Here is a 71,295-nt window from a genome sequence, read left to right as displayed (position 1 = left end):
AGGGCTCTCACTTGATGAGTCTCATCATTTCTTGGTGCTGCAATTTGGTAACTATGGTGGAATTGTTCACATTTTCTTGAAGCTAATTTCTGATCCCTAACACGACTTCTCCCATCATTTGTGTTTTCTGGACCTAGGTCTCTCGCTTGTTGTTTCTCATCATTTCTAGGTTCTAGGCTCTGCTTCCTAACATGATATTTCTCATTATTCTTGGGCTCTGGGCTGAGGTCTCTCACTTGGTGTTTCTCATTATTCTTTGTCATTAGGGTCTGAATCCTAACCTGGTATTTCCCATTTTCCTGTGGTATTAGAGTCTGATCACTAACTCTCAGACTCTCATCTTCTCTCAGAGATGGTCTGTGCTCTCTAATTTGCTCTCTTCCACTATTTTGAATATCTAATCTCAGCCCTCTCATTGGATGTCTCTCTTCATCTGTTGGTGCTGAGGTCTGATCACTCATTTGTTGTCTCTCCTCATCTTTTATCTCTGGTCTTAGTTCTCTAATTGGTTGTACTATACTTCCTCTGGTTTGTGGACTTAGTTCTTCCACTGAACGTCTTCTTTCATTATTTCTTGGTGCTGAGATGTGATTACTAACTTCTTGGATCTCATTCCTTTTGGGTGAAAATTTCTGGTCTCCAATTTGTATCACACTGTTGCTTAGTTCTGTGTTCTGATTTCTTACTTGGTGACACTCACTAGCTTTTGGTGTTGGATTCTGCTCCCAACTTTGTTGCCTTGCATTATACTGGAAATCTGAACTCTCGTCTCTTACTTGATACCTTCCAACATCATTTGGTTTTTGAAGCTTGTCTCTTACTTGATGGCTCCTCTCATTTACTGGCGTTGGGCTCTGGTATCCCATTTGGATATTCTCATCAGCTCTTGGTTCCAGCAGCTGCACACCACCTTGTTGCCCTGACTGATCTTGTGTTTCCGGTCTGTGGTCTTCCACTTGATGTCTCCCACCATTGCTTGGAGCTGGAACCTGGTTTCTCACTTGTTGGCTCACAACATCCTGAGATAGTAGAGTTTTGCCTTTTTTTACTTGATCCCACCCAACATTCCCTGGTGTTGGGCTCTGGATTTTTAGTTGGTGACACTCAGCAACTCTTGGTTCTAGGATCGGATCTCTATCAGGTTGTCTTGAATGATCATGGTGTTCTAATCTCTGGTCTCTCATTTGAAGACTCTATAATCACTTTTTGCTGGGATCTGGTCTTTCCCATGGCATCTCCCTGAGTCCTGGGATTCTAAGTTTGGGTTCCTCACTTGTCATTGCCCATTATTATCAGTTGCTGTCGAGATTTGGTTTCTCAGTTGGATTTTCTGAACATCCTGTAAATCTTGTCCCTGATCTCTCATTTGAAGACTGCCTTCCTCCCTTGCTGTTGGGATCTGGTTTCTGACTTCGTTCCTTCTGTCATCCCAGGTCTCAGGAATTAGATCTCTCTCTTGGGGTTGCCCAAGACCCTGAGATTTAGGTCCCATATCTCTTACTTGGAGTCTCTCAACATTCTGGGGTTCTACACTGTGGCCTTTCATTTGATGCCTCCTATCATGACTTGGTATTGAGATCATTTGGAATCTTTCACCGTCTTGGGGTTCAGGGCTCAGGTGTCTTACTTCATTTTGTGGAACAGTCTGTAACTCTAGCCTGTGATCTCTAACTTGATGACTTCCATTATGTCTTAGTGTTGTGATCTCATCTCTCCCTAGGTGTTTTACAACATCCTGAGATTCTAGGCTCAGCTCTCTTCCTTGATGACTCTCATTATCTCTTGGTATTGGGATCTGATCTCTTTTGTAGTGTCTGTGAACATCTTGGGATTCTGGGTTCCAGTCTCTCATTTGATGCTTTCCATCATGCCTTGGTGTTAGCATCTGGTCTCTCAATTGATGTCTCCCATCATCCTGGTAACTTAGGCTCTGGTTTCTTCCTTGGTACCTCCTATCATCCCTTGGTATTTGGATTTGGTCTCTCACCTGGTGTCTTCCAATATCCTGTGGTTCAGGGCTCAGTTCTCTCACTTGTCTTCTCACATCCTGTGATTCTAGGCTCTGGTCTCTCGCTCCACGACTTTTATCATCACTGAATGTTGGGATCTGGTCTCTCACTTTTTGTTTCTGCACAAGCTGGGACTCTTGGCTCTGGTCTCTCTCTTGGAATTTTTCTTTCTGCAGTTGCCTGCCTTCTAGCTCTGTTGCTTGCTGTCCTTGAATTTCAGTTCTTCTCTCTCTCTCCTTTAATTCGGTACAGAGAAGAGGTTTTATGCATGCATAATAGGCTTTTGTTACTCTAAACACGAGCAAAATGAATTCACTGAAATCAGCTGTTTTGTCACTATCTTGATCCAGCTGTTGGAGGATTTTCTCGGTTGTCTCAGAATTATTTGATTTCTATGAGAAAAAAAAAAAAACCAGGGAGGTAGTGTATTCATTATTTATTTTTTCTTAGGTCTTCTTTGTCACCTAGAAAATTTCTTAGGGGACACACAACAGTTCTGGTTTCCATTTTTTGTTCTTTTTATTAGTTACCTCATTGGATAGTATTTTCCATGGCAGTATTATGTATAGTTTTATAATTTGAGATCACAGTGAGTGAAGTATTTATTCCTAACAAGTATTACTGAGACATAACACTTTGTTAAATATTTATTAATCAGTAACACTTCTATCTTTCTCTAACTCTCATTTATGACTGTTTCACAGTCGAAAATAAAATAGAAGTCGCCATAATAGAGCTCTCTCGCCTTTTTCCTAAGACAATAGAGAAAGTTCACCTATTTCAGTCAAAGACAAATCCACCTATTTGTGCTCTGGAATTCATTCCCTTTACTTTCTAAAAGGCTGAATTGCTTCTAAATAATCCTTCTTTCTCTTGACTTTTTAATATTTTAGTCTTCATTGGATATCATACTGTAGCAGTATGATTTATTAGCTATCATATTTTAAAAATCTTCCTTCTTATGTACTACATTCCCACATCTCTTTCTTTCTACCTACCACCCATTATCTTTTCTCACCATTTATCTCCAAGCTTCTGGAAAGTTACCTGCAAATGTCTCTACTTCTTTACCTTTTACTTTTTTTTTTTTCCATTTATCTTTAATCTATGTCATTCTTGCATCCACCAAGTGTCTCCTTAATGCCACATGCAGTGGACATTTTTCAATCTATATTTTATTTGACCTCTCAGCTTCAGTCAACACAAGTAATTGATCCTTACTTTGGAAACATTTTCTTCTCTTGGATTCCATGGTCATCCCACTCTCCTGGTTTTCCTCCTGTATCTCTGGCCTCCTTTTTCTAGTTCCTGTTTTCATTTCTCCTCTTCTATTTAACCTCTAAATATTGGAGTTACTCAGAATTTAGTTATGGACACTCTTCTAACCCTGTTTTTACCTAATCATCCATTCCTGTGGCCTCATACCATCAATCAGAAGATGACAATCAGATTTTTGGCTTTGGATCAGATCCCTCTTCTGAGCCCCATGCCCATATATCCAATTGCTTTGGTGACATCATCTCTGTGATTTATCACAGGTAGAAGAAATTCAAACTCTGAATTCCAGACATTCTCCTGATGGCTACTCCTCATCAAATCCTCACTATCACAGTACCTGGCATCACCATCTTTCCAGTTTCTTAAGTTAGAAGCTTGATAAATTAGATTCTTTCCCCTTATTTACCTTCCAGTTTAGTCTACCATAAAGCATTTTGTTCCTACCTCCAAAACATAGGATCAGTCCATCTATTTTTTCCCCATTAGATAGCTCAATCTAAGCTATCATCATAGTTTGCCTGTACTATTATAGTAGTCTCCTAGTAGGTCTGTTTGCTTCTCCCTGTGCTTCCTTACAATCTATTTTCCACCTAGAAGTCAAGTGACTGTAAAAAAACCCCTGAGAATTAGATTTTGTGATTCTTTTGCTCAGAATTCTTTAATGGCTTCCTGTTATGTTTTGGGGAAAAAACTAAATTCTTTAATATGATTTACAGAGCTCTTCATGACGTAGTACTCCCTCTGTCCTAACTTAGCACTTCATCTTCTGTCATTCTTCCCATCCAGCCATACTGCATATGGAGGTTCCCAGGCTAGGAGTCTAAATCGGAGCTGTAGCCACTGGCCTACGCCAGAGCCACAGCAACGCATGATCCGAACCACATCTGCAACCTACACCACAGCTCACAGCAACGCCAGATCCTTAACCCACTGAGCAAGGCCAGGGATCAAACCCGCAACCTCATGGTTCCTAGTCAGATCCGTTAACCACTGCGCCACGATGGGAACTCCCACACTCTTCTTTTTCTTGCAACACTATTCTTCCCTCTCTTCTCCCGGCCACTTTCTACTCATCCTTCTAGTCTTGACTTAAATGCCATATCCTCAAAGAACCTTCTCTGACTCTCCAATAGAACATAACATTTATCATTGTTTTTAACTATGTATTTTTATGATTATTTGTTTATTGACCCTAAGCTTCTCGAAGGCCAATATTATGTCTATTTGCTTGTGAATCTTCTCCAGAGCCTAGAAAGATACCTGGCACATAACTGGTACTAAATAAATATAAAAAAATAAACAATATGTGTCAGGTGACAGGTGGCAGGGATACAAAGGGAAACATAACAGACATCATCACTGCCTTCACGGGGAAGTAAACAAGCAATTGTGACATACTGTGATAAGTGCCACAGGGGTGAAATGGGGGCCTATAAGATAAGCACCTAAACCAGATCACTTTGGCTGCAGTTAGGTAATAGATTGTAGGTGGTGGTGATAGGATAGCAGTGGTGATAGGATAAGGGCAGAAGCCTAGTTAGGAGGCTATGGTAATAATCCCAGTAGAGGCAGTAGTGGCCTAGACCATCGCAGGCCAGGTCTGAGAGATCTGTTTACTTAGAAGTCAGGATAAGAAGGACTTGATGATCAAATTTGATTTGAGAGGCAAAAGAGAGGGAGATATCAAGGCTGGTGTCCAGGTTCTTGGATTAGACAAAAGAGTGGGTCACGTTGCTGTATTTGCTGAGATATAGAAAGACGACAAGATTTGAGGGGGTGTAGAGATTTGCAAAGGTTGAATTTGAAGCGCTTGTGCAGTATCCAAGGGGGATGCTTAAGGTGTCTCAAGCTGAAGAGAGCGATCTGGACCGATGAGGTGACGGAGAGATTCAACATACAGACAGCGGTTGAAGCAAAGAGTGTTAATGGAATTACCGGGGAGAATGCATAGAGAAGAGAATCCCAGAGAATATCCACTCTTAAGTGATGGGCAGAGGAAGAGGAACTTGAAATAATCCCAAGAAGAAATAGGTGGACAGGTAGGAGGAAAACTAGGAGAGGGTGGTGCCGTTTGATCCAAGAAGACAGTCCCAAGTAACAGAGTAGATGGGCAAGGAGATGATTGTGCTTCTTACTTCCAGCGCGTTTCCAAACTCTTGTTGGAGAAGTTTCTTAAGCTCTGGCTTGCTCAGCCTCTGACAGTCTCCATCACTTTTTGCGTAAGAGTGGGAAACATCGATGATACTGACGATGCTCCTCAGAAGACAATGAGGCATCTTGTTTCGCCAACTGGAGTGCACCTGGAATGGGACAAAGAATCCCCAGTTTATTTCATATTCCTGAATTGCTGCAATCTCTTCTTTCTCCATCTCTTGGAGGCAGATTTCAGTGTAAAGATTTGACCTATTTGTAATGCCAGATGTCTAGTTGGCTCTGGAAATTTGTGAAATTTTTAGTTCATATATCATTTGCCATGATAGTAATCTTACTATAATCCCTAAAAAGAAGAGGGGCAAAACTGAACAGGCTCCCTTCCTTCTGTATCCATGAATGCTCTGCATAGAAATCACTTGGAATGAAGATGGCACTGCCTCTGCTTCCACATCTAGTGTGTGGTTAGTGCTGATGGGAAGGTCGCAAAGGGCTGTTGATACTGTACTGCCTGAGCCAGGGAGTAAAATGCAGGTTGAGAGAATCAATCTGCATTAAATTGTCTTTTTCTTTGTACTTAACCCTGTTATGATATATAGCACATTGTACTTTAATTGCTTGTTTCTTATCTGTTCCTTTATTGTTTTATTTTTAATTTTTTTAGGGCCACGCCTATGGCATATGGAAGTTCCTAGGCTAGGAGTCGAATTGGAGCTACAGCTGCCGACATATGCCACAGCCACAGCAATGCGGGATCCGAGCTGAGTCTGCAACCTACACCTCAGCTCAGGGCAATCCCTGGCCTCCTTAACCCACTGAGCAAGGCCAGGGATTGAATCTGCATCCTCATGGATACTAGTCGGGTTCAATTCCACTGAGCCATGACAGGAACTCCTCTGACTTCTTTAAAGATTGTTCTGTGAGGGGCCAGACCAAATCATCTCTATTTTATATTTATCCTAGTGTCTAGAATATAATAGACGTTCAGTAAGTGTTTTATGCATGGATACAGGAGCCAGTGAATGATTCCTAGTTGGAGTGCTTTGTTGGATTAGATCTGTGGTTCCCACTCATTGCTCTACTGTGGGATCACCAGGAGAAACTTTAGAGAAATAAAGACTCCAGGTTCCACCTCCAGAAATAGTGATTCAGGAGGTATGTAGTGGGACCCTGGACTCTACATTTAAAAAGCTCCTGGCTGATTCCAATGCAGCTTCTAGAACTGCTGGCCACCTGACCTCTGAGGTCTTTTGCAGCCAGAAGTTTACGTGACAGCAATAGTGATGAATTAACTGGTTCAACTAGCATCTGTTAACTATTTCTTTGGTGCCACTGCTGTGGTGTGTTCTAGAAATGTGAGACGAATAAGAAACCGTTCCTTTCTTCAAGGAACTTGATGCCTGGAGGAGGAGGTACAGAGTAGCACAATAAAGTCCAATAATGGACATGTAGCAGTGGTTGGAGACCAAGGCAGGAAGTGTCCTTCAGAGGCCACCCTTCCTGAAGATGATAGAGGAGTATTCTCAAAACAATAGCTTTTAAGCAAAACCCACTAGGATTTTGCCCCTTTTTTCCTAATAAGGACATGTCATTGTTGGCAATGTCATAGAATGCTCCAGAAAGGCAAAATTACAACAGCAGAGTTTAATTGTCTATGTAAGAGTACCAAGAAAAGGAAATTTATAAAAACAGAAATAGAATTTTTTTCTTGAGGACTTACCTAAGTTGCCAAGAAAATGGAGGACTCAGCTGAGAGCATGTAGAATACTGGGTTTGGAGATCCCGATGCTTATATAGGGGTTTTAATTGCACCTTTTAGCCAGAAATCTTTTGCAGACAACACCCGTGGTGTGTGATGGACTGATTCATTGCCAGCCAAACTGCATTCCACCTGTTTCTTCTCCATCGGGCTTTTTAATCTCAGCATTTCCTTGAATACCACTCCTATTTTGCATTCTCTCAGCCTGGCCCCCAGGGGACAGCTACGTCTCACACTCACCGTAAGGCCATAGCACCACCAGAGTGTGTTGACAAGATGCTAAATTGCTCTCTAGAAAAACTCTGTGAACCAACAATATGTTCATCTCTTGGAGGTAAAATATGTTGATTCTTAAATTTGAGCCATTTCAGTCCCAAACGAGGTCTCTTTCCTAGTTTTCAACAACACATTTGATTTGAATGTGTTGGGGCTGAAGGATTTGATTACATTAGATGTTTGCTCTCATGTGATGAGCCACACAAATCTGGCCTGTCTTAACTCCCATCTGGCTTGTTCCCTCACCAATGTTCCTCTCACCTCTGTTCCTTGTGACCCGTCTCTCTGTGTCCAAATGCTGTCAAAGCATAAGGTGCTCACACTACATTGAAGATAATACTTTTCTTTTCTTTTTTTTTTTTTCCTGCTTCCCGCGGCATATGGAGGGTCCCAGGCTAGGGGTCCAATTGGAGCTACAGCTGCTGGCCTACACCACAGCCACAGCAACACCAGATCCGAGCCATGTCTTCGACCTACACCACTGCTCTCGGCATCACCGGATCCTTAAACCACTAGGCGAAGCCAGGTATCAAACCCCAAACCTCCTGGTTCCTAGTTGGAGTCGTTTCCATTGTGCCACGACGGGAACTCTGATAATACTTTTCTTTTGTGATGATCACAGCAGTTTGGACCCAGGAGAGAGTCTGCGAGCTGCCAAGTTAGTGGACCAGTCCATTGAACTTTCACAGCTTTTCTAGAATTTCGCCAATTCTATAAAACCCAGGAACATTTCTATTAGGTTCTATTCCCTTTGACTATCATAAATCTAGAAGGAAGATTTTTCATTATTATTAAAAACCCTTTTCAGTTTCACCAGCTTACAAATTGTTCCTTGGTTTCTAAAGAAATTATGTATGGGTGGATGCACTTTTATAGAATCTTTTATGACAGTAAAAATAATTTCCACTTATCTTTTTTGAAGAAAATTTGCAGACTTTTCTTAGAGATAGCTAGTCTTTATTAATCCTAATAGCTACAGGGTAAACTGTATCAGTTGCCTTGTGGATATGACAAACTGATAAGAACTGTATTTTCTGAGGAGCTTGACAGTTCCTTTTTTGCTAGTTTGATTTTGAAAACAGCTCCAGGAGCAGATATTTTTATCTCCATTTCACTAAAGGAAATACTGAGGCCACAGGAGGTGGTTGTTTTCCCAAAGTAGTCATGGGCCTGGATCCCAAATCTTTGTACCTCTAATTTGGTTTAAGTCACTTACGTGGCTTTGTGGCTTCATATATTAATGTAGTAAAGACATTTTGAATTTTTTTCCCAAAGTCTGTAACAAAAACACGAAATGTCAGTTCTACTGTTTCTCTCCTGAACATGCCCATGGCCCTGGGTGATTTTTTTCAGCAAATGCCAAAAGTATATTATTTATTTAAAAAAATGAAACAAAAAAGCTTTTGTAAGAAGGTATTCCAAATATTTGATTCCATAATAATATTTCACTATTTTTGAATTTGTGTCGGAACCTCTGTCATGCCCATATTCAGAGGGCCCTCAGGCATGGGCTGAAATGTTTTCTAGAGACTGAAGGAGGATGAGGGAGGCCTGACCCCCTCCCCCCAGTCCTCATGCCACCCACCCGCCTGTGACCACGGGGGAGCAGGTTGCCCTGCGTGCTAGGGGCAGGGGCCTGATGAATGGGCTTCCTCTGGTCATTAGTTGCCATCTTTGGGTTGAGTAATAACAGTAATACAGATAATTCTTGCTTTTGAAGGAATCGTCCTTGGGTAAATGTCTTTGCACCCTCTTGGTAAATCAGTCTTTGGCAGCCAGGCCTGCTGCCTCTGTTTTTTTTTTTTTTTTTTTAATAAAAGAAAATAAGCTTTATTTTTTAAAGCACTTCTTAGTTCACAACAATAATGAGCAGAAGATTCAGTCATTTCCCACATGTTCATTGCCCCCCTCCCCCCACAGGCATAGCCTCTTCCACCGGCAACCTGTACATCATTATTTTAAACATAGTATGTATTGTTAAACTTATATAGTTATATGCGTATCTTTTATACATTCTAGGAATGGCAAAGACCGAATTATAGCATATTGTTTCAGATAGATACATTTGAGATAAAGGAAGGAAGAGTAAACACCCAATAAAACATTCGATCCAACCAGGGTCTTGGGGATTGGATCCCACGTGACCAGGTTACGATGATGAAGTTAGCAGGAGGGAAGTTCCCAGGGGTCCCTCTGAGACTATATAAAGCCCAGCAGAAGAAGGACTCTTCAGTCAGCCTGGTAACCATTTGCACTCCAGTGGTTTTGTCCAATCTTCACATATCTGAGTGACTCTGGACAGCCAGCAAAAACACAGGTTAGTTTTCATTACTGCTTCGGGCCTCAGTTTATCGTCAAAAAAACTGGATAGTGAGAAAAACCTATAGAGGGCCATTTACAGGTGGGGAGGCAAGGCTTAGTTAAGTATTTAATGGTGTGTCTTAGCACAGAGCCTAATTCACAGAGGATTTCCAAAATGTTCATTTTTAGGTGAGGGTCAAAATTTCCAAAGAATGGGAGTTCCTTTCGTGGCTCAGCAGAAACGAATCTAGCTAGCATCCATGAGGACAGAGGTTCGATCCCTGGCCTTGCTTTGCGGGTTAAGGCTCCACTGGTGTTGCATGACCCGGCTTGGATCTGGCGTTGCTGTGGCTGTGGCATAGGCTGTTGCTGCCTCTGGGTTTTGCGTGTGGTCTAGGGGCTACTGTTGCTAATGCATGTGTTCTGCTGAGCTTCTTTTCTGCGTTTGGATTATCTAATGCCTGGGATCTCCTTGCTTTTCTCTTCTCTCTCTCATTTTCTGGTGGCCTCTTTTCTGTCATCCTTCTCTCTTTCCCTCCTTTCAACCCTTCAATCTTTTTCTGTTTTTTCCTGCTCCTTTCTTACCTTCTGTCTCTTCCACCTCCCCACCCCCATCAGATTCATTCCAGAGTATCTGAAATCTCCATTTGTGCGGGTCTTCTTTTGCATCCCCTTGATCCAAAATTTCTTATTTTCTATCAGGGAAAGTAAAAGCAAAGCACACTGGACGCTGACTTGTCCAGTTCTTGCCATCAGCAGGGAAAGTGACATTTCCTGGATGCCCACTCTACCTGCCCTGGCCGGGGAAGAGCCTGCCACACAACCGGGAGGCGGGTTTCAGCCCAAGACTGCTTCCTGCCAGAGCCTGTGCTTTTCCCATAATACCACCCCACACACTGCTTCTATGATGAGAACATTTCCCCACTCAGAGTCCATGGCCAAATGGTGTAAGAATAGCTCTGCTATGACAACCTTCTGGTGATGTAGCCATGGCCCCTCAGCATTGAGATCTGTCAGTGGCGCTGCCTGAAAGAAGCACCCTGCAGTGTCCACAGTGGAGGTGCAGACAAGAGGACTTGACCAGGGCATGTCAAGGCAGCAGGCCCCCCCGTGGGAGAAGCGTGGTCACTGGGTGAGTCACGGCTGGAGGCGGCTACCCCAGGGTCCATTCTGACTCTGCCTGCTGTGCAAACTCAGATGACTTACGAAATCTCTCTGAGCCTCCGTAGCAAGATCAGGTGGTCATCATGTCCTGGGTGTGTCACTAGGATACTGTGTGGCTCGAGGAAATGCTGTACTGTGATGTGCTTTAAGCTCATCTGAGCAAAAGCTCTGTACAAATCTCAGTTATTATGTTTATTACAGGGTTTGGCATGATTAGACGTGAAGCATTTGTTCTACCTGAATGAGGCTCCCCCAAACACACTCACGATTAGTAATGAACTGGGGGCACGAGGTGGACTTTGAGGTTCCTGATGTGTTCTTGCTCAGCTCAATCAAGCTTTTCTTGATCAGAAAATGGAAAAACCGGAAAGCTCTTGCCCTTTCTGTCTTTCTTGGAAGAAGATAATAAACTCAGTGACCAAACAACAATGACATTTAACTGAATTTTTTGTTTTGCTTTTTGTTTTTAGGGCTGCAACCATAGGCATATGGAAATTCCCAGGCTAGGGCTCGAATTGGAGCTCTAGCTGCTGGCCTACACCACAGGAACGTGGGATCCGAGCCACATCTGTGACCTACACCACAGCTCACAGCAATGCTGGATCCTTAACCCACTGAGGGAGGCCAGGGATTGAACCTGCATCCTCATGGATACTAGTTGGGTTCATTAACCACTGAGCCATGACAGGAACTACTAATTGACTTTTCTTATGTATCAGGACATGCTTCTGAAACTCTGTGTGTGTGTGTGTGTGAGAGAGAGAGAGTGAGAGAGAGAGAGAGAGAGAGAGAAAGAGAGAGGTGGGGGGGAGTGGGGATGGGAAATTGATTAATCAAAAACTTGTTTGAGAGAAATGATTATACAATATTTTACCTCAGTAGAGTTAGGAACAAGGCTAGGAAGAGTTCCAGATTCTAAGTTTCAAAACCACCTACTTCTTTGACAGTCCTTGAAGCTTTAAGCTTGATATAGAGGGGTTAACATTTATTCACACTCACTTCAAAGAAGGGAAAGATTGTTGTGGAAGAATCCCTGAGCCGTCTCTTCACCTGCCTCAGGCGTCACTGACCATGCCTCCCGGGCGTTTTCTGGTTCTGCTTTTCCAGAGCAGTCGTGAAAGAGGACTCTTGTCCTTCGTTTGCTTCCCTTCAGAGGTGATTGTACCTAGTCAGCCAACCTCGGCACTGGCTCTGGAACTTTCCTCTGTTTCTCCTTCAGTGGTGTATAGAGAGCAGGGGAAAATGTTTGTGATATTTTCTGGAAGTTTCTGGAACAGCCTTAACGCTCTTGTGAGTGTAATGGCTCCTGTAGGCAACGTGTGCCCCCAGACACATGTGGAGGAATTCTGTCTTTTCATCAAGCCATTCTATTCTCTTTTTACTTTTTTTTCTTTCTTCAAAACGGTGCCTGGAGGACGGGGCCATATTGGGTCCTAGCAGAAAGGACAGTGCTTGGGTTTCCGCTCCTGCCTGAGTGGTTTCTGAAAATCTCCTGAAAAATACAGTTTGTGCCTGGTGGTCACCACAGGCTGCTCCCACCATTCAAGCCTCCCTCGTGTTTGCTCACATCTGGAATCTGACATCATACCCTAGGCTCCCCAGGCACCATACCCTTCCTGCACTCCTTCCTGCCTCCCAGGCTTTGTTCATGGTGTCCCCTTTGGCCTGAGAGCAACCAGCTTAATTTCATTCTGGCTGAACCCCATCCTTTCCTAGGAGCCTTCCCTGGTGATATGATGGACTGTGGCTGCACTGCCTCTGGCCTCATCTTCTCCCTCTGTGCCCAGCATTGCTCCCTCTTCCCGCCACATTGCCTTCCTTCTTGCTCCTTGAACACGATCTCCCTCTTTACATGGCAACCCTCTCACTTCCCCGGCCTCCTCCCTCACTCTGCTTTTTACTCTGCCTATCACTGATAGCACCTAACATATTATACAGTTGCTATTTTGTTTATTTTCTATTTTTCTCCCTAGAATGTGGGCTCCATGCAGGCAGGGACTTGGTCTGTTTTGTTCACTGCTCTATTCTCAACACCTAGAAAGTGCCTACTAGGTTGTAGACAAGCAGCAGATATTTGTTGAGTGAATAAGTTAGCGATTCTAACTATCGCCTTACCTTTTTAAATAATTTTTACACCGATCGTTTGTGCTGTGCCCAGCCAGGCTGTCCTGAGGCACCTGGCAAGAGGTGAATGATGGTCTTACCTGGGCCATCACCCCTTAACTGTGTGTTCTCTAGCTGTTTCATGAGTCTGTCTTCTCTCCTTGATTATATTGTCAGCTATGTGGGCATACAGACCAGATTTTTATTATTCTTCTCAACAACTTGAGATGGTACTGGATTCCATCAGTAATTATTTATTTGTTCTTCCATACCCTACCATGGTTCCACAAAAAGCTTAAAAGTTGCTAAAAGTGGAGCCACAGTGTGTGGTCAATAACTGCTTATTGACTGACTGATCGGGATGGCAACTCCTGGTGGGGTCAAATTAACCCTAAGAACAGGGTGGGTTTGGCTGTTGGAAACTGCAGTTGGGTCCTTTACATGTCCTTCCTCCTGGATGAGCCCGGTGTCCTGGTTCTCCCTCCGAAGGGCAGTGCAGTGGAGGTTGGATCCTCATAGTCTACCAACCAGAAGGGCAGGTGCAGCCAGGTTGATGTTACGAAAACCAAGGTGCCATATCAGTCTTCTCACCTGGATAAAGATCACACATCTCTGCAGGGAGATGGGTCACAAGGCCACTCTTCCTCTTGATTAGCAGGATCCTTGACCTACTGCACTCTGTGTAATCAGTGTCAGGAGGACTAAAAGCAGCGTGTACTTTTATGTGGATCAGTGGGGCCAGTAGAATAGGTATTAGATTTAATTATGAGGTGATTCTGGTTGGCCTTGGGAAACTGATGCTCCTGCCCTGTTGAAGGCTTTGGTCAGGGCGACTATTCAGGGTAGGGGCACCTTCAGTGGGTCCTTACAACCCCTGGTGGCACCCAGGTGCAGTCATGACTCAGCATGATGGGTGTTTCCTGACCAGGGAGCTGCTTCACTGGAGGGGAAAGGTGGCCTCTGTTCAGCTGTTTTCTTTAGATGACTGTTTTGACTTGTGTACCATTTAGATTTGTGGGTCCAGACATGAATGTTCTCCTGGGGATCTAACAATGAAGTAAGTTGATGTATCCTGGGCTCAGGGGGCCAAAATCAGAGATTTGGAGATTTGGAAGGAGCTCAGAGTGGGAACTTAGGAAGCCAGTGGCCCAGTCCTGGCTCTGACAGCTGACATAGGGCCACTGGTTCACAGGTACCGGTCTTGTGCCACAGAAGGAAAGGCCTTGTCTCCTCCTTCCGGGGAACAGATATAGCAGTGAGCCAGATAAGCACGTCATGATAAACATGCTTAAATAGAACAAAGGAGTACCCACTGAATCTGAAACAGGGAAAGATGGTCCCACACAAGGTGATAATCCAGCACAGGCTTGTCGGCTCTTTATCTCTTGGTAAGGAAGTTTCGAGGCCCAAGGCCCATGCGTATGTGGCCAAGGGGAGGTTGAAAGACTGCAAGCACAAGACTGCCTTTCCCAACAAGGACTGAGTGACCTTGGGCAAGTCACCTAACTTCTCTGGGTCTCACTCCGCCTTCCTATAGACTCTGAGCTGACCTCCTCTTCTAACGTTCAGGAAACCCTGGAGAGGGGTTCCTAACCTGTGTCTAGGACTAGTTAGTGAACTTCCTGAGAGTTTATGCAACACTTTTAATAAATGTATAAACAGAAGCACAGAGAGGTTAAGTAACTTGCCCAGGACTATGCTGTAAGTGAGTGAGAGACCTAGGATTGACTGTAACCTGGGAACAGTCTGATTCCTGAGTCTGTGTCCTTAATCCCTACTCCATTCTGCCTGTATTCCTCATTTCTTCACTTTTCTCCTGGCATTTTGAGGGAGAAGTGTGAATTTTTATTAAACTTTGCCATGCTAGCTAGTAGAAATAATGCTCCTTGATCGGTATAGACACATCATCAAGTGCTTTGTGGGGCAACCTTGCTGTTCTAGGATTCAGTGACCAATCATGAAGCCAGGTCACTTTCTCAGAGACCCCTCGGTTTAAATTAGTTCTCCCTATTGGTTTTTTCTTATGGCACTTATTGAAGTTCGTAATTATGCTTTTTTTTGTATTTTTAAAATGACTCTCTTCCTCTTTCAGACTATACACTCTATGAGGTCGAGAATTATGCCTGTTTTGTTCATCACTGTATACCCTGTGTATATAGTTCACTAGGTGATCAGTGGTTGAATTGATAGATGAACAAACTGCCTCCTGGGGATTTGGTACTACTCTAGGTCCAATGGCAAATAGCAAATACATAGTATTAAGCACTTACTCATGTCAGGTAGTTTGCTGGTCACTTACTTTCATGTATATTAGTCCATTTGCTCTGTTCAAACAAACTTTCATATTGAAGTATAACATCTAAGTCATAAGTGTATACTTGATGGATTATCACAAAGTAGACACTCCCCTGTAACCTCCACCCAAATCAAGAAATCGAGTATAACCAGTGCCCTAGAAATTCTTCTCTTGCACATACTCAACCCCTCCCTCCTCCTTAGTGGTGCCATTATCCTGACTTCTAATACCTTAGATTAGTTTTTCCTCTGTTTGAACTTTATGTAAATGCAGTCTTTCAGTATGAATTTTTCTGTCTGGTTTTATTTCGCTCAATATCCTATTTATGAAATTCGTTTATGCAGTGGAATCCTTCTGCACTGTTGGTGGAAATTTAAATTGGTGCAGCCACTGTGGGGAATGGTATGGAGGTTCCTTTTTTTTTTTTTTTGTCTTTTATAGGGCCACTCCTGCGGCATATGGAGATTCCCAGGCTAGGGGTCTAATCGGAGCTGTAGCCGCCAGCCTACAGCAGAGCCACAGCAACTTGGGATCCAAGCCGCATCTGCAACCTACACTACAGCTCACAGCAAGATCCTTAACCCACTGGGCAAGGCCAGGGATCGAACCTGCAACCTCATGGTTCCTAGTCGGATTCATTAACCACTGTGCCACGACGGGAACTCCTGGAGGTTCCTTAAAAAACTAAATATAGAGTTACCATATAATCCAGCAATCCTACTCCTGGGCATATATCTGGAAAAGACAAAAATTCTAATTTAGAAAGATACTTTCACCCCAATGTTCACAGCAGCATTATTTACAATAACCAAGACGTGGAAGCAATCTAAATGCCCATCCACAGAGGAATGGATAAAGAAGATGTGGTTTACACATATAATAGAATATTACTCAGCCATAAAAAAGAATGAAATAATGCCATTTGCAGCAACATGTATAGACCTAGAGATTATTATACTGAGTGAAGTCAGTCAAATAGAGAAAGAAAAATATCATATGTTAACATTCCTATGTAAAATCTAAAAAAAATGATACAAATGAGTTTATTTACAAAATAGAAATAGACTCATAAACATAGAAAATAAACTTGTGACTACCAAAGGGGAAAGGAGGGTGAGGGATAAATTAGGGCTTTGGGATTAACAGATACACACTACTATATATAAAATAAACAAGGACTTACTGTATAGCACAGGGAACTATATTCAATACTTATAATAACCTATAATGAAAAAGAATGTGAAAAATAATGTATATTTACAGTATTTACAGTATTATGTGTATAATTGAATCACTTTGCTGTACACTTGCAACATTATAAATCAACTGTACTTTAATTAAGAGTTCCCATTGTGGGTCAGTGGTGACAAACCCAACTAGTATCCATGAGGATGTGAATTTGATCCCTGGCCTCACTCAGTGGTTAAGGATCTGGTGTTGCCATGAGCTGTGCTGTAGGTCACAGACACAACTCAGAACCTGCGTTGCTGTGGCTGTTAACATAGGCTGGCAGTTGCAGGTCCGATTCAACCCCTAGCCTGGGAACCTCCCTATGCCACCATATGCCAAATATCAAACTTTAAAAAAAGAAATTCTTCTATGCTGTGGCATGGGGCTGTAATTCTTCTTTTCCAAATTGAAATAGAATTGATATATAGCCTTGTATTAGTTGCAGGTATACAATGTAATGATTTGATATCTCCATGTCACCACAGTAAATCCCATCAGCACATATAGTTATGATTTTTTGTGTGTGTGATGAGAACTTTTAAGATTTAGTCTCTTAGCAACTTTAAAATATATAATACTACATTATTAACCATAGTCACTACTCTGCAGATAACAGGCTGCAGTTCTTTCAGTGTTCTTGCTGAACACTGGCTGTAATTCTTGTTCAGTGTTCAGTATAATAGTCCTTTATATGAATATAGTGAAACTTATTGGTTGATTCTCAGTTGATGAACTTTTGGGTTATCTTCTCTTTGGGGCTGTTACAAACAATGCTGTTGTGAATATTTCTGAACTTGCCTTTTGGTCCATTTCTCCTAGGTTATATACCGGGGTGGAATTACTTGGCCATAGGCTTTGCATATGCTCAGCTTTAGTCAGTACTGCCCTACAGTTCTCTCAAATGATTACCATATTTATTTATGCTCCTGCACCAGTGTGAGAGTTCTAGTTGGTCTACTTTTTGCACACCCTTGATATTAATGCTTTTTAGTCTCAGATATTCATATGTATGTGTGGTTCTCACTATGGTGTAACTTGCACTTCCCTGATATCTCATGAGGTTGAATACCTTTTTATTTTTTGATATCTTTTTTTCTGAAGTGCTTGCTTATGTCTTTCACCTTTTTTTTTTTTTTAAAGAAAATATGTCTTTTACTCATTGATTTAAGGGCATTCTTTGTATATTCTTCTTTAAAAGAAAAGTCTTTACAGTAGCCCTGTGAGATATTACAATGACATCTTATAAAGGCAGATGCTGGGGTCAGAGAGGTTAAGTAACTTGCCCAAGGACACGTGGAGTATTAGAATATAAGAATTATTCCTTCTTGCCAGTGGTTTATTTTGGGGAAATTATACTCGGAGAACAATTAGTGAGTAATACTAGCCAGTAAGTATTAAATTATTAATCTGGGTGATGCAGGTTGGTGAATGATAATAGTAGTTAAAGGATCAGTGTGAGCTCCCTGGCAGAGGTAGGGTTTACTCTAGGGCTTTAAGGACAGGTATAATTGAGGAAGTAGAAGGAAAATAGAAGTACATTTCAGGGAAGGTGAACCACAAGAATGGAGGCATGGAGATGGAGGTAATAATATGACTAACATCTTGCCTTTGAACAGTTCTTTGCAGGACTTTACAGTTCAGTTGTCTTATGCAGACTGTATCCTTCATAAGGGAGGCACCATGCCTGTTCCATTCACCAGGGCATGTTCAATGCCCATTGTAGTTCCTGGCACATAGTGACTGCTTAATAAATATGTTTAAATGAAACGAAATTCTTTTAATTCCAACAATGTACCTGTCGACTTTGTAGAGTAAGATTTAAATGATCAAGGTGAAGGTTAAAAGGCAATTAGATGACCAATCTGATGTACTTAGCAACATTTCCAAAGAAAATAGTGGTAAATTATAATTAGAGGGCTGGATTATAGAGAGTTTTTTTTTTTATCAGCTTATGCTTTTTTTTTTTTTTTTTCTTTTTAGGGCCACACCTGCGGCATATGGAAGTTCCCTGGCTCGGGGTTGAATTGGAGCTGAAGCTGCCAGCCTACACCACAGCCACAGCAATGCCAGATACGAGCCACATCTGCAGATTACAACACCGCTCGCTTAACCCACTGAGCAAGACCAGGGATTGAACCCATATCCTCACGGACACTATGCTGGATTCTTAACCCACTGAGCCACATCTGGAACTCCTACCAATTTATACTTGATGTGGCCTGTAAGAAAATGTAAGGTGTTACTGAGAGGTCCTAAACAGGTCGAGATGAGGAGATGAAAACGATGTTTTGCAAAATTCATGAGTGATTAAACAGGAATGGATAGGAAGTAGGGGGGGCTAGCTAGGAGACTGTTGCAATGATGTTGATATTTATTTACTTATTCAACAAACATTTATTGAAATCCTAGTACATATATGGTGCTAAGCTCCATGCTAATAAAGGATAGAAAGATGTGTAGCTCTGACCTTGCCATCAAGTTGCTGATGGTCTTAGAGGAAAGCAAAGATAAGCACACAAATCATTGTAAATTTAAAAAAAAGAGACACAGGTAAAGACTATGTATATGGAATGACTGCTCAACAGGGACCTGCTATATGGCACAGGGAACTCTATCCAATAGTCTGTGACGGTCTATATGGGAAAAAAATCTGAAAAAGAATGGATGTGTGCATAACTGAATCACTTTGCTGTATAGCAGAAATTATCACAACATTGTAAATCAACTATACTTCAATAAAACTTTAAAAAGTGAAGAAGCAAACAAGTAAAGACTGTGGAGTTCAGAGGAGGACAACATCCCTTTTGCTGTGGGCATCAGGACGGGTTAAAGTGATACTCAACAGCAGCATTTCTTCCAGCCTCTGCCTTTCTGCTCCCTTGCCCCGCTCTATCACACTATCCAGCTTTATTACCTGGAATTATCTTGTTTATTTATTGTTGTTCTTTTTTATTGTTTGTCTCTCCCCTCCCTCATTAGGATACAAAGTTCCAAGATAAGGAGTACGTATTTGTTTTATCATTGCTATACCTCTAATGCTTCACCCAATTTTTGGAACCAACATGGATTCCTAAATAAAAATTTTGGAATGAATGAATGAAGAAGCATTGAAGTTGGGTCTCCTAGGATGGGCAGGATTTAGACATTCAGTAAAAGGGAAGGAGAGACCTTATTTTTGGTGGAAGGTCCTTGAAGTCCTATAGGGATTGGAGAATGAAAGCTGGATCTGGAAAGCAGGTTTAAGGAAGACTCTATTGAGATGTTATAAGGGCTTAGACACGGAGGATAGAAGAGACAAGGCAAATGATGATTCCAACGTTTTTGCCTTTGAAACCTCAGAGAGTGGGATAGGGAGAAGGACAGAGTAAGGGGAATTGAGAAGAGAAGCCAGGTTATTAGGGAGTGGTTGGCAATCTCAGGAGTGATGTGAACATTTTCATAGACTGGGCTGGAGGAGGGCAATCATATGTGAAAAAGGTGAACTGAGCCTCATCAGTGTACAAAGGACAGTAATAACTTGGGTCAAGAATAGGTTCTCCAAGGAAGAAAATCAAGAAAAATAAAAGTCTTTTTAAAGAACCCACAATCGGGAGATCCCATAGCGGCTCAGCAGAAACGAATCTGACTAGTATCCATGAAGATACAGGTTTGATCCCTGGCCTCCCTCAGTGGGTTAGGAATCCGGCATTACTGTGGCTGTGGTGTAGGCTGGCAGCTGCGGCTCCTATTCGACCCCTAGCCTGGGAACTTCTATAATGCCACAGATGCAGCCCTAAAAAGCAACAAACAAACAAGTAGCCCACAATCATGGGAACTGGATGAGGAAAATCCACAGAGAGGAGGGAAAGACCAGTGAAATAGGTGTTTCAGGAGGGTCAGTCATCAGTGTCAACTGCCCAAATCACCGAGATTAGAGGTCTTTAGCCTTGTCAGGTGAAGGGCAATGGCATCCTCAAAGGAAGAATTTTTGTGGAAAAAAAATCTCCCTGTGTTAAGAACAGAAAGGATGGTGGAAAAAAAATCTCCCTGTGTTAAGAACAGAAAGGTGGTCAGAAAGAGGGAGAGAATAATTTATGATTGCTAAAATGTGAAGAGAATATTTTTAAACCGTTATTACTGCTTTTTTGGATTCCTTTCAATTAGAAAAATAAAATACTCTTAGCATAAAAAAATTTAAAAATTGGGAATTTTATAAAGAAGGGGAAAAAGTCAGTCTGTCACGAGGAGATGAATATTGTAGGTACTTAGGAGAATTTCCTCTCCATCTTGTGTGCGTGTGTGTGTAGAATGTACATATAATATGTATTTAAGTCATATATTTAATATGTATAAATATATATGTATATATTTTGTCTTTTTGCCATTTCTAGGGCCGCTCCTGCGGCATATGGAGGTTCCCAGGCTAGGGGTCTAATCGGAGCTGTAGCTGCCGGCCTACACCACAGCTCATGGCAATGCCGGATCCTTAACCCACTGAGCAAGGCCAGGGATCGAACCCACAACTTCACGGTTCCTAGTTGGATTCGTTAACCACTGAGCCACGACGGGAACTCCTATAAATATATTTTTATATAATATGCATTCATATATAGTTGATATCATGCTATAAACATAGAATGTTGTCATGTTTCACATAAGGCGTTCTCCATAGTAGTAGTGATGCTGTGAACATCTTTGTGAGGAAACTTTTTGTCTATTTTAGATTATTTCTTGAGGCTAGAAATAATAGGATTAAATAATTAAAAGTTATTAATTGGTTGTTTTGTTTGTTTTTCTGATTGCAAATATATTATATTTTCATGATAAAAAATTTAGAAAGTGAATACCTCAAGACAGAAGATAAGTGTAATTTGTAGTTGCTCTACTTAGAGATAACTACTGTAAAGATTTTGGTCTCTGTTTATTCATCTATTAATCTTTGATTGGAGTCATACTCTATCCACTATTTTATAATCATTGAAAGTTTAGTATCTTATGAATCCTTCCTCATTTAATTAAATAACATTTTACTTCATAATTTCTAATGGTTTTTGGCATTTCATAGTATCTAGTAACCATAATTTAGTTAACCATTTCTGTAAAGATGGTGGACATTTAGGTAATTTCTATTTTTTTGTTATCTTTAACATGCTATGACTTATATTTCTGGATAAATCTTCATAAACCTCCCTATCTCCTTGTAATTCCTTATGTTTCTGAGAAATATTTAAAATGCTTTTAAGCGTATTATTGAATTGTCTTCTGGAAAGGTTGTAGTCTTTATACACCTATCAGTTGTGTTTCAGAGTTACTCTTTCTGTACACTCTCAGTTTCACTGTGCGGTTATTAAAAATGACCAAATAACTTATACTACTTTGATAAGCAAAAACCCCTATTTTTAATTAGCATTTCCTTGAAGTCTAGTGAGGATTTTATGTACTTATTGGCCATCTGTGTGGCTTCTTCTGTTAATGACCTTTGTCATTTTCATGGTCCCTGAAACATATTGCCAAGGTGCTTGCCCAAAAAGGCTGATTAATTTATGCTGTAGTATATATTTTTCTTTTTTGTGAATTGTTTCATGTCTCTTGCTCATTTAAGAGGATTTTTTTAGATAGGGATATTCATCCATGTTTGAAGTAGGATGAAAATTGCTGGAAATGTTGGAGGGGGAGGAAGTATAGGGGAATTCTAGATTCTTGTAGAGGTGCATGTTGAAGTGGAAGAGAATTGAGCCTTGAAGGCAGAATGCAATGGAGATGGAGTATTTTGGCTGCAGGAAACATTATGTGATAATTATTTTATTCTTTTCCTAGGCCATTGCTAAGCTCTGTGATCATCTTCCTTTAATTAGTCACTTTAAAAAACACAAATTACTAAGATTGTTTTTGTTTCTAATCAGTAGATGCAGAATGAAAGAAAAAAATGAATGAACAAAAGGTATTGCTCATTAATTGTTAATTTTAATACAATGCTCCCAGCAAACCATATAGATAAACACTTTGTAGACTCCGTGGATGTTTGGTTACAAGAGCTTCTTATAGAATCACACATACTTTATGTATTTTTTGTATTCTTTCTCTCCTCCATAATTATTCTGATTGCTTATTTGAGCCAGAAACTAAGATGGGGATGTGTTAAGTAGTGGGAATTAATGAAAATTTGTTGAATGAATAGATGAATGAATGAATCTAATGGCATAGATTTAGTTGCACCTGGAGAGGAGCAGAGTCATTCATCTACTTTAATTGGGTGCTAGAAAATCATAACTGTTTTAAGTTATGGTGATAACAGAGTATTTTGAGGGATAAAATTTTATGATAAACTTGAAATCTGTGTAGGAAATGGAGTTCCCATCGTGGCGCAGTGGTTAATGAATCCGACTAGGAACCATGAGGTTGCGGGTTCGGTCCCTGCCCTTGCTCAGTGGGTTAAGGATCTGGCACTGCCGTGAGCTGTGGTGTAGGTCGCAGACGCGGCTCGGATCCCGCGTTGCTGTGGCTCTGGCGTAGGCCGTCGGCTACAGCTCCGATTCGACCCCTAGCCTGGGAACCTCCATATGCCGCGGGAGCGGCCCAAAGAAATAGCAAAAAGACAAAAAAAAAAAAAAGGAAATGCCATGAAACACGATAATCCACATTTATGAATTTAAGATATTTTATGATTGTAAGATAGTATTGCAGAATCTTCTTTTTTTTTAGGTCTGCACTCGCAGCATATGGAAGTTCCCAGGCTAGCAGTCGAATCAGAGATGTAGCTCCACAGCCACCGCAACGCCGGATCCAAGCCTTGTCTGTGACCTACACTGCAGATTGCGGCAACCCTGGATCCTTTAACCCACTGAGTAAGGCCAGGGATCAAACCCATATCCTCATGGATACTAGTCAGATTCGTTTCTGCTGTGCCACATAGGGAACTCCCAGAGTTTTATGCTTTCTATTGTCACTTTATAAAAAGCCAATGAATCAATTGAAGAATTTGTCATCTGTTAAAGATTTGGACAGGATTTTTCTAATTTTTAGTGACAAGTAAATTGTGATAAATGGTCTCATGAGAAAGTCCATTTTGGCACACGGAAGTAGCATCATATGGTAGGATGTTTGGTTTGACATTTCTTTGGTGGTGGCTCCTGCTGCTGAATACTTTATTATTTTCTCCTGTAGGAATTTAGGCAGGGAATTTAAAGGTTTATTAATCTTCATCTGAATTGTGAGAGTAAGTGTTGAGGGTGATTGGGAAGGGAGAAGTCTGGGGCATGTTCAGATGTATGAAGTTCCTTGGAACTTCTCCTGGGATAATAACAATGATTCATTGCGTTGGGGTGCTTATTTCTCTTTGTGGTTCTAGTTCCTCTCTCTGAGGGTGACCCTGCTTATCTTCCAGGGCCTGGGGAGCTGCTGTTAGCTGTGCATCGGCAGGATCCTCATCAAGCAGAAGCTCCCTGGTGCACTGTTGCAGTGCTTGGCTGCCAATGAAAAAGGCAGGACAATCTGAGATTTCATTGGTGAGGAATGCACTGATCTGGTCATTGCGGAGCTCTGGGCTTGATACACTGGTTGTCTGAGCTTGATCTCGATGCTCCTTTTGGGTTATGTCTATTTGCTGCAGTATCTTCTCTTGCAGGTACTTGTACAGTGCACTAGAATGAACTGCAACCCTCTCCACAGAATAGAGCTCTTGGTCCCTCTGCATCCTCTCTTTAAGCCCTGATTTAGGGACTGAAGAATCATGCATGTTCTTGGCTAGAAGAAGCTCTTGAGGGCATTCGTTCCCCTCCAGCATTGCAGGTTCCTTTGGGGAGACTGAACTATACTCATCCAGATTTTTAACTAGGGCCTCTGGTGCTCCGTCTTCCTCTTCTTCAGTACTTGAGCCCTGGACCTTTGGCTCTTTTCTGCTGTCTTTCTCTGAAGAAAGCTGCCTTACAGGAAGCTGGTCAGCAAAGCCTGCACTCAGGGCATCTGGGAACTCTGTCTCCAGGGCCTTTTCATTGTTATCTGGGTGTCCGCCGGGCTCCACAGCTGGACCTGGGCCTTTGGTCCCTGAGCCCTGGCTCTTGTGCTCTTCTCCAACAGGCCACACCTGTTCCTGGGTGAGCTGCTCATCCTCTCTGACTGCCAGCACTACTGCCTCCTGAAATCTGTTTTTCTCACCTAGTGCTACCTGTTTCTGGGTGTCTGGGTTATTATTGTGACTTCCTTGCTCGGATGCTCCGGGAGGATCTTTTTGACTCTGGGAATCCCCTTGCACAGGCAGGTCACTTGTCTCTAAGCTGCTCTCACCACTCTCTGGAGTCAGGCTGCTGGGGGTTTCAGAAGACCCCTCACCATTTTGTGTGACTTTTGGCTCAGGATCCTCCCCTTGGTAACAATCATTCTCCTTGACTGGCTTGTAATGAGTCTTGGCCACCCTCTTATTTTTTTCTCCAGACTGTTTCCCAAGTGGTGTCAACTCCTGTGTTCTTTCTCTTGCTCCTGGTATCCCTTCTGTTGCAGAGGCATTTTTGCTGCTCTCAAGCCCTTCTACTGTGCTTTCTTCAGCGTGTCTCGCCTCTTCTTCCGGGCTGATTGCTCCTTCAATTTCAGAATGTTTCTTATCTCCTCCTTCTGAGCTTAACTCTTGTGTCTTAGAATCTTCTTCAGCATTCTTTTCTTTTGATGATGATTCCTGGAGCTCCCAGTACTTCCCATCCTCTGTTTGGCCATTCAGCACTGGTGACTGAGTTCTTCTCTCACTTTCTTTCTGCCCTGCTGTTTGATGGACCTCAGGGCCTCTTAGCTCTTTCCTTTCAGCTCTAACAGTGGGTGTTTCTGAAACATTTCTGCTGTAACCTTGGACTGGCATGTCCTTTTTTTCATATTCTTTTTCTTGTACTGGTGGTTCTTGGGTCTCAGATGTTCTACTATCATCCTCAGGTTCAGCTAAATTCTTTGTCTCAGGTAGCATCCTACTAGCATCCTCTTCTGGTTCTTGACTCTCAGCTGTTCCACTGTCATCCTCAGGATCAGTAGATTTCTGTGTCTGAAATGGTTTCTGGGCAGCAGCTTGTTCTGACAGGTCAACATAGTCTGAACGGGGCTCATCTTTTCTTTGCAGTGGCAGTTCTTGTGTTTCAGAGTGGTCCTTACCACCCTTCTCTCCTGCGACTTCCTGATCTTTAGATGGCCTCTCTCTTGTTTCTTCCAGTGGATAATTTTGGGTTTCCAACTTCCCTTCCTGTTCTATGAACTCTTCTCTTGTCTTAGTGTCACTTTGCTCCCTGACTGGCTTATCTCCCTCCCTGAGAATCTCTTTATCCTGCCCCTCCCGCTTTATGAGACTGCTGATCTGTGCTGATCCTGTTGGCTTCTTTGTCTCAAGTTGGGCCCCACTGTTTCCTCTTGACAGTACATCTTGGGCCACTTCCTGGCTCTGTTCACCTCCTTCCAGGTGTTGGTCCTTTGGGTCACTGTGCTCAGATGCTTTTACTGGCAGTTTGTGAGTTGTAGTATCTCCCTGTGGGTCCACCCTATTATATTCAACTGCTCCCCCTTCTTTAGGGCCAAGCTGAGGTGATGATGCCATTACTGAAGGAATCACAACTTTTTTTTGAGTTGGTGAAGGTCCCTCTTTCTGCTGGCCAGTTACACTGGTTACTTGAAGATCCATATCATCTGGCTTCTCCCCTAGTGTAGACACTTGTCTTGGTTCTGAGTTTAGTGATGATCGTATGTCAAGATAACAGAAGTTCAACAGACTGAAGATTGCAAGAACAAATTCATCAAAACTGATGGTGTCATTGCTGTCGATATCCTGAAGATTCAAGTCTCTGTCTATAGCATGGATGACAGGAGGCTGCATGAAAACACAGTGAGAAATCAGACTATTTAAATATGGTCAAATGCCCTGAGTGTCTGCATGTCTTTCAAGAATCCTCTTTTTTTTTTTTTTTTTTACCTTATTCCTCATGAATTGGTGATATTTCCCCAAATGGTAAGAATTTGTTGATTCTGGTTACCATTTTTGCATCAGAGAGCTAGCTGTGTTCATAACCCACTGAGCCACAATGGGACCTGGTGAGTTGCATTTTAGATGCATCCTGGCTCATGGCTCCTCTTGGAAGCCTACTTGGCTGAAGCAATAGTCCCAGTAAGGAAAACCTCATTTTTTCCTAGAAGAGTGACTAACCAATTGCACAGAGTAGGGAGCTGAGACTGAACAAAAGTTGTTCAAAAGTCAGCGCGTGCTGAGACCTGATAACCAGATGTAAAACAAGGAGGGATCACTTGTGTCCATCTTGATTGGAGTCTGGAAAAAGGGCAAGTGGAGAAGAATTTCCACAGTTCCGCAAGCTCCTCACCTGAAGATTTTCCCCAAACTCGCCCTGGATAAGCTGTTTCAACTCTCTGCAGGTCAGAACTGCCTCATCACCATTCCCCCTGGCATACTTGTGGAAGGTCTCGATGACACAGAGCACATCTCTCAGGAGCCGAGGCATCTTTTCAGAGTCAGGAGGCTATGACAAAAAACAAACAAAGCACATTTCCTAGCTTGGGTCCTTCAGGGAGGAGATAACCAAGATTGGCCTTCCTTCTGTCCCCCACCCCCACTCCTCTGGCATCATCTACTCTATTCTTTATCTTAAAATATTCTATCTTAACTTCAGGGATGATTTACTTTTGTACTAGATAATGTGGTGAGATCAGATGCAGCACAGATAGCTATAGGAAGAGATACTTCTCCCCACCCTGCAGAAAATAGGAACACCTATGTGTTCAGAGGAAGCTTTATTGCTAAAGGAGAGTGGAAGAAACCCTCAAATGTAAGTATTAAAATGCACAAATGAAGCCAAGAGAGTGGGACTAATCCTTTCAGCATCATTTGAGAATGGTTTCCTTCCACCTTGGCCCAGTCTAGCTCCTTTGTATAGGAAAGTATAACTTTTAAGTTTGGAAAGCTTCCAAAGGAGAGAGAAGTAACACCAAGAAAATCAACCTCTCTGTGTCCAGGCCAAGAAGCATGTTTTTTGTTTGTTTGTTTGTTTGTTTTTTGTTTTACCATGAAAACATGGTGCTGTAAAGTGAATGGCAAAAGAGTCTCAAGCCCTCAGTTATTGCCCATTATTTAAATGACTTTATATTTTCATTTTAATATAGGTCTGACTCCAGTGTCTTATTAAATAGTATTCATGCCTATGTAATACAGTTTCTATTTTTTTTAAAAAAGAAAATGATCAACGAAGTTCCCGAAGCAAGGAATGCATTTGGGTGGCTGGAGCTCCATGTCTAGTAGCATTAATAGGGGCCAACCTAGACTTAGAGTGTGTTTCTTCAGAAATCCTTATACAATTTCACACGTAAGCAAAGCAGCAGCCGAGTTCCAAAGTGTGCTCAAGCAGATAGTCCATGAGACTTACCTTGTTCACGAGTGAGAGCAAGTGGAATGTGGGGCAGCGGGCTGTGCGCTGACAGGAGGCACTGAAACCTTTTATTGGGTCTCTAATTGCACACTTAGGAAGGAGACACCCTCTGGGTCTGATGCCCTGATTCATCACCGCCAAACCCAGTCTCCTCTCCTTCTCTGCTCTCTGCTTGTCTTATTTTATTTCCTTCTTTAGGCAGCTTCAGTTAAGTATTGGTTTCAGATTCATTCAAAGATGGGGAAGCGGTGTCTTGTTTCATTTGCTGACTTTTGCAGTTTATAGTTTTCAGGAATCTTTGGGGTGGTGTTGACTTTCTTTTTAATCTAAGGACACAATTACATTTCTGTTTGACAAATCATAGGGCTGGCAGGAACTTAGAAGTCATCTGATTCCTCTCTCTGCCCACAGGATGGACTGTATTTGACCCAACCTGGACAGATGGGTATCAATCATGTGTTTAAAAATAGAGGCGCCATTTAGCCATGTGACAGAAGTGGAGATAACAGTTGATTGGAGTGTTTTAATGCTCTGTTCTTCTTACCCAAAGGCAAAATTAGAAAAAAAAAAAAAGATCTCTGGCTGAGTGTGCAGAACTTTGCTTACCTAAGCTGTGCTATTTTTGAAATGTGATTTGTATCTACTCTTTAAAGGCACTTTTGTAATTCAAGGAGCTTAGAAATGAGCTTTGGGAGTTCCCGTCTTGGCTCCGTGGTTGATGAATCCGACTAGGAACCATGAGGTTGCAGGTTCGATCCCTGGCCTTGCTCAGTGGGTTAAGGATCCGGCATTGCTCTGAGCTGTGGTGTAGGTCACAGACACGGCTCAGATCCCGAGTTGCTGTGGCTGTGGTGTAGGCTGGCGGCTACAGCTGTGATTCGACCCCTAGCCTGGGAACCTCCATGTGCCGCGAGTGAGACCCTAAAAAAAAAAAAAAAAAAAAAAGACAGAAAGACAAAAAAAAAAAAGAAAAAAGAAATGAGCATTGATCCATACCATGCTCTTTCTGTAAAGGGGAGAGGGAGACATTAAGCTGAGGAGAAGTAGGAAAGAGCCTTAGATGGTAAGCTGGCAAAGGATTTTAGAAATAGATCCATGTAAACCAATGTAAAAGACAAAGATCAAGATAGTGGAGGGGTGGGAATGGGGATAATGACATGAGAAGACTGAGATTAAGGCAAGTATTGATATTGAGCAAAACTTTGTTCTGAACTTCCTGATAAACAAGGCTAGTATAAGGGAGCTGAATGATGGGGTGAAAAATCCGTGTTGATGTTTTCTGCCTATAAACAATATTTCTCAGCATTCCCCTAAAAGGAGAAGACTTCTACTGAGAATTGGGATTGGCATGGGAAGGTCATCTTCATTCTGTTTTTAAAATGTTTTTTTAGGTCTGTACCCGAAGTATATGGAGATTCCCAGGCTAGGGGTCAAATTGGAGCTATAGCTGCCAGCCTACACCACAGCCACAGCAGTGCAAGATCTGAGCCACGTCTTCAACCTATACCATAGCTCATGCCAACGCCAGATTCCTGATCTACTGAGTAAGGCCCCCACATCCTCATGGATACTAGTCAGATTTGTTTCCGTTGCACCACGACTGGAATTCCTGGTCATCTTAATTCTGATCAGTCAACATGCCCTGAGTACCAACTATTTCTCAGACACTATGCCATGGACTGGAGTGTTTTGTTTTTTTTTTTGAGGTGGGGAGCACATCTGTGGAATTATGGAGGTTCCCAAACTAGGCTTCGAATCAGAGCTATAGCTTCTGGCCTACACCACAGCCACAGCAACACCAGATCCAAGCCATGTCTTTGACCTACACTGCATCTCATGGCAATGGCGGATCCTTAACCCACTGAGTGAGGCCAGGGATTGAACCTGTGTCCTCATGGATACTAGTCAAATTTGTTTCTGCTGAGCCATGATGGGAACTCTGACACTGGAGTGTTTTAAGTAGAGTAAGTTATATATCTCCCTGACCAGGGTTCAGGAGCCAGTCTCATGAGAAACGGTTCAAGGAAACTAATTATGTTCAAGTCTGGATTGAAAAGGTTTAGGGGAGGAAGAATTGCTGTTTTCAAATATTTGAAGGGTTTTTATGGGAATGAGGAATGGAGTAGGGGAGGATAAAAGGAACTAATATTCATTGAATACTAATGACATGTCAGGAGCTTACATGCCTGTCTTACATAATCCTCATCTTCCTTTTAGGTAGTTATTATCCTCTTTTAACAGATAAGGAAGTTAAAGCTGTTAGTTATCAGTAACTTGTGTATGGTCATGAGCCTAGTAAATGGCAGATGGCAAAGCCTGAATCAGAATTGAAACTCTTCTAGACTAAAAGTCTTTGAGCCTATACTGTCTCCATTATCTTGAGTTCCTTATTTTACGTTATGCTAGTGAATAGAACTAGAGTCAATGGTTGAAACTTTCTACCAAGCAGACTTTAGTTCTTAAGAACTTCTTAAGGAGTAGAGTTGTCTTGCCGGAGGCCAGCTCCGGCAGCCAGGGAGTATACATCCCAATCAGAGATGCACAGCATAGGCGAATGTACATACGGAGACAGCCTCTTTGTCCCTTCTTTCAGGGCGCTGGACTGCTCAAATTTTATTGGCATAAGTGGTTGATTATATAGACAGTTTTTTACTACAGATTACATCATAGTGTTAAAAGTACATTGGTTAACTCTTAGGCTTTGTTTTTTGATCACATGGTACAGTAGCAATACATCACATGTTTTTAAAATCTTCAACTTAACTAAATTTAATGAGTACAATTCAAGGACAAACAGGTGTAGCATATCATGTGGGAAAGAGGAGACCCAGCACAAACCATCTCATGGCCGGCCATTCCCACAACCTGAAGAGGCCACAAACATAACAATTTTTGTCTTCAGACTAGTGTCTATCTTCAAAGTGTCCTTGGCAGGGAAACAGTACGAGAAAATACATATCAGCTTAGCTAGCTACTGTTAAAAGTTTCTAAAGTCAAGGACAAAACTCACAGCTGGGTTTCTTTTGATCAAGAATAATATATGCCTAACTTCTATAAACCTCATTAAAATCCTAACTCTAAAGTTTACTGTGACTAGTTAGTAGATAAACACTATATATTAATTAAGTTGGATATGAATAGGGAAAAGTCCTTCAGGATGAAATTTTTATTATATTATTGTTATAACTTTGTTAAATCACAAATCACCACAGGAAAATAAGAATGGAAAATAAGAATAGTAAGCAAATAATCAGGAAAGACTGAGGAAAACTGAATAACAAATAAAACAACAGGAAAGACTAGGTTACCTGAGAAGCAATCCATGTTCTCCAGTGCAAACATGGAAATTGTTTTCCCAGGAAAGCCCCAATTTTTCCCCATCAACATCAAAATGAGAGCTGTGTAACCTGAGGCCTGCCCTTGGCTTGTACCGTGTAGGCAGGCCTTTTTCCTGACCAGAATCCCACCTTCGGCAGGTACCGTTCAGGTGAGCTCCCTTCCTTGGTTAGGAACTTGCCTTCAGGTTTTTCTGCCATCAGGCAAGGTCTTTTTTTTGAGTCCTTGCATTTTCTTGGCTCCCCGCATTGTCTGACAATGGTATAGACTGCCTCTGAAGTAATGAGATTCCTGTCACTAGAACTATTTAAATAGAGGCAGAATAATGATCTATTGGTTAGCTTATAGGAGGTGAGGCTGGAGTGGCTTACCGTGAAGGACACAGAACTCTTCCAACTCTAAATGAGTATGGTTTTAGGTTATTGTTTCTATTTAGAAAGTCAAGGTTGGATCTTGCATTGTCTCTGAACAATGTAAGGGCTGGCTCTCTAATCCTTTTACAGGCATACCTATTTTTGCTGTGTTTACTCAAGACTGTTAATAATACTCTAGGTGGATAGTGACTCCAAGAATGGCAGAAGAGCTTTGCTGGGTAGAGTATTCTTAGTTATAGGTTTTTTTCCTTTTCAACATTTTAACTATGTCATGCCACTCCTTTCTGGCCTGCAGTTTCTGCTGAAAAATCAGCTGATAGCCTTATGGGAATTCTCTTATATGGATCTTGTTACTTTTCCCTTGCTGCCTTTTTCTTTTTTTTTTTTTTGTCTTTTTGCCTTTTCTAGGGCTGCTTTCACAGCATATGGAGGTTCCCAGGCTAGGGGTCGAATCGGAGCTGTAGCTGCCGGCCTACGCCAGAGCCACAGCAACTTGGGATCCGAACCGCATCTGCAACCTACACCACAGCTCACGGCAATGCCGGATCCTTAACCCACTGAGCAAGGCCAGGGATCGAACCCGCAACCTCATGGTTCCTAGTCAGATTCGTTAACTACTGCGCCACAATGGAAACTCTGCTGCCTTTACTATTCTCTTTATCTTTAGTTTTTCTCATTTTAATAACAGTGTGTTTTGGCATGGTTCTCTCTGGGTTGATCCTATATGGGACTCTCTGTTGCCTCCTGAACCTGAATGTCTATTTCCTTTCTAAGGTTAGGAGTGTTTTCAGCTATTATCTCTTCAAAGAATTTGCCCCCCTTTTCCCTTTTTCTTCCTTCTAGGATACCTATATGTGAATGTTAGTATGCTTGATATTGTCCCTGAGGTCCCTTAAAGTGTTCTCATTTCTTTTTATTCTTTTTTCTGTTCAGCTTCAGTAATTTCCAGTACTTTGCCTTCCAGTTCATAGATCCTATTCCTCTGTTATCATTTAATCTACTGTCAATTCCTTCTAGTGTACTTTTTAAAAATTTCAGTTATTGGATTCATCTCTGTTTGGTTCTTCTTTATATTTTCTATTTTCTAACTCTGTTAAAAACTTCTGACTTCTCACTGTGTTTATCCAGTCTTCTATCAAGCTCTTCGAACATCTTTATGATCATTACCCTGAAATATTTATCTCCACTTAATTCTTGAAGTTTTATCTTATTTCTTCATTGGTAACATATTCTTTTGTTGCTTCACTTTGCCTAGTTTGCTGGGTTTTTTTTTTTCTTTTTACTGTGGCACCTGCAGCATATGGAAGTTCCAGGGCTAGAGGTTGAATCAGAGCTGCAACTGCAGGTCTCTGCCACAGCCACTGGATCCAAGCTGCATCTGTGACCTGCACAGCAGCTTGTGGCAACACCAGATCCTTAACCCACTGATGGATACTATGTCAGGTTCTTAACCCACTGAGCCACAACAGGAACTCCCCTAATTTGCTGTTTTTAACTTCTGTGTATTTGGTAGGTCAGTTACATTTTCTGATGTTGGAGAAGTGGCCTTTTGTGGGAGTCATCCTATGAATCCCAGCATCGAATTCCCCACTGGTTACCAGAGCTATATGCCCCTATGTGGTCTGTACAGGTCCTTTTGTTGTGGCAAGCTGCCTACTGTGGGTGGTCTTGTAGGTGTGGGTGGCCTGTAGTCTGGTTGGTTACCAGGCCCTGCTTTGTGAGGAGGCTGCCAGAAGATTGTTGGAGGGGTCGTGTCATGAGGCAACTGGCTATGGAGCCCCCTGGTTGGTAGAGCCAGATTCTGGAGTGGGTGGTTGTGGGGCCAGGGTTCCCAGATCTAGTGTCAGTCTGCCGGTAAGTGGGGCTGGTTCCTGAGTGGCTGGTGTGAGGTTGGGGTGTTCCAAAGCTAGTGCTGGCTTATTAGTGAGTGAGGCTAGAGGGGCCCCAGTACTGGTGCCCACAAGCTGTGAATGGGGCTGGGCCCCAGAAAGAGATCATATGTTAGGGATATTAGAAAAGATTTAGTTAAGAGGTGGGAATAAACCTGGGTTTTTTAAACAGAGTAGAAATTATCTAGGTAGATGGAAAGAAAAGAGACATTCCAAATGGATAAAATTATGCTAATAAGTCTTTGAAGTAAAGGCAGTAATAGGATTCCTAGTAACAACAGATAGACTAGTCTGGTTCTAACACATGTTTGGCTGCAGGAGCCAGAGTATAAAAGGTGGATTGTCTCTAGAATGTGGAGAGCCTTAAATTCCAAACTGAAGACCTTTGACTTTATCTTGCAGAAAATGCCAATTTTTTAAAAAAAGGGGAGTGATGACAAATAGAAATAAGACTTTAAAAGGTTTTTGTAGAAGTTCCCTGGTGGTGTAGCAGGTTAAGGACCCATCATTGTCACTGCTGTGGCTCAGTGTTTCTGCTGTGGTACGGGTTCGATCCCTGGCCGGGGAAATTCCTCATGCTGTGGGTGCAGCTCCAAAAAATGTTTTTGTAATTTGAGTGCTTGCAACAAATGTCTTGAGGGTTTAAAAAGTGATAGCCTACTCAGAAATCTGCCTTTTGAGTTAGTTCCAGATTATTGCATGTGACTGTCAGCTCTTCCCTAACAAGGGAAACGTGTGCTTATTACCTGTTACATAGATCATAATCTGCAACAGCTTATAGTCCCAGTACATTTGCTGAACAAATTCATAATTACCAAGACTGAATGAAAATACTAGCAATGTGTAATTAGTGCAGAATATGGAACAGAGATGGGTTCGTATTTAACTAATGGTCACTGACTTTTAGTTTGAGTGGAACCAAGTTCCAGGACCTTGTTTTTTCAGAAAAGAATGGGATTAAGTAGATTCATATGTGACTTTCATAAATCAGGTGGGCAATAATTTTTGGTAGTACTAGGGTCACATAAAATTAGGTTGGTTTAGAGTCTTCTCCCTCATTGAATAAATCTGGGATGATAAGAACGTGTTCTGGAGAAATCCAGGAGACAAATGAGAGAAGTTCAGGTTTGACTGGTTAGAAAGAAAGATCATTGAAGCTGGAACTAGGTCTGATGATCACCTTCCTGGCTGATTCTCTTCCTTGATTTCTGTTAGCTAAAGGTAGAAGTTTGGGGTGAGGGATTATTTGAGTTACTTTGAGATTTTCAGCTCAACAAGCCAAATGTAAGTAAGTTTTTTAGTCCTGGAAGTAAACTTGATGATAGTTATTCTAGTCTCATAGTTTGAAATATGAAACAGTGGAGGCCCAGAAAGCTTTAAGTGGCTTGCAAGAGGACACAAAGATAGTAAAGTGAAGAAACAAGCCAGAATGACTACTTCACCACTGTATTCTTATTGCTTTGGATGCCTGGCATATTGGAGATACTCAATAAATATTTGATAAATAAATGAATTAACCACAGGTTTTTGATTCCTTGGAGCAATCATTCCACTGCACCATAGAAACTATGGGAGAGTCAATTAAAAAACAAATGTCTTTGAGCAACCAGGACCTGCTTGTGCCTGTACAATGTAAAAGGATAAAAATCATCACAATGCAGATAGATTTCCACAGAAATACAACCTCACCTTCCGTGGTATATTAGTTTTCTAGGGCTGTTATAAAAAAGTGCCAAAGACTGGGTGAATTAACCAATAGAAGTTTCCTTTCTCAAAGATATGAAGGCTAGAAGTCAAAAGTCAAGGTATTGGTAGGGTTGATTTCTTCTGAGAGCCATGAGGGAAGGGTATGTTCCAGGCCTCCATTCTTGACTTATAGATGGCCATCTTCTTCTCTTCTTTTCACATCATCTTCCCTCTATCCTGTCTATGTCCATATTTCTTCTTGTAAGGACACCATTCATATTAATTAGGTCCCATCTAATGACTTCATTTTAATTTGATTACCCATTTAAGTACTGTATCTCTAAAAATGGTTATATTCTAAGACATTGAGGGTTAGGACTTCAACATATGAACCTTTAGTGGGGCCATAATTCATAACACACTGATACCAGCTTTTCCATCACTGGGCATATTAAACCCTCAACCCCATTCCACAGCAGCAGCTAAGGTGATGTTAATAGAGCTCCCAGTTTATAATCAAGCAGCCAATTGCCCAACAGCTTCAAGATTCTGCCCACGAACGTACATTATCAAGGAGGAACAGGAGAGTTGGCCTGCCAGCATGTTCTACTGCCAGCATGCTAAAAGAAGAGTCAAAGGGCATGGGATGGCTGACTTTAAAAAAAAAGCAAAAAAACTCCATGTTATTATAACTATGATGAAAAAATACTTTCTTCTTTGTAAATTGGCTCACTCTTTATCTTGTAAAGTGCTACAAGAAGAATCAAAGGTTTTATTTTTATCTTAACTAGTATTGTTGAATTGTAGCTTAAATGCTGAGTGTATATTTCAGGAGTATCCTGGGGCTGGCATTTATTAGGAGGCTCTGGTATGAGTGCCCATTGAGAGGATCCTGGGGAAAGCCAGTGACACTTTCCAGGGTTTCTTCGAAGATTCTTAGTAAATAAAAGCATATACTTACCTTAAGAGAAAAGTACATTTGCAGTCAGAAATCATTTGAAAGAGACGAGGTACCAAGGTAATATCAGGAGTTTCCCAGGTTTTGTTTTTGGTGGGCATCTACTATTTGTGTTAAAGGAAGAGAGAGAGGGAAAGAGAGAGAGAACACATGTATGTGCACACGAGGCTTGTGTTCCTTGAAGAAAATGCCATCTTACTCTATCAGAATGATACTCAGAAGGTGTACGCTTAGCTTTCTTGTCTCTATCATAGACCAAAATGTTGCATATTTGTAACTTAGGAAATCTTCTCAACCATGACTCTCACAATCAGAAATGATGCTACTCTGGATCAGGATCTTGTTGCCAAGGTGTGAATGCTAAATATAGATTCTAGAAGGTAGCACAGAGGTGTTTGGATCATTAGATGATAATTGATTATTATTATAAGAATAGCCTGATTATTATTAAGCTTCTAAATCACCTCATGGATTATGTTGCTTATATTGGCAGGTCATCTAAATTTCTATAATGCTGAGCTGAATTTCAGGTCATTTTCTCTTATTGGATCATTAGACCTCAGAGGCTAAGAAGCTGCTGTATTCTCAAAACGAACTATTAAACACCAGGAGCACCATAATTTCTCATGAGCAGTGAGTAACTGCAAGAAAGGGCAAAGAAAGCTGTAGGGTGAAGGCTAAAAACACTTGGAAAGAGAATCCTAACTTGGGGATGGAAATAGAATAGGGTTTGCCCCAACAGGGAAAATGGTTGGAGAAAATAGTTGCTTCCTCCCCTCTTTTTCATATTTAGATATAGATAATAGTAACCAAAGACCCTTAAGTGACTAGAAACTTCTGAGAGTTCCCAGACCATTAGATCCTAAGTTATGATTTGATGCAGTTAAAACAGACAAAAATAATTGTTTGCCAAACATTTATTATTAATTTTTTAAACAGTCCAGTTAGTTCAACCAGTATGTCTCAAAGGTAGTATCAGTAGGCTTCAAAGGATTGTGGGCTGATGGGTCTTGCCAAAGGGCCTCTATGAACTTGTCTATCCACAAAATTTCCTCTTTCCCTTCCCCAAAAGCTCTGTAATCTCTTGTTGGCCTTAGAGCAACACAGATATTTATAGGATCCTGAGTGACCCCTCTTAGCTAAAATTAACAAAAGCAGTAATATTCTCAAGCTCATCAAAGACTGGGGGAAAGGAACTGAGCACTACAGACTACAGCAGACACTTTTTTTTTTTTTTTTTTAAATTTGAGCTCTGGAGTTGTTTGAGAAACACCTTGCTTTTGCTTCATGAGATTTTAAATGTTTATGGTGTTAAGTGTAAAATAAATCTAATTCAAAGTCTTCAAGCTAAACCTTATTTTTAACAGATATTTCTTCCAGTTATGGACTGATTTCACAGGGAATTTTTCTGGAGAAACCAGTCCACCTGCACTATTTAAGGGTTGTAAAAATTCAGTCTTCTCACAGAATCTGTGCTAATTATGCTACAAAAAGTGAGAGGCTACTTGGAGGTAACTATTTAAGATAATTTAGGCCCCAAAAGAAATACCAACTTAAACATTAAAAATATCTGAACTCTCCAAGAAGATGCATCAAAAAAATTTTAAAAATAGACTCAATTCTTTTAACTCTCAAAGCAACACAATATTTTTGTTATTTTGACAGCAATAAATGAACATGTTCCCCAAACAAAACTCCTTAAATTAAATGGCTTACATATTTTTGAAAATGCACACCACATCCACACCAAAGAGCAAAAACATCCTGCTGTAAAGAACTACTTAAGGAAGACTAAAAGGCAGAAGTACAAAGCACATGACTGTAGTTTAAGATTTTGGAAAAAAGAGATTGTCTAACATCAGAGAGTTTCCCCACAACCAGAAACATTTGAGTCATCTGATACTTAGTGTTTCTAATTTTCCTTTGCTCAAAGCTTTGGTAGGTGTCGGGATTAGGCAGCATCTCTTAAGGGCGGTATTGAGATCTCTGCTCTTGGATGTACTCGTAGAGCGGGCTGGAGCGCACCGGAGCACTGGCAAACTGACCCTTGCCAGGTTCCAGAACCTGTCGACGCCCCTTGTCTTCCTCCCAGACCTGGTCGCGGCTCTGCTGCAGGTCGCGGTCTTGACGACGCCTGTGCTCCTCTCGCTGCAGGAGTCTCTGCTCTTCTTGACGCAATTCTTTTTCCTGACGACGCCTCTTCTCCCCAGCAAACTGCTCCTCTGCGCCATACTGCTGATCTCGCTCCAGCCGGCGCTTCAGTTCTTCCCGTTCCTCACGCTGCAGCAGCTTTTCTTGTTGGCTAAACTTCCTGTCCTGCTCCTGGACGCGGCGCTTTTCTTCCTCTCCTTCCTGCTGGAGGCTCTGCTCTTCCTCTAGGAACTTCCTGTCTCTCTGCCTTTGACCTCTCTGTTCCTCTTCTTGCTCTGCGCGCCTCAGTTGTTCCTCCCAGGAGAAGGCACTCTGTTCCTGGTGACGCACCGGTTCTTCCCTTTCCTGACGGAGCTGTTCCTCTTCGCGGAACCTTCTGTCGCGCTCCTGGCGGCCAAGCCGCTGTTCTTCCCTTTCCTGACGGAGCTGTTCCTCATCCTGGAACTTTCTGTCGCGCTCCTGGCGGCGCAGCTGCTCTTCATCCCTTACTTGGCGGAGCTGTTCCTCTTGGCGGAGCCTTCTGTCGCGCTCCTGGCGGCCAAGCCGCTGTTCTTCCCTTTCCTGACGGAGCTGTTCCTCTTCGCGGAACCTTCTGTCGCGCTCCTGGCGGCGCAGCTGCTCTTCATCCCTTACTTGGCGGAGCTGTTCCTCTTCGCGGAGCCTTCTGTCGCGCTCCTGACGGCCAAGCCGCTGTTCTTCATCCCTTTCCTGACGGAGCTGTTCCTCATCCTGGAACTTTCTGTCGCGCTCCTGGCGGCCAAGCCGCTGTTCTTCCCTTTCCTGACGGAGCTGTTCCTCTTCGCGGAACCTTCTGTCGCGCTCCTGGCGGCCAAGCCGCTGTTCTTCCCTTTCCTGACGGAGCTGTTCCTCTTCGCGGAGCCTTCTGTCGCGCTCCTGGCGGCCAAGCCGCTGTTCTTCATCCCTTTCCTGACGGAGCTGTTCCTCTTCGCGGAACTTTCTGTCCCGCTCCTGGCGGCGCAGCTGCTCTTCATCCCTTACTTGGCGGAGCTGTTCCTCTTCGCGGAGCCTTCTGTCGCGCTCCTGACGGCCAAGCCGCTGTTCTTCATCCCTTTCCTGACGGAGCTGTTCCTCTTCGCGGAACTTTCTGTCGCGCTCCTGGCGGCCAAGACGCTGTTCTTCATCCCTTTCCTGACGGAGCTGTTCCTCTTCGCGGAACTTTCTGTCGCGCTCCTGGCGGCGCAGCTGCTCTTCATCCCTTACTTGGCGGAGCTGTTCCTCTTCGCGGAGCCTTCTGTCGCGCTCCTGGCGGCGCAGCTGCGCTTCATCCCTTACTTGGCGGAGCTGTTCCTCTTCGCGGAGCCTTCTGTCGCGCTCCTGGCGGCCAAGCCGCTGTTCTTCATCCCTTTCCTGACGGAGCTGTTCCTCTTCGCGGAACCTTCTGTCGCGCTCCTGGCGGCGCAGCTGCTCTTCATCCCTTACTTGGCGGAGCTGTTCCTCTTCGCGGAGCCTTCTGTCGCGCTCCTGGCGGCCAAGCCGCTGTTCTTCATCCATTTCCTGACGGAGCTGTTCCTCTTCGCGGAACCTTCTGTCGCGCTCCTGGCGGCGCAGCTGCTCTTCATCCCTTTCCTGACGGAGCTGTTCGTCTTCGCGGAACTTTCTGTCGCGCTCCTGGCGGCCAAGCCGCTGTTCTTCCCTTTCCTGACGGAGCTGTTCCTCTTCGCGGAACCTTCTGTCAGGCTCCTGGCGGCGCAGCTGCTCTTCATCCCTTACTTGGCGGAGCTGTTCCTCATCCTGGAACTTTCTGTCGCGCTCCTGGCGGCACAGCTGCTCTTCATCCCTTACTTGGCGGAGCTGTTCCTCTTCGCGGAGCCTTCTGTCGCGCTCCTGGAGGCCAAGCCGCTGTTCTTCCCTTTCCTGACGGAGCTGTTCGTCTTCGCGGAACTTTCTGTCGCGCTCCTGGCGGCCAAGCCGCTGTTCTTCATCCCTTTCCTGACGGAGCTGTTCCTCTTCGCGGAGCCTTCTGTCGCGCTCCTGGCGGCCAAGCCGCTGTTCTTCCCTTTCCTGACGGAGCTGTTCCTCTTCGCGGAACTTTCTGTCGCGCTCCTGGCGGCCAAGCCGCTGTTCTTCATCCCTTTCCTGACGGAGCTGTTCCTCTTCGCGGAGCCTTCTGTCGCGCTCCTGGCGGCCAAGCCGCTGTTCTTCCCTTTCCTGACGGAGCTGTTCCTCTTCGCGGAACTTTCTGTCGCGCTCCTGGCGGCCAAGCCGCTGTTCTTCCCTTTCCTGACGGAGCTGTTCCTCTTCGCGGAACCTTCTGTCAGGCTCCTGGCGGCGCAGCTGCTCTTCATCCCTTACTTGGCGGAGCTGTTCCTCATCCTGGAACTTTCTGTCGCGCTCCTGGCGGCACAGCTGCTCTTCATCCCTTACTTGGCGGAGCTGTTCCTCTTCGCGGAGCCTTCTGTCGCGCTCCTGGAGGCCAAGCCGCTGTTCTTCCCTTTCCTGACGGAGCTGTTCGTCTTCGCGGAACTTTCTGTCGCGCTCCTGGCGGCCAAGCCGCTGTTCTTCATCCCTTTCCTGACGGAGCTGTTCCTCTTCGCGGAGCCTTCTGTCGCGCTCCTGGCGGCCAAGCCGCTGTTCTTCATCCCTTTCCTGACGGAGCTGTTCCTCTTCGCGGAGCCTTCTGTCGCGCTCCTGGCGGCCAAGCCGCTGTTCTTCCCTTTCCTGACGGAGCTGTTCGTCTTCGCGGAACTTTCTGTCGCGCTCCTGGCGGCCAAGCCGCTGTTCTTCATCCCTTTCCTGACGGAACTGTTCCTCTTCGCGGAACTTTCTGTCGCGCTCCTGACGGCCAAGCCGCTGTTCTTCATCCCTTTCCTGACGGAGCTGTTCCTCTTCGCGGAACTTTCTGTCGCGCTCCTGGCGGCGCAGCTGCTCTTCATCCCTTACTTGGCGGAGCTGTTCCTCTTCGCGGAGCCTTCTGTCGCGCTCCTGGCGGCCAAGCCGCTGTTCTTCATCCCTTTCCTGACGGAGCTGTTCCTCTTCGCGGAGCCTTCTGTCGCGCTCCTGGCGGCCAAGCCGCTGTTCTTCCCTTTCCTGACGGAGCTGTTCCTCTTCGCGGAACTTTCTGTCGCGCTCCTGGCGGCCAAGCCGCTGTTCTTCCCTTTCCTGACGGAGCTGTTCCTCTTCGCGGAACCTTCTGTCAGGCTCCTGGCGGCGCAGCTGCTCTTCATCCCTTACTTGGCGGAGCTGTTCCTCATCCTGGAACTTTCTGTCGCGCTCCTGGCGGCACAGCTGCTCTTCATCCCTTACTTGGCGGAGCTGTTCCTCTTCGCGGAGCCTTCTGTCGCGCTCCTGGAGGCCAAGCCGCTGTTCTTCCCTTTCCTGACGGAGCTGTTCGTCTTCGCGGAACTTTCTGTCGCGCTCCTGGCGGCCAAGCCGCTGTTCTTCATCCCTTTCCTGACGGAGCTGTTCCTCTTCGCGGAACTTTCTGTCGCGCTCCTGGCGGCGCAGCTGCTCTTCATCCCTTACTTGGCGGAGCTGTTCCTCTTCGCGGAGCCTTCTGTCGCGCTCCTGGCGGCCAAGCCGCTGTTCTTCATCCCTTTCCTGACGGAGCTGTTCCTCTTCGCGGAGCCTTCTGTCGCGCTCCTGGCGGCCAAGCCGCTGTTCTTCCCTTTCCTGACGGAGCTGTTCGTCTTCGCGGAACTTTCTGTCGCGCTCCTGGCGGCCAAGCCGCTGTTCTTCATCCCTTTCCTGACGGAACTGTTCCTCTTCGCGGAACTTTCTGTCGCGCTCCTGACGGCCAAGCCGCTGTTCTTCATCCCTTTCCTGACGGAGCTGTTCCTCTTCGCGGAACTTTCTGTCGCGCTCCTGGCGGCGCAGCTGCTCTTCATCCCTTACTTGGCGGAGCTGTTCCTCTTCGCGGAGCCTTCTGTCGCGCTCCTGGCGGCCAAGCCGCTGTTCTTCATCCCTTTCCTGACGGAGCTGTTCCTCTTCGCGGAACCTTCTGTCAGGCTCCTGGCGCCGCTCTGCCCTCAGTTGCCTGTTTCTCTGCTCCCGCAAAGGTGGCTGCTTTGCCGATAGCTTCTGGTGGCGCCTCTTGCTCTCTTCCTCCGCCTGCCACTGCCATTTGAAGTCGCGGCGCTGCTCTTCCTCCTCCTGCAGGAGCTCCCGCTCCTTCTGGCTCAGCCGCTGCTCGGGATCCTGGCGCCACCTCCTCTCTTCCTCTTGTTCCTGGTAGTGCCTCTGTTGCTCTTGCCTGCGGGGCCTGGAGTAGACTTTGCTCTGACGGGCGTCGGCTGCGCTTTCTAGCTGCCACTGCCATCTCAGGGTGCGGCTCTCGCTCCGCTCATCGGCCTCTTCCTGCTCCGGCGTTTCCTGCTGCTCGCGCCTCAGCTCCTGCTTCTGCCTCTCCTGCAGCCGCTCCACGCACCTCTCCTGCTGCTCGCATCGCAGCCCCTCCCCGCTCCTCTCCTGGTCCTCGCGCCGCAGCTCCCTCAGTTCTTGAAGCTCACGCCGCTCCTGCTGCTCTCGCCTTTCCTGCTCTGAACGCAGCTCCTCGCGCCCGCTCCTCTGCCGCTGCAGCTGCTGCTCTTCCTCCAAGCGCTCTCTCTTCAGCCCTTGGCTCCCCCGCTTTTGCAACTGCTCTTCTTCCTGACTATCTCGCTGCTCTCGTCTTTGCCACTGTTGCTGGTCCTCCTGTTGGCGCTGTAGCTCCCGCTGCTCTTGCCTCTCTTGCCTTTGCTCTTGGTCAAGAAACTTCTCGGGCTCCCGACTCTTGCGCCTATGCTGCCGCTCTTCCTCCTCACCACGCTCTTCTCGTTCTCGTCTTTGCAGCCTCTGTTCACGTCTCTCTTGGTTCTCTTTCTGCTCCTCTTCCTCAGCGAACTCCTCCTCCAGTTCCTGCCTCTTCAGCCTACGTTCTTCTTCCAACTGTCTGTCCCGGGGCTCGAATCTCCTTTGCTCTTCCCTCCTGCGATCCTGTAACCGGATACCCTTTCCCTCACACTTGGCTCCGTTTTCTTTTAGCCCAGAGGCCTGGCTGAGAGCGTAATAACAAGCTTGAGCCACCTTGAAAACGAATAGGAGGAACTCATTGAAATCGACAAACCCGTTACAGTCGCGATCCAGAAGTTCCAGGATCAGATCTACTGATTCAGGGTCGTGTGGTCTCTATGAAAAAGAACGAAAACAAAACTTTTATAATTTGCTATTTACAGGTAGTAAACTTCACACACACACATGTTTATGATATACTGGTACTCAAAAGGCGTTAAGAGCTATTAGAAAAATTCGTCGTGTGTATGGAATCTTGTCCTTAGGTAAAATGTGAACGTATAATTTTAAGGAACACTTTGGTTGGAAAGTTTTGCATCTTGTAATTTAATGCTGAGAAAAAGAACACAAGTTATTCCTAGATGGATGGATAAGAATGAACTCATCCTCTGAGAGAGAAATTCAGTGGAAATTTATGAAGATTTGCAGCAGCAATTTCTGTCTGAAATAGCCAGTACCCCCGATTTTATTTTTATCCCACTTTTGAAAACAGAACAAAACATTTGTGGAAACACCATTTTACTAGAGAAGAGGATGATTTTAATTATTGAAATTTAGAAGTAAATTTAAGTGCCTTAGTTTGATTTGATATCTTTGGTGATAACTTCCCTTGAACAGTTCATTTACATTGACATTGCCATCAAGTACATGAAATGTTAACAACTTCTTTAGTACTCAGACTGCAATGCCAATTAAGTACCTTCAGACTCTGAAATGCATGGAAGATGTGGTATAGAGGTATCATGGCATAAAATGAATATGAAGTCACCATTTCTTGCTCTGGTCTCTCTTGAGAAGAAATTTCATAGCTTTATTTCTTAATTAAAGTTTACAGTTGATTTACAGGTAACTTTAAATCAATAGAGAAATTTCCTTTTCTTGTTATTTCTTACCTGAAGGACATCTCCAAATTCCCTCTCAAGGAGGTTCTTCAGGTCTTTCTTGCTTAGTGCTGCCCCATCACAATCATGTGAGGCATATTGATTGAAAGTTTTTGTGATATCAAAGATGCTTCTCAGAAGTGGAGACATTTTTTTTTTCTTCCTTTAAGCTCAAGTAAACCTGGAACAATAAAATAGGGTCCAGAATTAAAACTCTGTTTCTGATCTTGGGGAGGCTTTATCCACACTGTTTCAGACAGATCCCTAAATAATTTGACTTTACAAAAGTGATTATTTTCAACCTAGCTTTCAAAGCATTTTATCTTTGGTCGCTAGAAGTCCCATGCGCTATCCATTGTGCCACAGAGTCACCTCAAAGCATTTTATCTTTGAATATAGTACTTAGAAAAGGGAAGGGAGATCCTGAAAAATTTTAAGCCAGGGAATTACCTTCAGATTATCCTGTAATCAGCTTCTGATTGCCTACCCAATCTGGATTATCCATATCCTTTCCTTCTCTCTCTTCCTGCTCCCTATAATTTTTCACATCAGACAATGAAGAGTGCAGAAATTTAAATTTGACATGTTGCTACCCCTAAGAAGTTTCCTCTAAAGTTCAACAAAAAGAGGATAGGTGAAAGCCAAAAGGTGAGGGAAGACTTGAGCTTATCTTTGAGTGGATAGAAGCCAAGTATACCTACTTTTGGCAGCAAAACATTTGGTAGTAATTGGAACAATAAAAAAGGAATGTGGATTATTTCCTAGCATTATAGTCCTTTAGAGATCCAAGAGTATAGTTTATAAGTCACTGGCTCTTAAGCACTATTTCTTCCTAGTCAAAGGTGGCATTTTAATATTCAGATATGCCAAGGCACAGCAGAAACAAATCCGATGAATCCAGGGATTCGATCCCTGGCCTCACTCAGTGGGTTAAGGATCCAGCGTTGCCTTGAGCTGTGGTGTAGGTTGCAGACACAGCTAGGATCTGGCATTGCTGTGACTGTGGTGTAGGCTGGCAGCTGCCTGGGAACCTCCACATGATGTGCGTGCGGCCCTAAAAACCAAAAAAAAAAAAAAAAAAAAAACCCAAAAATTTCAGATGTGCCAGTGGAGAAAACTGCATGTTATTGGCCTTGACTCAGATATGTTACACATATTGAATTATTGCAAGTTTCTGATAGGTACTTCCTGACTGGCTAGAGTCAGTGGGTCAAACTGAACCTAGAAAACTTTGAATAATTTTGGTCTTTTGGTTAACTTCTGTTAAATCCAAATAAACCATTTGCATCTTGGCATTATAAAAAGTAGGACCTAGCCAACAAAAGAGCAATGTTAAAAGGATACATGGGGAGTTTTTTGCTGGCTGGGTGACTACAGTGGTCATCTAGCTGGTTTCTTTAATTATTTCTCAACTCCAATTGAATTGAGTACTTAATCAGGTGCCATCACTACATGAAGATGGCCCATATTGGGTAGAACCAATATAAAAAGGGAACCGAAGGTCGGCAAGCTTTTGAGGGGCAATTTTGAGGAAGATGAGCCCCAACAGTCATAGATGACCATCCTCCAATCCCTGATGTGCAAACAAACTTGTAGGGTTAAGTTCTCCAACTGTAAGAGGATGGCATGGAGTTAGCGGAGTTAGATATAGTTAGCACATAGACCCTTCTTGCTCCCCACAACATCTACAACATCTGGAAAATGAAGGACATGATCCCACTGAAAAACATCTGGAAAATGAAGGACATGATCCATCTGGAAAATGAAGGACTTACCCACTTCACCAGAGGAAGAAGTTGAGCTCTCGCTGACACTGCTGGCAAGTGTACTGAACAGCTGGGAGCTGAGCCTTTTATAGAGGTTTTAATTGTGCCCTGAAGAACAACTTGGGAAGGAGACACCCACTCTGTGGGATGGCCTGATTCATTCCTTACCAAGCCCAGCTCCACCTCTGAATCCACGAATGGCTTGTTTATCTCACTATTTGCTCACGCAGCTATTTGGCACGAGGTTCAGAGAACTTTCGGCTTGACAGTTAGGTTACTGGCTCCACCTAACATGAAAGGATAGAATATTTGGCAGAATCTCTAATTTTCTTAAATTGCTAAAATTAAATAAAACAATAAAACAGGGAAATTGATGCTTAGAATCTTAGTTAATTATGATTTTATTACAAAGTGGTAATGTTTAAGCCATTTGCTTTATAAGAGATATAAATTCTTGGAGTTCCTGTCATGGCGCAGCGGAAATGAATCCTACTAGGAACCATGAGGTTGCGGGTTCAATCCCTGGCCTCGTTCAGTGGGTTAAGGATCTGGTGTTGCTATGAGCTGTGGTGTAGGTTACAGACTCGGCTTGGATCCTGCGTTGCTGTGGCTGTGGTGTAGCTCTGGTTAGACCTCCATATGCCGTGAGTGGGCCCTAGAACACACACACACACACACACAAAGATATAAATTCTAGGTTGAGATTAAACAGAAACTTGACATAAACTGATGAGAACTAATGAATTTCTTTCTAGATGTGACAGTCCATGGGGAGCTGCTTATATCCCAGCCTGAAGTCATTCTGGGACAACAAGAGAGTGTCAGGAATTGGTTTAGTTTATTGCATCTATATTCTTGGGTTGTGTGATGATTTTCCTACAGATTGGGGATTGTTTCCTTAATAGGTAATTTTGGAGGGTACTTTAAAAATACATTTTCATTAAATTGTTCACAAGAGAACTTGAAATCTGTGAAATTTCATTCTTAGTGGTATCACACCTATTTGAAGTTTGCTCATTTCTTTTCTCATTAGCATATTGATGCCCCTGGAGAAAAAGAGCTGGTGTAATGCATTATTGTAGATATAATCATCCTGCTCAGCCTTAGCTACTAATGATTATGACACCTAAACACATGAGTCTGCTTCTCGTGGAAACACATTAAGGCAGTCGGTCATACTAGCACATTATATTTGTCCAGGCTTTCTCAACCCTGGCAGTCATTTGCAAATCTCAGTACTGCTTTATTGTAAGGAACTGGATTTTATCCCTAGTTGTCAGTGACTCCCACCCTTACCTTTCAGACAGTATGAAACTTTGGTTTGTAATAGTTTTATGGAGACAATTAAATGATTTATTGGCATTCAGCATTTCTGTCTCCGCCTTTGTCCAATAGAGGCCCGTACTGGTTTTCTGAACTTTGAGGAGACTCTGTAGGGTCCTTCAATGACATGTGAATATTTGGAACCTAATTCTGTTTTTTTTTTTCTTTCTTTTCTTTTTTTTTTTTTTTTGTCTTTTTAGGGCCACACCCACGGCATATGGAGGTTCCCAGGCTAGGGGTCTAATCGAAGCTACAGCTGCCAGCTTGTACCACAGCCATAGCAATGCAGAATCTGAGCTATGTCTGTGACCTACACCACAGCTCACAGCAATGCCAGATCTGTAACCCACTGAGCGAGGCCAGGGATCAAACGCATCCTCAAGGATTCTGGTCGGTTGGAACCTAAATCTTGATGGCTATTCTTTTGTGTGCAGATTGGTCCAAATGGTGGTGAACTTGAATTCTACCTATCCCTTCACTGGATGCTATCCAGAGGTGGGGCGAAGAGGAAAGCACAATTGATAGGTAATCGTAAGCCTGGCTCCCCTCTGCATCCTTAAGGACTTCAGCACTGATATCTCTGATCTAGGGTTTCTCTAAGAACTGTCACCATTTCTGGACTTGGTGATGTCCAGACATCACTCCTTAGTGAAGAATGAAGATTTCTATTTTTTTCCCTTCTATTTAGGGTTTTATACAGTTCTCTTAATCTCTGAATTCTAGGATAGAACCATCATGAGCACTCTATACTGCAGCCACAAATTGTCATAAAACTTCTATTTCTCACAGAGGGTACTAGCCCTTTTTATGGGTGTCCTTCAAGGAATTCCCTGGACAAACCCTGCCTTATCCCTGATTCTTCTATTTTTTCCCCCTTTTTATGGCTGCATCTTGGGCATTTGGAAGTTCCCAGGCTAGGGGTTGAATTGGAGCTGCAGCTGCTGTCCTATACCACAGCCGCAGCAATGCTGGATTTGAGTCGTATCTTCGACCTGTGCTACAGCTTGTGGCAATGCTGGATCTTTAACCCACTGAGCAAAGCCAGGGTTCGAACTCACATCCTTATGGACACTGTAGTGGGTTCATAACCTGCTGAGCCACCACTTAACTCCTGTATGATTCTGTTTTTATCCACCTGTGTGTGATCTGTTGGGGGACTTCAACCCATGTGATGGGTTGCCTTTTCATGATTTAATTACCTTTCTATAGTCAATACACTCCAAAAAAAAAAAAAAAAAAAGGACTAGGACATTTATTGGGTTCTATGAGAAAAAAAGGAAACTACTAATCATTTTAAAATCATGGTTGGAGTTCCCGTCGTGGCTCAGTGGTTAACGAATCTGACTAGGAACCATGAGGTTGCGGGTTCGATCCCTGGCCTTGCTCAGTGGTTAACAATCCGGCGTTGCCGTGAGCTGTGGTGTAGGTTGCAGACGTGGCTCAGATCTTGCGTTGCTGTGGCTCTGGTGTAGGCCAGTGACTACAGCTCCAATTAGACCCCTAGCCTGGGAACCTCCATATGCCGAGGGAGCGGCTCAAGAAAAGACAAAAAAAAAAAAAAAAAACCAAAAAATCATGGTTGATCAAGCAGAAGCAAATATAGAAACAAAGTCAAAAGGAAGACACTTCTGAACAACCTTGAGAAATGGCTGAAATTGCATACACAGTAACAGAAAAAAATTCTTCCCCACTCTGAAGGAAGCTATATCTTGAATTCAGTGATGGTTCTCTTACCCACTCTTGTCTAAAGTCAGTACAAGAGGAGTTCCTGTTGTGGCTCAGCGGAAAGGAATCCGACTAGTATCCATGAAGATGCAGGTTCAATCCCTGGCCTTGCTCAGTCTGTTAAGGATCCGGCGTTGCCATGAGCTGTGGTGTAGGTCGAGGATGTGTCTTGGATCTGGCATTGCTGTGGTTGTGGTATAGGCCAGTGGCTACAGCTCTGATTTGACCCCTAGTGTGGGAACTTCCATATGCCTCAGATTCAGCCCTAACAAAACAAAACATAAGGTCAGTACATGAGAGAAAATATTTAAAAACCTGAACAAACCTAAGAGAGAATTAACTTCTCTTCCTTGCTGCTTTTGGTCCGTCATCAGAAAGATTGTAAGCTGATTCAAATGCTAAGTTCTAAAATTAAGTTTGATATTCTCATAATGAAGTGGTTCTCAATGATATACACTGTTCTTTTATTTAACAGTATCATTATTTTCAATTATCATTTTAAAAAGGAGCTCCTGACATAATGCTAATGCTTGGACAGGGAAATGATTTCCATTGCTTTGGTTGGTAAATGCCAGAGAATATAGAAAATTATCAAATCCTGACTTATTAGTTCATTCTACTTTTTTTTTCTTTTTTCATTCTACTTTTTTAAAAGACCATCTGGGAATCCTGGAAATGTGGCCATGTCCTCTCATTGTGGTTCATCAAAAAAGAATGGCATGTTTATCATCTGAAGATTTTTATAGACAAAAATTCTCATTAACCTTCTTTTGTAAGACTGGAGATGGAAGCACTGAGAGGTCAGAGAATATCACTGGCTCGCCCAAGCATGATCCAAGTGCTCCTGGCTCCATTCTGCCAAAGTGGTTTTTTTTTTAATCAAAATTTAATGACAGTGGGTCTGGAGCATAGCTACAGTGTTGGCTTTGACATTTAGGCCCTTTATTACAGAGGAATTGAAAAGGGATTATAAAATTTATATCACTCAGATGCTTTATAATTATTACATCAATCATGAAGCCCCATCCGGGCAGAAATATTTGGGTGTGGAGCTCTGCTGGATTAACAGAGAACTAAGGAAGTATTAGGTTTTCCTGGTCTTTATCTCACTCAAAGCCTTATTTCCCATTTTCTCCCGTCAGAATCCAGAAAAACTGGTTAACAGATTTGACATTCTGTGGCATTCTAGTAGGACCAGGCTCTGTCTTGGCTTTATTGGAAAACCACCAAAATGAAAATTTGGGTAAAGCAGAGGAGACAACCAGTGTCATCCTCAGCCTCATGGGCTTCTCCAGAGCTCAATATGAGTCATGATGTGAACTCAGAAAAAGTCCAAATAGGATGATTTTAGATGGCTTTGAGAAAGTAAGATTCTTTGGTAAACTCTAAACATCTCTTCAGTGAAGGCTTTTTCTTTAAATTTATGTGTTAAAGCTTTTCTTATTATTTCTTCTTATTCATTGATCCACCCCCTGGTGTGTGGCCTCTGCTAGTCCAAAACTTAACATGTTTTCTTTGAGGCGCCACCCAAGTTCCATCTCCTCCCAAAACTTTCCTTGACCTTTCATATAATGATCTTACAATTAAAACTTTTTTTCCACAGCATGCATAGTCAGCATCATACAACCTAGCACTAGTTAATGTGTCATTTCCACATTTTTCTCTAATTTAATGTGTGCCTGTTTTGTCTTCTCAATTAGATTTTAAGTTCCTTAAAGGCAATGGGTATCTTTTATTTCTCCTAAGTGTTTAGTAAAGTCCTTGCTGATATGAAATAATTTTATTACAGTACAGCAGTTTAAATGGCCACCAGGTCAGAATGAGATGAGTGGCTTGATCTGGGAGTTCTGTGGGTTTAGGTGATGGCTTGGGGCCGAGGGCCCACACCGTCATGGGAGTCAGCCCTTCTGGGGCCTCTTTCTAGTTTCACCACTTACAGGACAGATGACCAAGAGGCCTTACTCCACCCCTTTCTGCCTTCCCCCATCCATCACTTCACCCTCTGTTAAGTGAGGAGCTGATATGAATCCCTTCCTCAGAGGGGAGCTGTGATAATTACAACTTGTAAAGCATTTTGTGATTGTTAGATATAAAAGGGCTAATTATTATGATCATTAATAATTCTTAATTTTTATCTTCTTCAAGGTAAATTATGCTTACTTTAATTATACCCCCACCCTCTGGTAATTATAGCTCTGAGAGTCAGCAGATGCTTTCATCTTACATCATGCCATACGGGGTGACTGGGCACAGGTGCCAGGGAGAGCACTTCTACCTTCTGCCCACTTCTGCTGTCACCCAGAGGGGCAGAGGACTCCCGGCTTTCTTTGTCATCATATTGGTCGTAGATTTCTAGTGATGTGTTTTCTCTGTTATGTAATTGTATCTTTGTCTTAACCAGCAGCACCTCAGTTTCACAGATCTTTGGGATTTGCTGTAAGGCACACTAAACTGGGAAAACAAATTTAATTTTTGTAATATGATGAATATGCTCTGAGTGAGGGAAGCAGCCATTTCGGATGGGACTGAAGAGACTCTCTGGTGTCTATTATAAAAGGCTTCACAGCTGTCTTATGAAAGAAGGGCCCTAGTTCCTCAAGGGTAGAGGTGCTATGTGACACGCTGAGGTCTTCTTGGACTTAGATCTGTTTCTAGTAGAATGTGAAGTCACTCTTTAGGAGGAGATTAGATTTATATCTAGAGGACTTAAAACATTATTTTGAGAGAGAGAGAGGTTTTGTTTCTGACAGCAAGGCATAACATAAAGGGGAGTGGGAGCGGAGGCTTCACCCTCTGTAGATGCTTTGGGTTGGGGGAGTAAAGGTCATGGCCTCCCAAATGTGGAAAAGAGCGCTGCCAGCACAAGGAGCTAAGTGCCAGTCTGGCTTGGAATGTTTTCTCCAGGTCCAGATGTTCAGTATTCAGCTGTGGCATGAGCAAGTTAGTGATTCCTATGTCTGACGCAAGAATGGAGATGGAATAGGGGTGAGCGGTCGGTGTGGGTAATGTTCAGAATTTTTAGTGGCTTTCCTTCTGACCCTTCCCCTTCAGAGGGACTCATGTCCTCTGGAGTCCACCTTCCTCTCCATCATCCTTCTTTCAGTTGCCTTCCTTTCCTCATTTCCTCTTCTCTTCTCCTTAAAAAAAGTTCCTGTTTCCATCCCTTCTTCAAAACCACTTGAAACTTCACTGGAGAAATAGGATAGTGTTGAAGGGACTTTGAGTCAAGGTCCTTGTCCCTTTGCTTTATGTGAGGATCTGAGTGAGTTCATAGCGTTAGTGGAGAAGCAGAAGGTAGGCTGTGTGTGCGTTTCTCCATTCTTCCCACAGTTGTCTTTTTAGGTCCACAGCCATTTACTGAGTCTCCTGGTCTATGTTAAGCATGGTGCAAGGCACCGACTTCTTCTCAGAAGGCATTCCAGCCCTACCCCTTGATGATTTGGAGTGAGACGTCTTGTGATAAGAAAGGTTTAGTTTCAAAAATAAGGCTATTTTGCTTGTATTTGCTTGTGTATGCTAAAATTTTTTCCCCCCTAAGAACACACACGAAAACACCCTAATAACAACGGTTACCTGTAGGGAGAGGGGTGGGGGAGTATCTTTTTACTGTGTACTTCCTGATATATTTTGATATTCGAGCCATGTGAATGTGTTACCGATTTAAAATTTAAATTCTAAAAACAAACGTTTACTTCCAAGAGAAAAGAGATGAAACAGAGAGAAGATAACTAGCAGAATAACACCACAAATTTAAAAGTCCATTCTAAGATGAAAAAGAGCAGAAACAGGAGAATTTCTAGGAGCCAATGCTTCTAGAAATAAAAATGTATATATTTTTTACTCATTTTATATTGCAGCTGGCAAGGTATTCAGGGACTGTTATTATTATTTTACGGCCACACCTGTGGCATCTGGAAATTCCTGGGCCAGAGGTTGAATTGGAGCTGCAGCTGCTGACCTACACCACAACTACAGCAATACCAGTCAAATCTGAGCTGCCTCTTCCACTTACACAGCAGCTCATGGCAACGCCAGATCCTTAACCCACTGAGCGAGGCCAGGGATTGAACCCTCATCCTCATGGACACTAGTTGGGTTCGTTTCTGCTGAGCCATGACAGGATCTCTCTACAGAAATTATTTTATTTTATTTTTATTTTTTGGTCTTTTTGCTATTTCCTGGGCTGCTCCCGCGGCATATGGAGGTTCCCAGGCTAGGGGTCCAATTGGAGCTGTAGCCACAGGCCTACGCCAGAGCCACAGCAACACAGGATCCGAGCTGCGTCTGCGACCTACACCACAGCTCACGGCAACACCGGATCTTTAACCCACTGAGCAAGGCCAGAGATAGAACCGGCAACCTCATGGTTTCTAGTCGGATTCGTTAACCACTGCGCCACGACGGGAACTCCAGGAATTATTTTTTAAGTGCACTGAAACTAAATAAAAATTTTAAGACTTAAAACTCACTAAGGTGGTGAGGTGGTGGCACAGTAAGCTTTTAGGTATTTTGTCAGATATATAATTGGAAGTTTTCAGATATTTTTCCTGAAGGCTTTCCCTTATCTGAAGATGAAGAGTGGCTGTGGATGCTGCTTTTCTAGGTATCTGACCAAGCCTTGCCTAGCTCTGGGGTCTCAGCTGGCTTGCTGGCCCGAGGGTGCATCACTAAAGTCTCATCTATAACCACATTGTTTGAAAGCATTTCCCAAGTAACAGGACAAAGTATTTTTGGCAACACAACTTAGGTCTTTGAAGTGAACCCCATACTCCATAGGTATTACAAAGGGGGAATGATTACAACTTCTCATTGGGCAAAAGTTAGTTTTTTCATTAATATAATCCCCCCTTTCAGTGCCGATATGTTCCAAAGTCAGATTTGGGGGTGCCTTTTGTGTTTTCTTTGCAAAACTCTTTAAAAATCTCTGAATACAAGCTCTATTATAGTGATTTATATACCCTCACCTGTCCCGTGAGGGTATATTTGACTGTCACAGTGCCTTGCTCTTTAGCTAATTAAAAACTTTTGGAGCTCCTGCTGTGGTGCAGTGGGTTAATGATTTGGCTTGTCTCTGTGGCCTTGCTGGTTCCATCCCCATCTTGATGCAGTGGGTTAAGGATCCGTCGTTGCCATGGGTTGTGGTGAAGGTTGAAGATGTGGCTCAGATCCTGAGGTGCCGTGGCTGTGGTGTAGCCAGCAGCTGTAGCTCCAATTTGACCCCTAGCCTGGGAACTTCCATATGCTGTGGGTTCGGCCCTAAAAAGCCAAAAAAAAAAAAAAAAGGTTCCATGATCAGAGAGTATCCCTATAGGTGTCCAGAAGTCACTTTTTGATGATGGGTTAGGAGGAAGGGGAGGGGTAGTAAAGGACCGTGTGAGAGAAGTCACAGTGAACCATAGATAGGAGAAAGGCCACAATTTAATTGTTTTTAAATCTTGCTCTGAGTATGGAATAAGTGGCTAGATTGTCAGGATGTAAGTGGTGGGAGTGAAGATGGGGAAGGCAAAAGTAGCGACATTAAAACTAGTATCCTAGTTCTTTCTACATTGGTCCGATCAGTGGTTTTTTTTGGAGATTAAAAACGAAGGACAGGGAGTTCCTGCTTGTTGCAAGGGAATTGGTGGTGTCTCTGGAGCTCCCTGGCCCAGTGTTGCTGGTGTTGCTGCAGCTGGGGGCTAGTCTCAACTGCGGCTGGGGTCTGATACCTGGCCTGGGAACTCCATATGCTGCAGAGTGCCTGGAAAAAAAAAAAAAAAAAAAAAGCAAAGGTTGGGGAAAAGAAATTATTTTTGCTAGGGGAATGGTTTCCTATCTGTATCTTAAAAGCAATTCCAGGAGGATCACCTGAGTCAGCCTGAGCTTCCCTGCTATCATTATTCAAATGAGGACTTGAATAAGCAGAATGAGAGGAAGAAAACTGCCTGGGGCATCAGCCTAAGCAGGCTAAGTGGACTGGTGTTGCCCATATGTAGTCAAAGGCTCCTGAAGGAGGTCTCCTGTTTCTAATCCAAGCATCTGCCATCTGTCATCCTAATCCTCTGCATTCAACAGCATATAATCAAATCAGTCTAATCAGATTTACTGAGCATCGGCTCAGGTACTGAGCATGCTAACATGGACTAGAGATCCCTCAGTGCTATATCTCCAGTTTAGTGGAGGGAGTTTGGTCCTATATGATGTAATAGTGGAGAGTCTACTTTTGTTTTTGTGGTCATCACCATTATCAGCACTGTAAGCCATGTGTGATAATAAGGGTTGTCTCTTACTCTTAACCAGTCCTGTGTAGTATGCGTAATAACTTTCATTTTGTAGATGGGGAAACTGAGACTTAGATGTTAAGTGACTTACCTAAAGTCAAAGAAGTTGGCAAGTGGCAGAGCTGGAGTTTGAATCCAGATCTATCTGGATTCTAAAACTCATACTCGGAGTTCCCGTCGTGGCTCCACAGGTAACGAGCCAGACTAACATCCATGAGGTTGTGGGTTCGATCCCTGGCCTCACTCAGTGGGTTAAGGATCTGGCATTGCCGTGAGCTGTGGTGTAGGTTGCAGACGCATATCAGATCCCGCGTTGCTGTGGCTCTGGCGTAGGTCGGCGGCGGCTACAGCTCTGATTTGACCTCTAGCCTGGGAACATCCATATGATGTGGTTGCGGCCCTAAAAAGCAAAAAGACAAAATAAAAATAAAAATAAAACTCATACTGTTTACCACCAGTGCTACAATTCTTTGCTGCCGGTGGAGAGGCGACAGTACTTTGATAGGGAAAGTATGAGTTAAAAGATTTCTTTCCACTCCCCCCCATCTTAGTTCAGCTAATGCCTTGCCCCCTCTGATGTGGTCAGAACCAGCACATGCTGTACAGTGGGGCAGCCCTCTCCAGAGGGTGGCAGGCAGTCCCGTCAGCCACAGACACACAGAAGTTCATAATCTTTGTTAGGAACCTGGGAGAATCTTGTCTCCAATGAAATAGGATGCTGATCAGACCCAGACAACTCAACCTCAGCCATGTTTTTCCCTTGACAACTTGGTATAAAGAAACCAGATGTGGCCAAGACCAGTTTGTGCCACTGAAGAAGGCACTGGGGCTAAGTGTCCTGCTATCAGATACCAGAGCAGTGACTGCTGAATGTCACGTGAGGCTGTTGCAGACTTCTAGCCACAGCTTGATTATAATCATTAAGATTTTACAAGGCACTGAATGCATTGCCAAGGGTTTTATGATCTTCTTTTATTAGATGTTCCCCATCCAGTCTAGTCTGACAAAAGGCTACCGCCTCCACTTTCCAGATGTGGAAACAGGGCTACAGAGAGGTTAAGTTCTCTGCTAGAGGTCACTGAGCAGCTAAGCTGGGGTTCCAACTTGCTGGATTGGCCGGATGTGGAAAGCTCCTTTGGGCCGATTTATTGATGTGGGTACCACAGAAATTTAGAGCTAATGAAATAATAATACCTTGCGGCATCTGGAAGGCAGTGGGATGTGTTCTTTGAAATTTGTGGTTGTCTTCAGTGTGAATTTTATTTTCTTGTCCAGAATTTTATGAATCAAAAGTAGAAGAGCTTTGTCATTCTTATTCCCCTTCTGAAGTTCCCCCTAATGTGCTAACTTTTCTTCTACTCTCCACAAGAAGAGGTTGATCTTGAATGCACGATTCCAAGTTCCAGACATTTAGAAAATGGTCTTGATGGTGGGTAGTTAAGATCATGCTGTCCAGGCCACGTGAGAAGCGCAAGATAGCTGTCTTTGCTTGGAGATGGCATTATTGATATCCTCTTATTCTCCATATAGAGTTTCTACTTAAAGCTCTAGTTTCATAGGATCTTCCTAAGTATTCAGGTACTTGAGGCTCTATCAGTGACTAAATTTGAGAACCAAGGGTTAAGCAAATTGAAACAAGTTATGTATGTATTATTCTTGCACAGCATGGCTTCTCAGAGCCTCCTGTGAGTTGTAAGTTTCCAAAGGAGGATTCTAGTGTGAATCATATCTGAAACTCATGGACCACCATCTCCATTTTTTACCCCGACCTATTCTCTGACAGTGACCTTCCATAGAATACCCCTGAGGAAATTCGAGCCAAGAGATTCTCTGGCATGTCCCACCCAGACAGGCAGTGTGAAGTCCCTTTCCTTCTTTCTGTGTCTCCTCATGGGGCTTCCTTTCATCCTGTGGAGTCATAAAAGGAGAGGAAATGCTCCCTTCAAAGTTCTCATGGTGAAATATCTTCCCTATTGCATAAACCTTCTAGATGTGAGCTTGTACCCAAGGCCAGGAAATGAAGCAGACAGCTTCTGAACTGAACTTTTCTTTTTCACCTTGGTCATTATGCCACCTGTAATGTAATAAGGGAGTTTTGATTATAGGTTATGTGTTTGGGCACAAGTTACTATAGAGGTCTTAGGACTATAGCTCAAGGTAGATTGGACTGTATTATGAGCAGCATCTTAAAATCATTTGTACCAATAATTTTTCAACATAAGAATGGCCTCCTGGAGTTCCCTGGTAGCCTAGTGGTTAAGGACTTGGCATTGTCACTGCCAAGTTTGATCCCTGACCTGAGAACTTACTCATGCCACAGGCATGGCCAAAAAAAAAAAAAAAAAAAGGCCTCATTATCTCTACCGTATTTCTTCCCAGATCTGTGCATTTGTGTCTTTTTATACATAGTAGTGTTGTCAGGGGGTAAGAATATGTCTTCTTTAGGAATGGTTAATTTTTGGATAGATTCTGGCTGGTCATGTGGTAAACTGGGAGGTGGCGAGTCCTTGCTGTGGGCGCAGCTCAGACACTGGTATTCTCTATGACCTTAGGTGAGTCACTTAAACTCTCTGGACCCCAGGTGTCTATCTATGAAATCAGGATAATGACTCCTGCTTCCGCCTTCCCTTCTGGAGGTGGGGGTGTGAGAACAAATGAGATCATAAACAGCGAAGAGCTTTGAACATACAGAAAAAAAGCAAGAAGAGAATTTTCTCCTATTTTTATGTTCTTTTCCTTCCCTTGGTATCCAAATGCAGAATCCTGTGAACAGATCCAGGAAGAGAGAAGTGAGGTCAGGAAGAGGTTCTTGCCTGTGGAACTGCCCAGGGGCCTTTGCAAGACTCCTGCTCTCTCAAAGCATTGCCTGGAACATTACCCTCCTTGAAAGCACTGTGAATGTTGTGAGATTTGCGCTCTCGGTCCTTTATCTATCAGTTGATTATCAGCTTCTGTTACTATGGCTTATTTAGTCTGATTATTTTATATTTATGCATTAACTATCTTTCCTACTCTGTTTCAGGATTCAGGCAAAATCTCTTCATGAAACCTTGCCAAACATCCACTTGTTGAAATTTAGATGCATTTGCTGGATATTTGACCTGTCACTGGCTTTTCTTAAAACCATGTGCCCAGGATATCTAGGACTGGTATCTTCAGGTATTTTTTATCTCCACGCATCAGGATCTGGCATCTCAGTGGCTTTTGCTTTCAGTTTTTCACAGTGTGTATATGATTATAATGCCTATTTTCCTGAGGACCAAAGGAAGGCAGAGCTTGGAAGGACTTGAGGCCCCAGAGTGACTCATGAGCACAGGGAATGCGAGTGAGAGATTCTTCTCTCCTGACCTCACTCCCAGACCCCACGCCATCTATCCCATTTCCTCCCATGGACTTGCCTGCTTGGAAATCAGCTCCAAAGCTATTTTGTTGCCTCCTCCCATCCATCCTTAATCTTTGACGTAATTCATTTATCTAAGGCATCATTTAGCCCATTATCTCCTGTGGTTCTCAGTTGGTAGCAAAGAGTTTCCACCTCTTTTCTTCTTAAGTACTAGGACAAGTCTCAGTAAGTGCAGTTCTCCACCTACCTCCTTTTCTTTGGGCTCTAGTCCTTGTGTCAGAGGCTTGGGATCATATCTTACAGGGGTAAGTGCAGAGTGGTTGCTCAGGATGGAAGGGAAACTATAATTTATTCGGTGCCTTCCATTTGTTAAACTCTATACTAGATACAAAAATAACAACAAACCTGTAAGTGTGGTAGTTTTCAGATGAGGAAAACAAGGCATAGAGAGGCCAGGTGACTGCTTAAAGTCACATGACAGTGTAAGTTCCACTATGCCCTCCTGCTTTGAGTTGTACTAAAAACCTTTTGGTGGCCACATTTCCTGATATTCACATCATTTTAATAGTGACTTATGGTTTGAGAAAGTTTTCACAAATTTGATTTTGTTTTATGCTTACAGCAGCCTTGTGACGGTATCACAGTAGTTCAGTTTTTTAGATGAAGCAGCTGATGCTCATGAGGTTTGGTGATTTGCCCAATATCTCACTGTCTGATAACCAACCTATGCTGTATAATCTATTATCAAAATATTCTTCCTCAAGTACTATTTTCATTATGCCACTCTTCTGATTAAGAAGCTCATATATTTACAGGTAAATATGAATTGTCAGTCAGTTGTTCAGTTCTCTTTGCCAGCTGACCTTCTACATCCATCCTTCCATCCATTCACTCATTCATTTATTCAATAAGGCTTGATTAAATACTTGTGATATGTGAAGAACTGGAAAATACTACAAAGAGTATTCCCTACTATGAAGAGAAATACTTCATGACCTGGCTCTTGAGGAGATTACATTGTGGTCAGGAAGTCATGTGGGTGAACCTATTATTTTAATCCAGGATAATAAAGGCTATGCTAGAGTTGTCATGGGAGCACATAAAAGGGGCACCTCACCCAGACGGTGGGCTCAAAGAGGGCAGCTTAGAGAAGGTGGGGCATGTGCTAAGTCCTGTGGGACAAGATGGGTATAGGGTGTGAGATAGGGAAGGATAAGAGATGAGGTTGGGAAAGCTAAGCAGGGAAGATCTTGAAAGACTTTGTGAGCAAAGGTAAGGAATTTAGACTTTATCCCATGGACTACAGAGAGCCATTACAAGGTTTTAGGCAAGAGATGACATGATGACATAATCAGATTTGCATTTTGGAGAGGTCACTGTGGCAGAAGCATTGAGAATGGATTGGAGGAGGGGTAGATAGGAGACAGCAAAGTCACTTTGGTATCCATTGCAGTAAAATAGATGAGAAATGGAGCCCTGAACTAAGTTATTTATACCTTAGTATAAAGAAAGAAAAACATGTGAATCAGAAGATTTTTAAGAGGTAGAAACCTGTAAGGCTTGCTGACATATTGGATATAGAAGGTGAGGAAGAGGAAGGAGTCAGGAGGAGGTCTGGATGTTTGACTTGAACAGCTGGGCAGACAGGCGGATTGTTTCCAGGGAGAGGGATGTGAAAGGAAGAGTTCCATCTAGGGCATATTTAAGGTGCCTATGGGTAAAGAAGTCCACCTGGGTAAAGAGGTCCAAGAAGCAATAAGACATGTAGGTTTGGAACTCAGGAGAGAAAGTGGCTGGAGATATGGATTTGGAAGCCATCAGCAGTAGTGAGATGACTGTCACCTCAAGAAGAGATGAGATTGACTGGAGGAAGTGTTGTAGTACAATGGGTCTCACCCTTGGCTATGCATTAAAATCACCAGGGTCAGGTCACAACACAGACCTATAACATTAGAATTATGAATGGGATCCATGCATCAGTGTTTTTGCTTTTTGGGTTTTTTTGTTTATTTGCTTGTTTTAGAACTTTCCAGATGATAAAATGGCAGCCAAGGGGAGTTCCTGTTGTGGCTCAGCAGAAATGAATCTGACTAGTATCCAGGAGGGTGCAGGTTTGATCCCTGGGCTTGCTCAGTGGGTTAAGGATTCATCGTTGCCACGAGCTGTGGTGCAGGTGGCAGGCACTGCTTGGGTGTGGCATTGCTGTGGCTGTTGTGTAGGCCAGCAGCTACAACTCCAATTCAACCCCTAGCCTAGCAGCTTCCATTTGCCGCAAGTGCAGCCCTGAAAAAAAAAAAAAAAATGGTGGCCAAGGTAGAGAAGCACTTGGCATAAAAGAGGGAAAAGCCTCATTAAAGGTGACAAAAAAGGGGAGGAGAGCTCATGAGGAAGCCTAAGAAGAACTCTTCTGAGGAATTGGGGAGGCGGAAGCAAAGGGGATTATGGATGTTAGGGTGTGAGAGGTCAATAAATATGGAATGAGCACTCCTCTTCTACCTAATCTTCAGTCACTTCCTAAAGTGGCCCTTTCCTACAGGTAACTCATGTGTTTGCTATTCCCTGCATTTAGCTTGGTAGATGTTCATCTGTGTTTCTACTCAAACAACTCCTGATGCCCAGGATTCATGCCCTTTTCCAGGATATCAATTCACATCCATTCCATTTATAAGACTTGCCTCACAATGTGATACTCCATGGTAAAAGCTGAAAGCCTTTCCACTAAAACCTGGAACAGGACAAGGATGTCCACTCTCATCTCTTCTATTCAACATAGTATTGGAATTCCTAACCACAGCAATCAGATGATAAAGAGAAATAAAAGATATCCACATTGGATGGGAAAAGGTGAAATTGTCATTATATGCAGATGACATGAAACTATACATAGAAAATCCTAAAGACTTCACACAAAAACTACTGGAACCAATCAACAAATTCAGCAAGGTAGAGGATACAAGATTAACATACAGAAATTGGTTGCATTTCTTTACATTAACAATGAAGTATCAGAAAGAGAATGTAAAAAAAAAAATACCTTTTAAAATTGCACTCTCCCCAAAATAAAATACTTAGGAATAAACCTGACCAGGAAAGTGAAAGACTTCTATGCTGAGAACTATAAAACATTAATAAAGGAAATTTAAGATGATTTAAATAAATAGAAAGATATCCTATGCTTTTGGATTGGAAGAATTCATGTTATTAAAATGGGCATATTACCCCAAGCAATCTACGATTTAATGCAGTCCTCATGAAATTACCCACAACATTTTTCATTGAACTAAAGCAAATAATACTAAAGTTTGTATGGAATCATAAAAGACCCAGAATTGCCAAAGCAATCCTGAAGAAAAAGAACAAAGCAGAAGACATAATCCTCCCAGACTTCAGACAGTACTACAAAGGTACAGTAATCAAAACAGGGTGATGTTGGCACAAAAACAGACATCTGGATCAATGGAAAGCCCAGAAATAAGCCCACACACTTATGATCAATTAGTCTTTGACAAAGAAGGTAAGAATAAACAATGGCAAAAAGACAGTCTCTTCATCAGGTGGTGTTGGGAAAGTTGGACAGCTGCATGTAAATCAATGAAGTTAGAATGCATCCTCACACTATACACAAAAATAAACTCAAAATGGCTTAAGAACTTAAACATAAAACATGACACCATAAACCTCTTAGAAGAGATCATAGGCAAAATATTCTCTGATGTATATCATAGCAATATTTTCTTAGGTCAGTCTCCCAAGGCAATAGAAATAAAAACCAAAAATAAACAAATGGAACTTAATCAAACTTACAAGCTTTTGTACAGCAAAGGGAACCATAAACAAAATGAAAAGACATCCTACAGCATGAGAGGAAATGCTCACAAATGATGTGACTGAAAGGGCTTAATTTTCAAAACATGCAAACAGCTCAACAACAACAAAAGAAAAAACCCATTTAAAAAATGGACAGAAGATCTAAATAGATATTTCTCCAAAGAAGAAATACAAATGGCGAATAAGCACATGAAAAAATGTTCAACACTGCTAATTATTAGAAAGATGCAAATCAAAACTACAATGAGGTAATAATTTACATGGGTCAGAATGGCCATCATTAAAAAGTCTACTAATAACAAATGCTAGGGAAGATATGGAGGAAAAGGGAACCCTCCCGCACTGTTGGTGGGAATATAAGGTGGTACAGCCACTATGGAAAACAATATAGATGTTGCTCAGAAAACTAAAAATAGACTTACCATATGATCCAGCAGTCCCATTCCTGGGCGTATATTTAGGCAAAACTGTAATTAAAAAAGATACATGCATCTCTATGCATAGCAGCAATATTCACAATAGCCAAGATATGGAAACAATGGGAGTTCCTGTTGTGGCACAGTGGAAACGAATCCAACTAGTATGCATGAGGATGTGGGTTGGATTCTGGGCCTCACTCAGTGGGTCAAGGATCCGGCATTGCCATGAGCTGTGGTGTAGGTCACAGACAAGGTTCAGATCCCATGTTGCTGTGGCTGTGGTGTAGGCTGGCAGCTGTAGCTTTGATTCGACCCCTAGCCTGGGGACTTCCATATGCCGCAGGTGTGGCCCTAAAAAAAAGATATGGAAGCAATATAAATGTCCATCTACAGATGAATGAATACAGAAGATGTGATTCATATATGCAATGGAATACTACTCATAAAAAAACCCTGAAATAATGGCATTTGCATAAACATGGATGGAACTGGAGATTCTCATACTAAGTGAAGTCAGAAAGAGAAAGACAAATACCATATGATATCTCTTATACGTGGAATCTAAAATATGCCACAGATGAACCTATCTACAAAGCAGAAACAGACCCACAGACAGGAGAACAGCCTTGTGTTTGCCAAGGGGGAGAGGGTTGGGAGAGGGATGGAGTGGGAGGTTGGGGTTAGCAGATGTAAGCTATCGTACATGGAGGAGATAAACAATAAAGTCCTAATGTGTAGCACAGAGAACTATATTCATTGTCTTATGATAAACCATAATGGAAAAGAATATTAAAAAGGAATGTGTATATGTGTGTGTGTGTGTGTGTGTGTGTATAATTGAATCTCTTGGCTGTACAGCAGAAATTAACACAGCATTGTACATCAGCTACACTTCATTTAAAAAAGACTTGGCTCAAATATCTTCCTCCAAGGATCTGGCTAATTTTATGAGATTCTGACTACATCTCTTTAGGTAACCCTTTATGCATTTAGTTATTTGTTAAAGATGGCAAGTGCAGGTTCTTGGACTTAAGACTCTGAAGATCTGGGTTCAAGTCCTGGTTTTGCTACAAGTTAATTATCTGGAACTTTCCCAGGATGTCTTTAAAGCTATAACTACCTTGAATTGTTGATATAAGGTTTACATGTGAGAATGTAAGAAAGCTATACATGTGGTATAGTATAGGGTAGTATTATTAAATTTTATCCTTGTGAGTAGGTTGCTTTTCAGTGATCCCAGAGTCTCTCTGTGTGTGTGTTTGATTTTCAAACTGGATTATAAACTCCTTAAAGATGGAAATTATTTTGTGTCTTTTCTGCATCCCTTGAAGGGGCTTAGTGGGCTGTTGAAATAGGCAGCAACACAACGTTTGTGGGCCCCAGACTGGTTAACCAAGCACAGCATCCCTGAATGTTGCTCCCAGGTGACAGGACTTCTGGACCTTTGTTCGGGGACCAAGAGTCAGATGACAGCCTGCACAGACATGGGATGTCAGTATCATCTAGTCCAGATTTGTAGGTTTCAAACACATAAGGGAAAAAGTCTAGGTGTGTGCAGGAAATGGAAAAGGATTGAGGCAAAACCCATCTGATTGCTTTCCAGTTTGCTCTGAGGAAAATCCAAAACCCGTAAGCCTAACAGACATGATTCTGACCTTATCTCCTGTGACTCTCCCCTTGTCCTTTTTGTATCCACTTTGTCACCTTACTATTCCCTGAACATACCTGACCTGCACTGGCTCAGAGTTTTGCAGTTGCTATTCCCTCTGCCTGGAATGGTCTTCTTTAGATATTTATTTGTTTCTTTCCCTTACCTTCTTCAGGTCTTTGCTCCAATGTTACTTTCTCAGGAGATCTACCTTGACCACCTCTTTTAAAATTGTGACCCTCAATATTCCTTATCTTCCTGTATTCCTTTTTTTCCCTATAGCACTTGTCATTATCAGACATAATATGTATTTTACTAATTTACTTTTTTTTTTGTCTTTTTTTTTTTGCTATTTCTTGGGCCACTCCCGCGGCATATGGAGGTTCCCAGGCTAGGGGTTGAATCGGAGCTGTAGCCACAGGCCTACGCCAGAGCCACAGCAACGCGGGATCCGAGCCACTGAGCAAGGGCAGGGACCGAACTCGCAACCTCATGGTTCCTAGTCGGATTCGTTAACCACTGCGCCACGACGGGAACTCCTAATTTACTTTTTTTTTGTCTTTTGTCTTTTGTTGTTGTTGTTGCTATTTCTTGGGCCGCTCCCGCAGCATATGGAGGTTCCCAGGCTAGGGGTTGAATCGGAGCTGTAGCCACCGGCCTACGCCAGAGCCACAGCAACTCCGGATCCGAGCTGCGTCTGCAACCTACACCAGAGCTCACGGCAACACCGGATCGGCAACACCGGATCGTTAACCCACTGAGCAAGGGCAGGGACCGAACCTGCAACCTCATGGTTCCTAGTCGGATTCGTTAATCACTGCGCCACGACGGGAACTCCCTAATTTACTTTTTATTGTCTCTCCATTAGGATGTAAACTTTATGAGGACCATGTTGTCTGTCTATGTTTTTTTAAACTGCTGTATCCCTGGTGCCTGGATGGTTCTTGGAATGTAGTAGGCACTCAGTATTTGTTGATGAATGAATAAATTAGTGAACGAATGAATAAAGTTTGCTTATCAATGGTCAAGATATTTTGAACTGGTTGAAACCCCGAAGGTCAGTCTGATTCTTTTCCTTACTCTGGTTTCCTGTTGGTTTCTTTATAGGGTTTTACTTAATCAAATTATGGTGAAAACTCTTATTAATTCCTGTGGGACAATGGCTCTTTAGCCTTCTGGCTTTTTCTGTTTGCTTTCTCTCAAAGGGAATAAATCCTAAAGAGTTTACTAAATCTTACTTCGAGCTTTCACCCCTTATATCTCCTGGTGGTGTCTCCTTGTCTTCTGGAAATACCTACCTTCCTTTGGAAGAAATTTGTGAAAAAAATAGCCACCTCTTTCTTTGAACTTCAAAGACAAATGAAGAGAGAAAAATAAGGACGGTATGGTTTTTACATCTGTGGGATTAACTCTGATGATGTTGATAAGGTTTGAAGTGCAGGTTTTCTAAAAGAGTTTGGATGATTTTTTAGAAACTAAAACACAATGAACTACTTGTGAAGGGGCCTTAGAATGTGTGTGGACATCATTCTCTCCCTCTGCTTTTTTCAGAGTGAGCATACAAGCAGGGGCTGCATGAACCATTGGTCCTACCCAGGAGAGCATCTGTGGTGTAATTCAAAAGCTCCTTGGTTTTCTGCTCAGACATATGGATGTGGTTTCTTTTATTTCTCATCTGACTCACCACAGGCTCATCCAGCTATACCATAGATGGGAGTAAGGCACATGAGTGAAAATAATCTCAGAGCTTTACTGTTTTAAAATTAGATTCTGACATAGGCTGGGAAACCGGTAGGCAAGAATGCCAAGGCAGAGATTTCTGGGTTGTGTGGGAGGTTCCACCTTTACACCCTAGAATCATAGCTTTGGATCTAGTTCAACTTAGAAATCATCCAACCAAAATCCCATTTATTGCAAAAGTCCCTCTGTAGTGATCCTGACTAAAAGTCACACAGTCTCCTTTTAGGCCAAGTTAATGATGAGGGGAGCACTGCCTCCTCAAGCAGTGGACTCTGTTTTGGGACTGTTAACAATGAAAGGGAATTTCTTCTTAAATTGGGTAAAGTAATTTTAACTCATGCCTCTTGGCTTAGTCTTACTTTCTCAAGCAGTGTGGACTTGCTCTTTATTCTGTGTGGCAGTCTTAGATACTTGCCACTGCCTCTCGCCTCCTTTAAGACTTCCTTAGGGGAGACGTCTTCATCATAGTCCTCTGGAAGAACTCTAGGCCGAAATGCCTCTCAGAATGTCTAGACTGAGCAGTGCAGGGCAGAGGTCTATATCCTTCCTATCTCGACATTACTTCCGTTCATTTAAACTTAGCTTCCTCTAGGCTTTCTGTAACTAAACACTTAAAAAAAATTTGGAGTTCTCTTGTGGCTCAGTGGGTTAAGCATCCAGCATTGTCATTGCAGTGGCTTGGGCTACTGCTGTGTTGTGGGTTTGATCCCTGGCCTGGGAGCTTTCACATGCCACAGGCATGGCCAAAATTTAAAAAAAGTTTAATTGTGATAAAGTACATATAACATTAAAATTACCATCTCAGTCTTTTTTTTTTTTTCTTTTTATGGCTGCACCTGCAGCATATGGAATTCCTTAGCTAGGGGTCAGATCAGAGCTGCAGCTGCAGGCCTGTGTCCGAGCCACATTTTTTTTTTTTTCCTTTTTAATGGCTGCACCTATGGCATGTGGAAGTTCCCAGGCTAGAGGTTGAATTAGAGCTGTAACCACCGGTCTATGCCACAGCCACAGCAATGCCAGATCCAAGCCACATCTGGGACCTACACCATAGCTCATGGCAATGCCTGGTCCCTAACCCTCTGAGAAAGGCCAGTGATTGAACCCGCATCCTCATGGATACTAGTTGGGTTTGTTACTGGTGAGCCACGACAGGAACTCCTACAGTACCCTTTGAGTAGGCTCTTTTCCTTGGTGTGGGAAGCAATAAAGTGATTTAAAAACAAGGATTGTAGAATCAGACCTGGATTTGAATTTTGTTCTTATCACTCAAAAGATAAATGACTTTGGGGAAGTTACTTAATCTCTCCATGCCTCAACTTTCTCATGTGTAAAATGGTAACTTTCTCATCTGTGTAATGAAAAGCACGGGATTTGTTAGGATTTGTGAGAGGATTCCGTGGAATAAGGCCTGTGAGGCACTCAGCATTGTGCCCAGCATGCACTAAGTGCTCAGGGAAAGTTACCGCTTTTTTTTTTTTTTTTTACACTTGTATTGATAAATAATTGTTTGTTCTTTTGGATCCATCACATGGATTTGTGATTGCTTTTCTGACCCATAGATTGTTAATTCTTGATGACAGACAGCCTACCTCTGTATACCCCAGTGCCCAGCAAAGTGTCCAGCAAACTGTAGTCGTCAGTGTTTGTTGGATGCATGAATGAATCTGAGACTTATGAAACTGCAGCCCTAATGTTGGACATATGTAAATACTGTTGTTCTTAATTAGGCATTGCACTGTGGGGCCTTATAAATGAATACCATCAGTGTCTTTCTTGGCTTTAGGGAAGTGTGTGGAAGACAGTGTGAAAGAGAGACTTGTAAATTATAAACTTTAAAATAAGCCGAATGAATTAGAATGCCACAATGGAGGACTGATAACAGCAGAAGCAGACAGGTGGAGTGGAGAAATTAAGACTAAGGTAGGTGTAGGGGATGGCTTTATGGAGATAAAATTTGAAGTGAGATTTTAAGGATGAGTACAATATCGGTTGGATAAATCCATCTACCTGTTTAAATCCTAGTCATTCATTAAAGTCCAGTATAGACACGTCCTCTACCCTGAAGATATTTGTCTTATCTCATCTGCATGTGATCTGCTCCTCTTTTGAGCATCCATGGTGTTTTTTTCTTATTGTCTTGCCACCTTCAGTTACAGTACTTGGTGTGCATGAGGTGATCAAAACAATTTTGTACATTGAATCATATCATCATTAGTTACATATAGTTTGGCACTTGCCTCTACCCTTGACTAATTGCAAGCTCTTTTAGGGCAAGAGTTGTGTCTTTCCAGTTCTCTAGAATGCCAGGCACTCTGCAGATCCTCATAGCCACCCTATGAAGAAGGTATTATTATCAGAATTTTAAAATAGGAAAACCGAGACTCAAGATACAAGAAATTAAGTGGCTGGGCTAAGATTGGAACTCACTTCTATTGAACTCCCAAACTGCTGCTCTTAATTGCATAGCCTGGTACACATGCATAGATGCCACACAGTTAGGAATGATAGCTGCTGTAGCAGAAACTGGTGACCAGTCCATATGACAAAAGTCTTACTTGTTCACTGGCCAGAGAGCGCCATGCTGTGACCTGATCCCTTCCCAACAGTGTTTGTCCTTTTCCTAGACAGCTAAGGACACAGAGAATCCAGTGATCAGTAGGTGGCACTAGAACCCTGTATGATAATTTCTCTGGTTTGCTTCCAAGGTATAAAGGGTGGGGAGTTGTCCAATTAAGCCGGAGTCTATGTGGCCTATTGTGGCGCTGTGGGCAACCAAGTTGGAAATGTAGACTGAAGCCAGATCGTGGAGGGCTTCTATGAGCATTTAATAGATACATACACTAATTGGGCATGCACTAGGAGCAGCCACTGTGTTGTATATGTGTGTGTGTGTCTTTGTAAATGTTACAGAGTGAAGTTGAGGAATACAGATAGCAAATTGCATTTCAAAATACTATATGAAGGAGTTCCCGTCGTGGCGCAGTGGTTAACAAATCCGACTAGGAAGCATGAGGCTGAGGGTTCAATCCCTGGCCTCACTCAGTGGGATAAGGATCCAGCATTGCCGTGAGCTGTGGTGTAGGTGGAAGACGCAGCTCAGATCTGGCATTGCTGTGTCCCTGGTGTAGGCCGGCAGCTGTAGCTCCAATTGGACCCTTAGCCTGGGAACCTCCATATGCCATGGGAGCGGCCCTAGAAAAGGCAAAAAGACCAAAAAACAAAAAACCAAAATACTATATGAAAAATCAGATCAGATGGGCACCATCTGTGAGGCCTGAGGTATGAATGGGTATGGATAGGCCTTAATATAAGGGCTAAAAATCCTCAGCCCCTGCTACACACACACACACACACACACACACACACACACACACACCCACCCACCCACCCACCTTCTTCAGAACTGAAGCATCCATCAACCTCAAGCCTTCCACGTTAGAAACTTGTTTCTGTCTCATTGCCTTATTTCTTCCTCAAACTTCTTAGAGATATGGTGAGATGATAAAGAAGGGTAGCATCTAAAGTCACTTGTGAGTAGCCGCTGTTTTTGATGCAGAGGGTACAGGGGCAAACAAGACAAACAAAATCCTTGTTCTTGTTGGCCTTAAGTTCCAGCAGAGGGAAAAAACTGTAAGTAACATAAAAATAAGATGTCAAATATGAAAAATACTAACAACAAGAGGAATATGAAATTGAGAGTGATTGGAAGACTACCCTTTTAGATTAAATGTCAGAGAAAGCTTTTGAGGAGGTGACTCTTAGTTGAGACCTAGAAGAAATAAGCCAGCCACAGAAATCAGGAAGATGACCGTTCCAGGCAAAAGAAGTAGTTGGTCCAAAGGCCTTAAGGGGGCAGTCAGCTTGTCCTGCTAGAATCAGAAGGAAGGCCAGAGTGGCTGGTGAAAGTAGAAAAGAGTGCTGCAAGATGAGATCTGGCAGGGGCCCATTCTAGAAAGGCCCTAGGAAGATTATTGGGTTTTATTCTCAGTGTGGTGAAAAGCTATCAAGAAGTTTAAGCAGGGGAGGAGTTCCCGTGGTGGCGCAGCGGAAACGAATCTGACTAGAAACCATGATGTTGTGGGTTCGATCCCTGGACTTGCTCAGTGGGTTAAGGATCTGGCATTGCTGTGAGCTGTGGTGTAGGTCACAGACCTGGCTCAGATCCTGTGTTGCTGTGGCTGTGGTGTAGGCCAGCAGCTGTAGCTCCAATTTGACCCCTAGCCTGGGAACTTCCATATATCGTGGGTGTAGCCCTAAAAAAAGCCAAAAAAAAAAAAAAAAAGAATTTTAAACAGGAGAATGACATGTTGTGGTTTATATTTTCACTAAACAGTAAGGAGCCCATTAGGAAGCTCTTGCTCTATTCTAGGAGAGGGGTGGTGGTGATAGGGGTGATAGGAGTAGACTTGACAAGAATGGTGAATTTGGGCCACACTGCCTTTTGAGATAAAAAGAAAAAGACTTGCTGATGAGTTTGATCTAGGAGGGAAGGAATGAATACAGTGAAGAATGTCTCCTAGATTTTCTTTGAGCAATACGGATGGGGCTACGAACTTACTGAAATGGGGGAAATTGAAGGAGAAAAAGGGCAAAAGTCAAGCATTCTGTTTGGGAAGGATGTCCAAGTGGAAATGCCAAGTGGATGACTGGATATATGAGTTTAGGGTTTAAGAAAGAGATTGGAGATAATGATGGGAGAGTTTTAGAAATACCGATGATATTTGAAACCAAAGGACTGGATAGTTAGAAAAGAGAAGGACAGGATTGTAGTTAGAAAAGAGGAGGTGGCTGAAGAATGAGCTCCTGGGGAGAAAAGTTGGGCTACAGTGAAATAAAATCAGTTTTTCTATAGGGTAATGACGCCCCTTTCTGATTTAGGTATATTTGGAAGAAGGACTAGAGTTATCTTCACAGTTTGCATGATTCTCTCAGAGTTTGAGTGCAGAGACAGTGCTTAAGGTGGACAGTTTTCTATTTGGCCTGTACAGTTGAGGAAATTTGTAAGGTTGCTCTATGGCT

General features: G+C 43.0%; 2 protein-coding genes across 3 annotated transcripts; both read right to left on the bottom strand.

Moving 5' to 3' along the window:
* Positions 1–23,855: 23,855 nt before the first annotated feature.
* TCHHL1 (trichohyalin like 1) lies at positions 23,856–27,024 on the bottom strand. 2 transcript variants are annotated; one of them, XM_047783067.1, is made up of 3 exons: positions 26,887–27,024; positions 25,558–26,381; positions 23,856–25,470 (listed from the first exon to the last, which is right to left on the bottom strand). In XM_047783067.1, the coding sequence occupies exons 1-3, from the start codon at positions 27,022–27,024 to the stop codon at positions 23,856–23,858; spliced, it is 2,577 nt and encodes an 858-aa protein (XP_047639023.1). The 2 variants fall into 2 exon arrangements, with proteins under 2 accessions (XP_047639023.1, XP_047639021.1); XM_047783065.1 differs by having other exon boundaries at positions 23,856–26,381.
* Positions 27,025–38,066: 11,042 nt separating this feature from the next.
* Positions 38,067–44,402, bottom strand: TCHH (trichohyalin). Its single transcript, XM_047783064.1, has 8 exons — positions 44,240–44,402; positions 42,250–43,463; positions 40,802–42,075; positions 39,860–40,723; positions 39,419–39,778; positions 39,098–39,337; positions 38,884–38,989; positions 38,067–38,322 (listed from the first exon to the last, which is right to left on the bottom strand). Exons 1-8 carry the CDS (start codon positions 44,375–44,377, stop codon positions 38,154–38,156), a joined length of 4,365 nt encoding a protein of 1,454 aa, XP_047639020.1. The 5' UTR covers positions 44,378–44,402; the 3' UTR covers positions 38,067–38,153.
* Positions 44,403–71,295: the final 26,893 nt, after the last annotated feature.

The sequence above is a fragment of the Phacochoerus africanus genome, chromosome 6, assembly GCF_016906955.1.
Source record: "Phacochoerus africanus isolate WHEZ1 chromosome 6, ROS_Pafr_v1, whole genome shotgun sequence".
Classification (NCBI taxonomy): domain Eukaryota; kingdom Metazoa; phylum Chordata; class Mammalia; order Artiodactyla; family Suidae; genus Phacochoerus; species Phacochoerus africanus.
Note: the sequence above shows the minus strand (reverse complement) of the source record. Positions and strands in the feature narration are given on the sequence as shown.

Excerpts from the sequence above, each read along its gene's own strand:
- TCHHL1 (XM_047783065.1), bottom strand. The coding sequence starts at position 27,024 with ATGCCTCGGCTCCTGAGAGATGTGCTCTGTGTCATCGAGACCTTCCAC. Across the intron at positions 26,382-26,886 it reads AGTTTGGGGAAAATCTTCAG|CCTCCTGTCATCCATGCTAT; the intron begins GTGAGGAGCTTG and ends GTTTTCATGCAG.
- TCHH (XM_047783064.1), bottom strand. The coding sequence starts at position 44,377 with ATGTCTCCACTTCTGAGAAGCATCTTTGATATCACAAAAACTTTCAAT. Across the intron at positions 40,724-40,801 it reads CCGCGAAGACGAACAGCTCC|TAAGGGATGAAGAGCAGCTG; the intron begins GTCAGGAAAGGG and ends AGCTCCGCCAAG. Across the intron at positions 38,323-38,883 it reads CAGGAAAGGGAAGAACAGCG|GCGTCGTCAAGACCGCGACC; the intron begins GCTTGGCCGCCA and ends AGAGGAGCACAG.